The 71,402-nt window shown below is 29.5% G+C and overlaps 6 protein-coding genes and 1 pseudogene across 8 annotated transcripts; 2 read left to right on the top strand and 5 right to left on the bottom strand.

Moving 5' to 3' along the window:
• Window positions 1-12,053: 12,053 nt before the first annotated feature.
• Window positions 12,054-15,068, bottom strand: LOC110607660 (beta-glucosidase 13). The gene is made up of 13 exons (XM_021746809.2): window positions 14,848-15,068; window positions 14,651-14,720; window positions 14,516-14,574; window positions 14,351-14,426; window positions 14,154-14,231; window positions 13,913-14,000; window positions 13,551-13,806; window positions 13,342-13,457; window positions 13,032-13,249; window positions 12,904-12,938; window positions 12,703-12,805; window positions 12,495-12,603; window positions 12,054-12,412 (listed from the first exon to the last, which is right to left on the bottom strand). The coding sequence occupies exons 1-13, from the start codon at window positions 15,025-15,027 to the stop codon at window positions 12,235-12,237; spliced, it is 1,566 nt and encodes a 521-aa protein (XP_021602501.1). The 5' UTR covers window positions 15,028-15,068; the 3' UTR covers window positions 12,054-12,234.
• A 9,986-nt stretch (window positions 15,069-25,054) lies between these two features.
• Window positions 25,055-27,914, bottom strand: LOC110607661 (beta-glucosidase 24). Its single transcript, XM_021746810.2, has 13 exons — window positions 27,718-27,914; window positions 27,493-27,562; window positions 27,357-27,415; window positions 27,193-27,268; window positions 27,013-27,090; window positions 26,809-26,896; window positions 26,449-26,704; window positions 26,242-26,357; window positions 25,938-26,155; window positions 25,805-25,839; window positions 25,613-25,715; window positions 25,408-25,516; window positions 25,055-25,326 (listed from the first exon to the last, which is right to left on the bottom strand). Exons 1-13 carry the CDS (start codon window positions 27,889-27,891, stop codon window positions 25,149-25,151), a joined length of 1,560 nt encoding a protein of 519 aa, XP_021602502.1. The 5' UTR covers window positions 27,892-27,914; the 3' UTR covers window positions 25,055-25,148.
• A 4,170-nt stretch (window positions 27,915-32,084) lies between these two features.
• On the bottom strand, window positions 32,085-34,947 carry LOC110607662 (beta-glucosidase 12). Its single transcript, XM_021746811.2, has 13 exons — window positions 34,758-34,947; window positions 34,531-34,600; window positions 34,395-34,453; window positions 34,232-34,307; window positions 34,050-34,127; window positions 33,840-33,927; window positions 33,480-33,735; window positions 33,273-33,388; window positions 32,960-33,177; window positions 32,821-32,855; window positions 32,624-32,726; window positions 32,422-32,530; window positions 32,085-32,342 (listed from the first exon to the last, which is right to left on the bottom strand). The coding sequence occupies exons 1-13, from the start codon at window positions 34,929-34,931 to the stop codon at window positions 32,165-32,167; spliced, it is 1,560 nt and encodes a 519-aa protein (XP_021602503.1). The 5' UTR covers window positions 34,932-34,947; the 3' UTR covers window positions 32,085-32,164.
• Window positions 34,948-41,483: 6,536 nt separating this feature from the next.
• LOC122724053 (beta-glucosidase 12-like) lies at window positions 41,484-44,233 on the bottom strand. The gene is made up of 13 exons (XM_043958393.1): window positions 44,077-44,233; window positions 43,852-43,921; window positions 43,716-43,774; window positions 43,548-43,623; window positions 43,366-43,443; window positions 43,158-43,245; window positions 42,804-43,059; window positions 42,597-42,712; window positions 42,287-42,504; window positions 42,160-42,194; window positions 41,962-42,064; window positions 41,759-41,867; window positions 41,484-41,677 (listed from the first exon to the last, which is right to left on the bottom strand). The coding sequence occupies exons 1-13, from the start codon at window positions 44,215-44,217 to the stop codon at window positions 41,500-41,502; spliced, it is 1,527 nt and encodes a 508-aa protein (XP_043814328.1). The 5' UTR covers window positions 44,218-44,233; the 3' UTR covers window positions 41,484-41,499.
• Window positions 44,234-45,054: 821 nt separating this feature from the next.
• On the top strand, window positions 45,055-50,662 carry LOC110629304 (annotated as a pseudogene).
• A 1,315-nt stretch (window positions 50,663-51,977) lies between these two features.
• Window positions 51,978-54,488, top strand: LOC110629802 (phenylacetaldehyde reductase). The gene is given in 7 exon segments (XM_043958403.1): window positions 51,978-52,014; window positions 52,017-52,109; window positions 52,611-52,783; window positions 52,984-53,175; window positions 53,621-53,783; window positions 53,914-54,103; window positions 54,240-54,488. Coding segments are annotated over 7 exon segments (978 nt in total). The 5' UTR covers window positions 51,978-51,992; the 3' UTR covers window positions 54,385-54,488.
• Window positions 54,489-60,129: 5,641 nt separating this feature from the next.
• LOC110629798 (putative disease resistance protein RGA4) lies at window positions 60,130-64,524 on the bottom strand. Of its 3 annotated transcripts, XM_021776933.2 has the most exons (5): window positions 61,338-64,524; window positions 61,167-61,237; window positions 60,957-61,069; window positions 60,564-60,846; window positions 60,130-60,468 (listed from the first exon to the last, which is right to left on the bottom strand). In XM_021776933.2, the coding sequence occupies exons 1-2, from the start codon at window positions 64,315-64,317 to the stop codon at window positions 61,218-61,220; spliced, it is 3,000 nt and encodes a 999-aa protein (XP_021632625.1). In that variant the 5' UTR covers window positions 64,318-64,524; the 3' UTR covers window positions 60,130-60,468; window positions 60,564-60,846; window positions 60,957-61,069; window positions 61,167-61,217. The 3 variants fall into 3 exon arrangements, with proteins under 3 accessions (XP_021632625.1, XP_043814310.1, XP_043814311.1); XM_043958375.1 differs by having other exon boundaries at window positions 60,557-61,069; XM_043958376.1 differs by having other exon boundaries at window positions 60,715-61,069.
• Between the last annotated feature and the right edge of the window lie 6,878 nt (window positions 64,525-71,402).

The following is a 71,402-nucleotide window of genomic DNA, read 5'->3' as shown; positions in this document are numbered from 1 at the left end:
TATTTTAACCTGCCATTTTTGTCAAGTTTATACAAGGAATTGAATAATATTTCCAGATTGGTCCATTGAATTGAGCTCATAGATTTGTGGGGTCTAAGAGTGATTCACCATTGATTGAGGTCGGGGAGAGCGAGAGAAAGAGAGTCGCTTTTCGTGGTTACTCGGTGATATTATCAACTGCGTCTTGATCATCACCAGAAGCTCCTCCCATGTTGCTCTGCTCTGCTTCTCCCACTACCTCTTGGCTCAAAATTTTACTTCATTCTGCCAAAATCTGTCTTAAGCCCAATGCTCCAAGCCTTCTGAAGACCTAAATAAACAAACCCCGAATCTCAGGCATCGATATTTGAGCAACTGCTTATATTCATATCTCCCTACTTTTTCTATTCTGAGTTCTGAATTCTGATGCATTTCTTGCGGGATTATCACTACTTTTTGTAAATTAAGTTATGGAATTTAGGATTAACTTCTTCCCTTTTCGGTTGAAATTAATCCAAATTGAGATTTTATTCAAATTGTAAGATTATGTGCTTAAATTCACTTCATTTTATTTCTATTTTCTATTAATTTCTGATTTCGAAAAACACCATAACCTAATTAAATATTTAATTATTTAATTAGATTAATAATGATCAGTGATTAGCATATTCCTCTATATTAAGGAATTAGTATATTTAATTTAAATAATTCGCGTGTTATTATTGATTAAATTTGGATTCTTCTCTCTTAAAGCAGTTAACTAATTAAATCTACATGTCTGTTGAACTTATTAGTTAACTAGGAATTAATTTAAATACGAAGCGGATTAAATTAATCATAAGAAAGAACTGGTGAGAATCGATTCGCGTGTTTGACCACTATAATCAAATAATAAATAATAAAATTAATTATTTTTCTAATTAATGATCAACTGCAAAATCTCTTAATTTGATTACTTTCAGCAAAATTTAATTTAATTATTTGTTTTACCATCTCAATTGTATTATTTGTTTTTCTTTTAAGTTTTTTTGGCTTGCTCAAGGCAAAATCGATTTTTTCAAATAAAAATTTCCTTCTTCCCTCTTTTTGTTTTAAACTATTCTTTTTATTTGAACTAGACATCTAAATTAAACAGAGTTAAGGTAGTCTCTGTGGGATCGATACTCACTTATCCTATCTATAAATTCATATTGAATCAAGGAAAGAGAGATAAGTTTTAATCGACGGATTTGACACCCATCAAATTTTGGTGCATTGTCAGTAACCTTTAACAGTTTGTTTTTATTTTTATGACCATGTCTGAAATCGAGAAGATTGCAAAAGGATTGAAAAAAGCAACTAAATTGCAAAAGCAGGTCAATTCGAGAGCCTCTCAACCACCTGCCTTATAACGACCCGAAAACCGAACCGCTACCGGCGCTAGGATTCATGATGTAGGACTATTTAGACTCCGTCAGGAGTTTTAACCAATATCGTTTGGTTAAGACGAAATAAGAGAAAAGATATGATAAAAGACTAAAAGTCTTACTGAAATTTCTCAAAGATTGAAAAGTGAGTTCCTAATAGCTAAGGGAGGCTATTTATAATAGAAATAAAATCCTAATATACAAAATAATCCTAATTCTAATAGGAGTCTAAAATCCTAATAGCCAAGGGAGGCTATTTACAATAGAAATAAAATCCTAATATGCAAAAATAATCCTAATCCTAATAGGAGTCTAAAATCCTAATAGCCAAGGGAGGCTATTTACAATAGAAATAAAACCCTAATATATAAAATTATAAAAATACCCAAAATATCCAAAAATAATAATTAAAATATAAAAGTTAGCCCTGGTCCAAGTCTGCCGTAAAATCCAAGGCTAGTTGCCCCGTGTCATTCCCTTCCACTTGTAAAGAACTCGTCCTCGAGTTGTCATCAACAGGGTAGTACTGAAATAGATCTGCCACATTAAACGTCTTGGAAATTTTCATTTCATGTGGGAGGTCAAGAGCATAGGTATTGTCATTGATCTTCTGAATGATCCGGAATGGACCAATCTTCTTGGCGTCAAGCTTTTTCTGTCCACCACCACGCTCCTTGCGTAAGTACACCATAACTTGGTCACCGACATTGAAGGACTTGAAACGCCTATATTTATCAGCTGTAGCTTTATATTTGTCATCGGCTTCTGTAAGGTATTGTTGTACCTATTTGAAAACATCCACGTGCTGCTTTGCCAAGTTGCTTGCTGCAATACTGTTGTAAGCAAATTCCACATGGTCTTGGAGGTTTTCACTCTCCTTTGGACTCATCTTGTAATGAGGCAGATTCGATAATTTTGATCCAGGAATGAGATCAATCTGATGTTGGATATCCCGCGAAGGTGGAAGCTTTGATGATTCCTCCACTATCTTAGGAAACTCCTTCAACAGCTCTTTGACGGGTGTTGGTAAAGATGGTGCATCCTCCATTGTACTTTTTTCTCTCACCAATAAAGTCAGTGTGCCCCCAGATTTCTCAACTGCGCCTGATAGCTTCTGCACTCCCGTAGAAATAGCAACAACATTCTTCTCTTCCACTTTAGAATGTTTCGCAGAACCGAAAGGCAAGATAGTAATCTTCTTTTGATTCCACGTGAACGTGTATGAATTCTCCTTCCCTTTATGCAAAGCATCAACATCGAACTGCCAAGGGCGACCTAGCAAAATTCCACAGCAATCCATATCCACAACATCACAATTAACAAGTTCAGTATAAGATTTACCGATCGAGATAGGCACGCTGCAAATTCTGTTGACCTCAATTGTCGGACCTTCCTTAATCCATCCGACTTTGTATGGTGAGGGGTGAGGCTGTGTAGGCAACTGTAATTTTTCCACCAACTGCTTAGCTATCAGATTCTCACAACTGCAGCTATCTATAATTAGCCTGCAAATTGCCTCTCCTACTCGACACTTTGCCTGAAAACCTTCCTCCTTTGTGTCTCGTCCTCCTGTTTTGTTGAGCATAAGATCTTCTTCACCACATAGGTGACCTCTCCATCTTCAGAACCAGCAACAGATCCGTCATTGTCATCCACTTTCTCGTCAGTTTCAGCCACCTGCTCAACTATATTAACCTGCCGGCGGTTAGTATTAACTCCTCTACGTTTTGGACAATTATTCGATCGATGACCAGATTGACTGCACCGGTAACATATGTCTCCCGTTGGCTTCTGATAAGGATTGGTCCTGCCTTCTTTGTCTGTTGTAGTAGTAATTGCCTTGCCCTTACTGTCTCTCCTTTCTTCCATGGTATTCGGAGGGTTGCCAGAATTTACAACCTTACAGGGCTGCCCGCTGTAGTTGCCTCTATATTGCTGCGTCCCTGTTGAATTAGAGTTTCTGTAATTGAAATTTTGGTTGTACTGCTGTTGTCGTGGCTGCCAATCAACACGCTCTTCTGCCCTTTTTGCCATCTCAATAGCGTCTGCCAAGGTGAAAATCGCAGCTACTCCCATCATACAACGAATTTCGTGATTCAGCCCCTCTGATAATGAGCAACCTGTTGGGCCTCATTCTCACAGTTTTCACATCTCGCCTGTAGCCTTAGAAACTCCTCGGTATATTCATCCACCCTTCGGTTCCCTTGTACACAGTCATGATACCGGTTATATAAAACCTGAGTGTGATCGCTAGGCAAGAACCGTTGTTCAAACATCTACTTCATCAGCACCCAGTTTCGTATGGGCTCCAGCCTCTTCCGATAGCGTTCGTTTTGAATCGAATTCCACCAGGCTGCTGCACCCCCTTTCAACTTATAGGCCACAATTGGAACCTTGCGTTCCTCTTTCACGTTCATAATTTCAAAGAAGCGTTCAACATCTGCCAGCCAATCAAGAACAGATTCAACATCTAATGAACCAGAAAAGTTTTGAAGGTCTACCTTGATCCTGTAACCTTCCTGATAGTTCTGTTGGGGATTTGCAGGCATAGGATTGACGACCACAGGATTGGCGGCCACAGGAATGGCGGCCACAAGATTGGCGACTGGTTGGGGGTGTGCGGTGGCGGCGGGTTGGTGGATTCCTTGCTGCAAGGTCAATTGTCCGATCATCTCCCTCAATTCTGCCAAAGATGCCTCAATCGCAGCAAGTCGCGCCTCTTGGTTATCTGCCATGGTCGAACTTCGCTCTGATACCAATCTGATGTAGGACTATTTAGACTCCGTCAGGAGTTTTAACCAATATCATTTGGCTAAGACGAAATAAGGGAAAAGATATGATAAAAGACTAAAAGTCTAACTGAAATTTCTCAAAGATTGAAAAGTGAGTTCCTAATAGCCAAGGGATGCTATTTATAATAGAAATAAAATCCTAATATGCAAAATAATCCTAATCCTAATAGGAGTCTAAAATCCTAATAGTCAAGGGAGGCTATTTACAATAGAAATAAAATCCTAATATGCAAAAATAATCCTAATCCTAATAGGAGTCTAAAATCCTAATAGCCAAGGGAGGCTATTTACAATAGAAATAAAACCCTAATATGCAAAATTATAAAAATACCCAAAATATCCAAAAATAATAATTAAAATATAAAAGTTAGCCCTGGTCCAAGTCTGCCGTAAAATCCAAGGCTAGTTGCCCCGTGTCAATTCAGGTCGACTTAAGGTCGCCGGAACCCGTAGCAAGCCTACTATGCATCCTGTGTACCTGATAAAATCTCATACATGAACATAAATTTTCATAAAAATTTTAAATTTTTCATATACCAAGCTCGACTTGTACATACATCATAAACTGTAAACATAAAACCCACACTAGAGCCCTCATCAAATGCTTTAATATGGTCAACATCACATACATCAAGCTTGGTTCAACATAACTCATTATAAAAACTTTTACATAAAAACGTGTTTATTGGGATCTACATACATAAACTAGGGCAAAGCACAATTCTAATTCATTACATATTACATGTCCACTACTATCTATTACATAAACTATACCAGCCTCTAGCCGACTTCCTGAGCTAATCTTGACCCTGCAAACCTAGGGTTAGGAGAAAGGGATAAGTTACAAGAGCTAGTGAGCAGAACATAAGGAAAATAGTTTAATAAATATGTGCTCTCATGAAATACATCACAACACAAACAGTACACATCAAGGATGGACTTGCCACCAGTAACCCTCTACATATCCAATGTGCCCGGCTCTCGACGGAGTTCCTCAGGACTTTCGCTTAAACATAACATAACTTGTCCAACTGTGCTAGGGGCGTAGAATGGGCAAGCTCTGGTCTTTCCCTTACATTGTGCTAGGGGTGTAGAATGGACAAGCCCTAGTCTTTCCGTATCATATCATATCATAACATATCGAGGGCTAGTGGGTCATCCAATATCCATCCACATCAACAGCAATTTATGCAATGCATCATATTCGTGAATTCTAATGCAAACAACCGATTAAATAACATGGCATTCATGATGCATGAACATGCTTAAAAATTTGATAACTTTAAAAATAATGGATTAGTTTAGTTCTACTCACCTCTGGCTGACGTTTTACTAACACTGGAGCAGTTACCTCACTGTTGGCCTCTACGGTCTCCCAGGTCCGATCCTGCACAGATGGACTCAAATGAGGGACCAAACATACTCTAACAAGATTCTAAACATCTCTCCAAAAACCACCTAAAACATTATAAAACATGCATATACAACTAGCAAAGGAAGGCTGGGCAGAGGACTTTCGGCGGCCGAAGGTCCTCCACAGATCCGAAAGTCGAGGACTTTCGGGGGTGGGTTTGGCAGCCGAAACTCCCTTCCAGATCCGAAAGTGTATGCTTTCGGGGGCATGTTAGGCGGCCAAAAGGCGGCCTCCCATGCAGGTTCGACGGCTGAACCCTGCTTCGGCAGCCGAACCTGGGTTCGCCAGAATGGCAGAACCTGATTCTGCCTCATGCATTTCAACCCCAAAACTCTCAAATCCTCACACCCAACTTCCTAAAACATGCATACTCACTCCAACATGCATAAGGGGCATAAAAACTAACTTAAGCCCCAACAACAACAACAAAACATCACATAAGCATACATTAATCATAAAAACTAATATAAACCCTTAAAACTTTAGATCTACCCATTTCTTGCATTATAAGCCCTTAAACCTCTTTAAAACTTACTTAAAACATAATAAAAGTAAGGATCTACACTTACCTCTTGAAGATCGAAGGTAGATGTGACCCAACTTAGAGTTGAGGAGAATCGGTCTCCAAACTCTAAAATCTTGGATTTAAGCTTTAAAACTTCAAAAACAAGATAAAAACTCATAAAAATCTTGAGAGATTTGAAGGAAAAACACAAGATCATCAAGGAGTGGCAGAGACTCACCTTGTCTGAAAATGGAGAGAGAAAACTCTCTCATTTTCGGGCTGAGGGCATCTTATAGGTGGCTGGGCAGACCACCTTCGGGGGCCGAAAAGTGAGCTTCCACGGCAGTACCACTTTTGGCGGCCGAACCTGGTGTTTTCCCTCAAATTCTTTTTCTTTCATTTTTAAAACTTTAACTCAAAACCAAACAGTAAAACCATGAAAAACATTTTGCAAAAACATACTTTATCCTTACAGAGTTTTCGGTATTCGAGATTCTGGATTCCAACAGAGATTCCGTCGGAAGGTTGAAATTCTGACACCGGAGTCTAGCCGGGTATTACATGCCTAATCTCCTCTGCCAACCGAATTATCACGTCTTCAATACCAACCAAGTCTCCCATTGATACCAACCGAAGAGACACTATAACTATAGCTACTGCTGAGAACAACCCTTTATATCATATATCCAGTATTAAACGCACCCTGTAATTGCGAACAGATATGATTCATATGGTTAAACGTTATTAAATATTTCTTGTATTATGTTGTTTGAGGTATTATAGAAAATTAGCAAAATAAAATATTTTCTATCATTAAAAGAAAATTAAATCTCTTTAATAAAAATCACTTGTATATTTTAAAAACAATTATTTTATAAATATTAAAAATTTATAAAATCAACACTTTGTATGCATCAACTTTATTAATACTTTATTTGTGAAAAGCATTTTACATAAAATTTTCCTAGAATCTCCTAGGAAACTCATAAAATTTTCCTAGGTTTCCCAATGTATATTTCTACTATAAGTCTCAAACTCATGTTCATACTGTCCAACTAAAATGATTAAGCTGGATAAACAACTAATGAATGAGTAGATTAATTTTGAGTATTTTTTTATGGTATTCAAATTGAAGGGGCCCAAATATATTAGGTAAAAAACTTATGTATATTATTAAACAAAATGTTACTTATTTCTATATAATCTTATAAAGATAATAAAGGATAATAGCAATAGCAACGTTGCAGGTGGTTTCTATAATTAATACCAAAGATATTAGTCATTTACTTTAAAAATTCTTTTTAATTCTCGCATATTAAATTTAATAGAAAATTAATTAAAATTGATGTAGCAGGAAGATATACAAAACGTTAAAAATATAAGTTTTAATGCTTTTAAATTCTCTATTTTATGGTCTATTGTCTATTAAAAGCTACCTGAACTCAAAAATTCAAATTTTAGCATGAATTCTAAATTATATCTAATTTTTCAATTCTTGTATAGAATATTCAAATTTTTTATATTAGTTATAATCGTAATCATATTTCTAAATCAATTTTGACCAAAAATAAATGTGATGGGAACGAAATGGGCCGTAATATTTAGAATGAAGGGACTGACTTATCATTGAACGGTAAAAAATATTTTGACCGTAACTTTTGTTACGAGTGTCAGAATTACTATTAAGACCTCAATTTGAAAATCTCTAAAGTTATGAGTGTCAAAATTACTATTAAGACCCCAATTTGAAAAACTTATTTTGAGATCTATGCCTTTTATTTGCCTTTGACTACTTATGGACTCATCACGAGATCTAAAAACGCTATTTAAAATCTCAAAATGACTGTTTTTTTATCAATATTTTTTGATTTTTTTAAATTTTTGTGTATTCCTAATCAAACGTCATTATTCTATTAAGCAACTTATTTTCTATTGATAATTATATTTTTTTTAAACCTATTTAGAATTTAATTTAATCAAGTACATACCACCAATTTAATTATTTATTGTAATTTACATCCTATTTATTTGATAAAATATTTTTTAAAATCCTTTTATAATTATATTATAATAAAAAGAAAATATTTTTCTCATAAAAAATTAATCATTTTTTAAAAAATAACTTATTTATTTCAAACAAAAAGTCATTTTATAGATTTTGACAATCTATATAAAACTAACATTTTTCTACACATGAGTCTTTTTCAAATTAACTTTTTTATATATTTTAATTAAATAATTAAAAACGTTATTTTCTTGAAAAACAATTTATGATACATTGAATTAGGCTAGGAGACTTAGTAGATACTCTGGATTATGAGAGACTTAGTAGATACACTGGATTATGTTAGGAGACTTGTTATACAATCTTATTATGATCAAACCATATCAAATATTTCTTGTCTGAAGCTGTTGATTCGTCCACCATGGAAAAAGATTGACCCATAATTTCTCCCAAGTTTTAAGTCAGCAGCGCATGGCTATTTAAGCAAATTTATAAATTTACATATAAATATTTTAATTTAAGACTTGTCAACTTCACTCGTAGTCTTACCCAATCCTTTTCTTTTCTCGATTTGATAGATCTATTTCAACGGTCAATTATATAGAAGGAAAATCTTTGGCAAAAGAATATAAAAGGAAAATAGTTAATAAATATAATATATAGCATATATATAAATATATAAATATAAAAAAAATATAAAACATAATATTACAAATAATTTACTAAATTTCAATTGAAGAAAAGGATATATATAGATAAATATTAATTATTTTATTAAATTTCAAAAATTATAATAAAAAAGTAAGCGGAGATATAAGAGTTTCATGAACATTGATAAAGTATTTTCTAAATTTAAAACTTTTATTTTTTTTATTAAATTTATATACTGCATGCATTTTTTTAGAAACTATAATATAAATTAACATGAAAAAAAATAATTACGATATATAGTTGCTTTCGTCCACCATAGATGAAGATAAAAACCGACAATGACAGTTGACCTGTAATGTTAATTTATTGACAAAAGAATTCTCCAGCAGACATGGAGGAATACTGGACGCCAAGTAAGAACAGAAATGGCAAAACTAATGGTAGAGGGTCAAAACAACTCAATAGCTTTTATAACAAATAAATTATAATTTTTATTAAATTATTTTAATAAAAGAAATTCATTGTTAATACGAAAAATCTTGTAGTGTTATGAATTTAAGCATTAATTTTATTTAAAATTTTTGAAATCTTTTAAATTTGTTTGTCATATAACTTGAAATAATAGCATTGTGCAAATAGTTTTCTTTTAAGATTACTAATAAAATAAATGTAAAAAATATAGAATAAAATTTGAAAATAATATTACAAAATGAAAAAAAATATATAACTTACATTTAGATGAAAACTTTTATTTATCATTACCGTGACCACTTTGTTAAATGCTAGAGGTGATCATGTTCAAAATTAAATTAAATTTAATAAATTGAAAATTGAAATTTCAGTATTCAAAATTGAACTAAATCGATTTTGGATAAAAATATAATCGAATTGAATCAGTTTAATTCAATTCAATTTAATCGATTGGACTTTATAGTAAATTTTTTATTTTTTACATTTTATTTTCAATATTTTAAAATTTAATTAAATTATTTCAATTTTAATTATATTTTAATCTCTCTGTATTATCAACAACAATATATTATTATCATTAATTGATTTAATTCGATTTTTTTAATTTTTTTATCAAAATTAAAAACATAATCGGATGAAAATAAATAAAAAACAGAATTAAATTTTTAAATTAATTCAATTTATCAATTTTTTAAATTTGAACCAAATACGACTCGATTTTTAAATGTTAAGTCCTATAGTTTTTGAAAAAGAATACAAAATTTTTTATTCTTTTTGAGGGGTTTCCTAGTAACTTCTTTTAATTATTGAAAATAAAAACAAAATAATAACTATAAACTATTAATCGATAAAAAATTCATAAATTTTTTTGACGCTCTGCCATTAGTTTTGTCCTTTCAGTTCTCATTTGGCGTTCATTCCACTTCATGGAGAAGTCTTGGGTCAATGCATAAACATATCTTAAATCTTCTTGATTATTGTTTTCACAATGGAATACAACTAATCAAGAGAATAATGTCTAATATTTATTCAAAGAATTACGACAAGGCATATGCCGAGAATTCAAAGGCATCACCAAAATTTTCATACAAGACACACTGCGTAATAAATTTAATTTGAACTCATAAAAAGAATAATATATCTCTAATCTCGATTTGGAGAATCTAATTTGATGGATTTAGAACTTTATAAACTAAATAGTCATTGTTTAGCAATTCTTGTTAAATTATTTTTATAATCAACATAATATAGACCAAATATTGAAGTATAATCAACATTCCATTCAAAATTGTTCAAATATGACGTGACAAAATATCTTTGATGTTAACATTATATTCCCTGCAAAAAGCAGCCATCATTAGAAACACTAATTAAGAATTATCATAACTTTTTAAATGAAGATTTTGAAATTCAGACTTATTTGAGAGATTCCAAAGTATTCTACATATGCTTTCGATTATAGTCTATTCCGAACTCATCTTTAAGTGCTTCTTCAATAGGCTGGTTTTCATCATTAAGGTTGAATGGAAAATCTATATGTATGTTGGTTAAAGAAATGAATAATAACATTCATTATATATATTGAAAGATACCTTGTAATTTTTCCTATATAAATATACCGTTGCAAAATGAGAAATGAGCATATTGTGAGCAACTATATAAAGTTCAGTAGTTGAGTTTCTAGCACGACATTTATTATTTACCCAAGATAAGCATCGACCACGAGCAAAAAATTCATCATCATAAGCGAATCTATTAAGAGTTCATGGTTCATTAAAAGCAATCCAATATTTTACTCGGTCACTAACTCTTTTTTAAAAAAAATCGACATATTCACGATAATCTCTCATGTACATTATTTTTATAATTATTTTTATAATTATTTAACGATATATTTTTATTTAAATGAGAAAACAATTATTGAGTTATAAATTTAAAAATAATTTTAACTTTTATTCTAAATCTTTTAATTTTGTTTAATATATATGTAAATAGTGCTTGTTGCATAAATATTTTATTCTAAAACTATTAATATAATAAATAATAAATATAGCATAAAAATTTAGAAAAATATTATTTTATATTATTTATAAATACTTTTCTCTATCAAAACTTAGTAGAATAATTTTATAATATTGATTTTTTTTAACTGCAAGAACAACAAACTATAAAAGTTGATTGAAGATAAGGATATAATTATCTTTTTATTATAAATACAAAGAGAACCTTAAGAAATTGTGAGTAAAACACCTGACGAGAGAGTAAAACTTAGCCAATGGTACTATTATATTTATTAAATATTTTTTTTAATATAATAGACTGTTGGAGAAGTGTGATCCATCAAATCGTGGAAAGATAAGGATTGGGACGGCTGTTGAATAGGATGAGGTGGAAATAAAATATGAAAATGATAAGATTATGAGCTTATGTAGAATGATTTAACAAATATTAAATTAAAATATTTACAATTAGATTTGTAAATTAATCTATTATAAAAAAAATAATTAAATAGACGTGTTGCTGACCATTTTGCAAATTTAAAAAGGTATCTCTTGGCTTGTTTTGGCGTTCCTTGATGTAGTTTTCCTCTGCTGGAGAGTTATTTGGTCAATGTTCATTTTGGATTTTTCTTTCCATCCATGGTGGACAGATAAGCGACTGTACATCGCAATTATATATATATATTTTTTAATATTCTGTAAGAAATTAAAATTATTTGAAATTAAAATTATTGGATTTCCCTCTTCCTTAAAAAAAAAAAAAAAATTCACATCCTTCAAAAGGATGCCAAGTTTGACATTAACACAAATTTCAATTGGATCACAGCTCAGAAGGATAATGTATAATATTTATTGAAAGATAGAACCAAAGAATTACAAGAAGGCATGCCTGGAATTCAAGGCATCACCAAAATTTTGTTACAAGACATGCTATGTAATTAATTGAATTCCAAATTATAAAAAGAATAATGCAAACAAAAAAATGTATAATATCTCTAATCTCCCATGACTCTAGTTTGATGGATTGAGGAATTTCGTGAACCAAATAGCTGAGTTTTTAGCGATTCTTGTAAGATTATTTTTGTAATCGACATAGTATAGACCAAATCTTGAAGTATAACCAATATTCCATTCGAAATTGTCTAAGTATGACCAAGCAAAGTATCCTTTAACATTAACATTGTAATCCCTGCAAAAAGCAACCATCGTTAGAATTATAAATTAAGAATTATTGAAAACTTTTAGATTAAGATTTTGAAGTTCAGACTTACCTGAGAGATCCCAATGTATTCCATATATGCTTTCGATAATAGTCTATTCTGAATTCATCTTTAAGTGCTTCCTCAATAGATTGAGTTTCATCATTAAGATTATCGACTCCTAAATTAATGTGAAAAAAATACAAAAATCAATGAAAAATATAATCATAATTAAGAAATTAATATTCTTACACAAGAAAGGCATATATTAATCACTTACCATTTTCAGTAATATAAATTACTGGATTGTTATATCTATCTTTGGTGTAGTTCAATAAATGGCGTATACCATTTGGATAAATATAAAACCAAGGTGAGTAAGCCTGCAAATTTCAATTTCTATGTTAATGATATATCCAAAAATAGATAATTCATATCTTAATTAATTTATTTTATATATGCTTTTCTTTAATATACTAACCTGTGGACCAATGAGATTGCCATCATAATCATAAGCTGCATAGTAAAAAAAACATATATGTTCATTAGCTAAACATTCTATAACAAAAAGAAATTAATAACTTATTGAAAAAATTATAGGTAACATACGAGTTTCAGTGATGTTACTATCGGTTTTATATCTTATACGATCCGAATCAATTGAAGCATTTGGTTTCGCATAATATGAAGTGTAGTATTGTAATCCGATAAAATCGTATGACCCTCTAAGCAACTGAGTTTCTTCATCAGAAAAGCTAATTAGTTTATCTCCAATTAAATCTTGCACAGATCTTGGATATCGACCATAAGTTAAAGGATCCATCCACCTGAAAAATAAAAAATAAATACTCATGTTAAATGAAGGCTTATGCATATGATAAAGCCTTAATTGATAGGTTAATTTGAAATAAAGACTCACAATCCAAACATAAAGTCCATGGCTGTTCTTGAAGCTTCTATATCAGAAATTCTATTGGAGAGAGGTTCAAACCAGAAGGTGAAGAGCGTTATTCCAATCTTGCCATTTTGAATTTTCTACAAAAGTCAACAAAATAATAAGCTCAAATCTATATATATGTTTGTTAAAGAAAAAAAATAATAACATGCATTATATATCTAGAAGTATACCTGGTAATTTTTTCTATATATATTTACAACGGCGGAATGTGAAAGTAGCAAATTATGAGCAACTATATAAGGTTCAGTAGCTGAGTTTCCAGCACGACATTGATTATTCACCCAAGATGAGCATCGACCAGGAGCGAAAACTCCATCATCATAAGCAAATCCACTAAGAGCCCATGGTTCATTAAAAGTCATCCAATGCTTCACTCGATCACCGAATCTTTCAAAGAGAAGATCAGCATATTCACGATAATCTCTCCTGTATACAATTTATAATTATTCAACGACATGTATTTTTGCTTTAGAGAAAAAATAATTATTGAGTTAAAAGTTAAAAAATGTAATGTAAAAAACTGTACACTTACACAATATTACGACTTAAAAAACCTCCATATTTATCCTCTAGAGCTTGAGGAGTATCCCAATGAAAAATAGTAACAAAAGGTTGTAGACCTGAAATTTTTTTACAAAGAGAAAAAATTAGATATTGTTTGATATAATTTCATAACTTCTTCAAAAGAATTAGCAGATGAAGTTCCTTCATTTCCTTGATAAAAGAAAATTAAGGAACTATATTAAATCCTTTGAAAAAGAGATAATTATCACCTTGTTTTATAGTTTCATTAATAACTCTATTGTAGAATTCAATCCCTTCCTCGTTTATCCCCTCCCGTCTCCTTCCACCTAAATATTAAAATTAAAAATAAAATAAATGATTAAAAAGTAAAAAAAATCATAAATATTTACCATAACTAATATCTAACACAAATTCGTAAATGTTTAAATTTTGATAGATAACTTACTAGGGATAACTCTGGACCACGATATGGAAAATCTAAAAGCATTAAAACCCATATTCTTCACGTTTTGTATATCTTCCTGCAATATTAATTTTAATTTATTTTTTTATTTTATTTTACAGTTGACAATAAATAAGAATTTTCAAAGGAAAAGAATGATTATTATACTTGATAGCGATGATAGAAATCAACTGCCATGTCTCCATTGCTTTTATCCCTTATTCTCTCTGCAAGATTATATAAAAATAATTAATATTTTATTTATTAACATAATCTCAAAACACACAAATATAAAAAAAATACCAGGATACTCATGCGTAAACGTGTCCCAGACACTAGGTCCTTTGCCTGATATATTTGCTGCCCCTTCGATCTAAATAACATAAAGCAAAGCTCAGAAGTCTAGCTTAATAATTTTAGTTGGATAAGCATGAACATGAGATTGAGACTTATATTAGAAAAATATGTTGAGAAATCATGGAACATGTTTAAAATTATACCTGATAGGCAGAAGTGGCTGTTCCAAAAATGAAGTCATCTGGAAAATAACTACGATTAAAATTCTTTGGGATGTCATCAACATCATCTGCCTTTGCTGGTTTTGTAAGAGCCAACAAGCTTATGAGGAAGAAGATGAGCATCCTTATCAGCTGAGGAGAGAGCTTAGAAGCTATAGCCATAACAATGATCGATATATTAATATGATTTCAAGTGCTTGTGTGATTTTCAATTCTTGGCAATGCCTCCTTTATATAGAGTAGATGAGAGATGGCTGACGTGGTTATATGCATGCATAGTTATCTTGGTCTATTCTCATCGTCTCATCACTTTCCTAGGAGATTCTAGGAAATTTTCCTTAAACGGGAATTCCCACGAGATTAATTAATTGCCCACCTTTTCTATTAAAAAAAGAAAAATAAAATCTTTTGAAAGAAGCATTCTTATAGTTGAATTTTTTTTTTTGGGTAACTTTTCTATTAAAAAAAATTAATTAGAAGGTTTAATAATATTATATTTTTTTTAGAAAATAAAAGAAATTCTACTGAAGGTTTAATGATGTTATTATTTTTTAGAAAATAATATTATATAATATTTTAGAAAATAAATTCCTTTAAACAGAAAAGGAATATAAATTTGAAGTTAAAATAATCGCCGATTTTATTTTATAGTACGTCTAATATTATTTTGACTTTTCAGATAATTCCCGTGCGACCAGGGCTTTGACTTTTGCACAAGCTGTAATTGTGGAATATGCTCCTGCATGTATTTGATTTCAACTCCAGCCAACTTTTATTAATTTGAAAGTGGGTAGTTGATTATTTTTTCCTATTTATCAGTGATTTTCTTTCACGTCCATAAATTACATCCTATTTTTTTTGTAAAAATATTTTCTAAAAAAAAATTTATAAGCATTATGAAGAATGATAAAATACAAATATTTTTTTAAATTAATCGATTTCAAAAAAATATTTATTAATTAAAAAAATTATTTTTATACCGTTTGAGCATTTATAAAATAAATATTTTTTTTATATATGATGATCATCGGATCTAAGTGATAGAGATAGGTAACACTGTAATAGAGAGACCGTTAAATATCAGTAATAAATTAAAAAAAATAAAAATAAAATTTTTTTTTCTCTATTTAAATTTAAATAACCACCGTAAATTTTATTTTTTAAATTTCAGAATATCAATATATATGTTTTTGTTCAAACTTTAACTTTTTATATTGTAATTAAATAATAAAAAAGAATTATTTTCTTAAAAAATAATTTACTACTATGATACATCCGATTAGGGTAAGAGACTTAGCAGATACATTGGATTATGTTAGGAGACTTATTATATACACAATCCTAATATGATCAAACCTTATCAAAATTTTCTTCTATTTGTGTTGTTTGAGCTGCTTTAGAAAATTAATAAAATAAAAAAAATTTCTGATTAAAAAAATTTGATCAAACCTTATCAAGTTTATTAATTAATTATAATAAGAATTTTATCAAATTTCATCGATTGCACACCACTAGATTAAGAGAAAGGAAATAAGGAGTCAAACCGGAATTATTTAGAACGTGGTCATTCAATTAAGGACTGAAAATTATTTTAGAAAAAATTAGATAAAATTTTTAATTATATTAACTATATTTCGTTGACACTTTCAACGGTATTAACGCCATTGTTTTTTTTTTCTTTTTTTCTTTTTTTTGTGGATAAGCATAAGCCCCAGTTTTGAAAATAGGAGTTGGTCACCCTGGAAAATTAAAGATTAGAGAAATGCTTAATAATGAAATAACACGGGTAGGTGTTTGAGAATCAACACGGCTTCTTACGCTATCATTGCCATTTATCTATAATTTTTTTATAAATTAATTACACGCGTCGTTTATTTTAAAAAAAATATTTTTCATATGTTTTAATATTATATCAAGAAAAACGATTTGAATGTGCTTTATAAATGAATTTTAAATAATTTATATAAATTTTTTCAATTTACCTTTAAAAAAAAAATGGATGAGATCATGAAGGAGTAAGCATACATGACATTAATTTTTCCTTAAAGAGTTGGTTGCTAAATGAGCACATGATTTCAAATAGGCAAAAGTCACTCATGGACTTTTCATCGAAGTCTAGAAAAAAATTAAAATATTTTTTTTTACTCACTGGCCAATCCGATGATGTGACGCGATGAAAGACAATAAGTCCAATCACTTCGCTACCGTGTCTGGACGTTCGCCGGGAAAATTAAATAGCCGTCTGACGTAGAAAGGTGTTTTGACACTTCTGTACGTACGGATCTGCGTAACAAAAATAGGTGGTACTATTCATGTGGAATTAAATGACCGTCTGGTGTGAAGAGAGATTCTAATTATTCCGTACATACGGACTTATATAATAGAGACAGATGACACTGTAGTAGAGAAGCCATTAGACATCACTAGCAGACAAAAAGAAAGTAATAAAAGGGAGAAACATCTTCCCCTTCTATCTAAGTTTACACATACTATAAAATTTTATTCTCTAATTCTCAGAAGATCAACTTTATCTTTTAATTTCAAATAAATTTTTATTTAATAATATTTTTTTAATATTATAATTTTTTTACTATTTTTCAGTTAGATAAAAAAATTAAAATAGTAAAATAAAATTTTATAATTATAAGAATACTGTGGGAGTCTTTGCATATAGATTATGTAGACGTCAAGGATTAGTTGGCCATAATCTAACGTTAGATTTCTCAATTCAAGCTTTCCAGACTTATCTCTTATCTTTTAGAGTTTGAATTATTTGACCCATATTAAAAAAAGAAAAAAGATTTCATTTGAATTTAAATTTAAAATATTATAATTATAAAAATTGCAAAACAATTTTTCCAAATTTACTTTATAAAAATATTTTATTAGTTGAACGACCATCTCAGTCAAGACGTATTAGATAAAAATCAAACTATCCATTAGCTGTTTTTGATGGAAAATGTCGGGATCCAATTCATTTGGATGGAGGAGACATTTCCTGAGGCACGTGCTCTTCCGTTGGACCCAGACTTTTATTATAAAATAAAATAATTAAATTACTAGGTTGTTATATTTGTTTAAATTAATTATTTAATCTTTATTTATTAATCACAACGTATTTTTTTAAAATTAAATAGATTAATTTTCTACCAACTAAAATATTTCTAAATTTGTTTTAATATTAATTAAATGAATTAATAATATAAATATTCAAATCGCACATAAATTGACTAACATTTTAGTAAATAATTATTAATTATTTTATTTAAAATATTTTTATATAAGAATAGCAATTCAATTCAATGGGAACGATCCCGAAATGGTACCTAATGTCCTTTTTTTTTTTTTTTTTTCTTTTTTTTTTTTCTCCCTCAAATCATGTTACGATATTGGTTGTACGTAGAGGACAAAAATGGTAGGAAAAATATTTTTAAATTAATCAACTAGCTAATTTTAAATTAAAAAAAGTTTGTTTAAGTTCAAATCAAACATACGAAGTACTATGTTCTACAAATACAGCTCCACTCTACAAGTCAAAGCTTTATAGTCATTCAAAAGAATTTTATTTTTTTTCCATTTTCTTCTTTTTAATAGAAAAAGGTGGCAGCCTCTTGGGAATTCCTTTTATAAAAAATTTTCCTAGAATCTCCTAGAAAACTCATAAAATTTTCCTAGGATTCCCAATGTATACTTCTAATATAAGTCTCTGTTCATACTGTCCAACTAAAATGATTAAGGTAGATAAACAACTAATGAATGAGTAGATTAATTCTGAGTATTTCTTTCTGGTATTCATATTGAAGGGCCCCAAATATATCAGGTAAAATATTTAGTGTCCTGGTATCTTGGTATCTTTATATGTTTGGGTGCTTTGAACTTATATATATCACTAAACAAAATGTTATTGATAAAAAATTATTTAGACTGCACCAAAAATTTTAATTAATATCGTTTGGTTAAAATAAAATAAGTGAAAAGATAGGTTAAAAGGCTAATTGAAATTTCTCAAAAATTAAAAAATGAATTTCTAATAGTTAAGGGAAACTATTTATAATAGAAACAAAATATTAATATGCAAAATTATGAAAATATCTAAAATATCTAAATAAATAAATAAAATACAAAATTGACATCTAAACAATGAAATTTCCATATCGACTTTTGTCTGTGGCCCTCGTCACATTTTTAAAAGTTGTGCGTCTCGAAATTTTCTTTCTGAAAAATTATTGTGGATCTCCATCGAACGTCAATAGCAAAAGTTAAATCCAATTCAAATCTGCCGTAAAATTTAAAACTAATTGCTTCATATCAATTACTTATTTCTATATAATCTTACAGACATGATAAAAAAATAATCGTTGCAGTTGGTTTCTATCATTGATATTAAAGATATTAATTATATTTTTACTTTGAAAATTTTTATTTATTCTCATCTATGAAGTTTAATGGAAAATTAATTAAAATTAATGTGGCAGAAAGATATACAAAACGTTAAAAATATGAGTTTTAATGCTTTTAAATTCTCTGTTTTATGGTCCATTGTCTATTAAAGGTTAATTGGATTCAAAAATTTAAATTTTAGCGTGAATTCTCAATCATTCACAATTATATCTAATTTTTCAATTTTTATATAGAATATTCAAACCTCTGAGATTATTTATAATTGCAACCATGTTTCTAAATCAATTTTGATTAAAAATAAATTTGGTGCGGATTAGATGGATCGTAATATTTAGAATGGAAAGACAGATCGACTGACTATTTAAAACCCCAATTCAGAAAATTCATTTAAAGATTTGATCATAATTTTTATTACGAGTGTCAGAATTACTATTAAAATCCCAATTCGAAAAACTCATTTAGAGATCATGAGATCTAAAAACGCTACTTAGAATCTTAAAATCACTTTTTTTTTTAATATTTTTTTATTTTTTTAAATTTTTGTTTATGTCTAATCAAACGTCATATTTTTTTAAGCAGCTTATTTTCTATTGATAATTACATATTTTTCTCTAAACCTATTTAGAATTTAATTTAATCAAGTATATACTACCAATTTAATTATTTATTGTTATTTACATCCTATTTATTTGATAAAATATTTTTTAAAATCCTTTTATAATTATATTATAATAAAAAGAAAATATTTTTCTAATAAAAATTAATCAATTTTTTAAAAAGTAACTTATTTATTTCAAACAAAAAGTCATTCTATAGATTTTGACAATCTATATAAAACTAACATTTTTCTATACATGAGTGTTTTTCAAATTAACTTTTTTTTATACTGCAATTAAATAATTAAAAAAAATTATTTTCTTGAAAAATAATTTATGATACATTGAATTAGGCTAGGAGACTTAGTAGATACACTGGATTATGTTAGGAGACTTGTTATACAATCTTATTATGATCAAACCATATCAAATATTTCTTGTCTGAAGCTGTTGATTCGTCCACCATGGAAAAAGATTGACCCATAATTTCTCCCAAGTTTTAAGTCAGCAGCGCATGGCTATTTAAGCAAATTTATAAATTTACATATAAATATTTTAATTTAAGACTTGTCAACTTCACTCGTAGTCTTACCCAATCCTTTTCTTTCTCGATTTGATAGATCTATTTCAACGGTCAATTATATAGAAGGAAAATCTTTGGCAAAAGAATATAAAAGGAAAATAGTTAATAAATATAATGTATAGCAACATAATTACAAATATATAAATATAAATAAAATATAAAAGATAATATTACAAATAATTTACTAAATTTCAATTGAAGAAAAGCATATATATAGATAAATTTTAATTATTTTATTAAATTTCAAAAATTATAATAAAAAAGTAAGCGGAGATATAAGAGTTTCATGAGTATTGATAAAGTATTTTCTAAATTTCCAAAACTTTTATATTTTAATTTTTTTTATTAAATTTATATACTGCATGCATTTTTTTAGAAACTATAATATAAATTAACGTGAAAAAAAATATAATTATGATATATAGTTGCTTATTCATCTACTATAGATGAAGATAAAAACCGAAAATGACAGTTGACCTGTAATGTTAATTTATTGACAAAAGAATTCTCCAGCAGACATGGAGGAACACTGGACGCCAAGTAAGAACAGAAATGGCAAAACTAATGGTAGAGGGTCAAAACAACTCAATAGCTTTTTTAACAAATAAATTATAAATTGAGTTTTTATCGAATAATAATAAACCTTTATAATTTTTTATTTTAAATTATTAGAAAATTTTTAATTAAAAAGTTCATATTATACCTAAATTAGCAACTAACTCTATTTCATTTTTTAGTTGTAATTATAAAAATAAAAATATTAATAAATTTATATACAAGAGTGTAAATATATATATATTTTTTTAATTTTCCATTTTCTTGCTTTTAATAGAAAAGGTGGCAGCCTCGTGGGAATTCCTTTTATAGAAAATTTTCCTAGAATCTCCTAGGAAACTCATAAAATTTTCCTAGGATTCCCGATGTATATTTCTAATATAAGTCTCAAACTCATGTTCATACTGTCCAACTAAAATGATTAAGCTAGATAAACAACTACTGAATGAGTAGATTAATTCTGAGTATTTCTTTCTTGTATTCATATTGAAGGGCCCCAAATATATCAGGTAAAAAATTTAGTGTCCTGGTATCTTTATATGTTTGTATGCTTTGAACTTATATATATAACTAAATAAAATGTTACTGATAAAGGACTATTTAAATTTCATCAGGAGTTTTAATCAATATCGTTTGGCTAAAATGAAATAAAAGAAAAAATAAGTTAGAAGACGAAAAATTTTATTGAAATTTATCAAAAGATTAAAAAGTGAGTTTTTAATAGTTATGAGAGAATATTTATAATAGAAACAAAACTCTAATATGCAAAATTATGAAAATATTTAAAAAAATAAATAAAATATAAAATTGACCCCTAAATAATGAATTTACATATCAAACTTTGTGACAGACCTGTAACCCTTGTCACACTTTTGAAAGTCGTGCATATCGAAATTCCCTTTTCAAAAAAATTAGTGGGTCTCCATCGGACGCCAATAGCAAAAGTTAAGTCAGATCTAAATTTACCATAAAGTGCAACACTAGTTGTTCCATATCAGTTACTTATTTCTATATAATCTTACAGAAATGATAAAAGATAATCGTTGCAGGTGGTTTCTAGCATTGATATTAAAGATATTAGTTATTTTTTACTTTGAAAATTTTTATTTATTTTCACCTATTAAGTTTAACGGAAAATTAGTTAAAATTAATGTGACACGAAGATATACAAAACGTTAAAAATATAAGTTTTAATGATTTTAAATTCTCTATTCTATAGTCCATTGTCTATTAAAAGTTAATTGGATTCAAAAATTTAAATTTTAGCGTGAATTCTCAATAATTCACAATTATATCTAATTTTTCAATTTTTGTATATATAGAATACTCAAATCTTTGAGATTAATTATAATTGCAACCATATTTCTAAATCAATTTTGATAAAAAAATCGACCGACCACTTAAGATCCCAATTCAAAAAACTCATTTAGAGATCTATGCCTTTTATTTGCTTTTGGCTACATATCGACCTATCACAAAGTCTAATAACGTTGTTTAGAATCTCAAAATGACTAAATTTTATTGTCAATATTTTTTAATTTTTTTAAATTTTTGGTACGCATTTTTGGTACACCTATTTAAGCAAACGTCATATTAATACAAAAATAGTATGAACTACAAATATATTAACATATATCTATAATACTCAAATTATTATATAATTTCACCATTAAAAGTTATATGAAAATGTAACTTCAATTTTTTTAATTATGTTCGTATATAGTTCAAACAATAGAGTAACCATATAAACTTGTTTTGATCAATCATTTTTCTTATATATACATTTGTGAAATTTTTACTTTTAGAATATTCTCAATATATGATATTTTAATTTTATTATTTTTTTGTTCGTTTAAAAAATATATTTTTTTTCTGAAATATGCGTACCTTGAATCCAAGAATGCATTTTTGAGAATCTGATTCCATGAATTGTGATCCAAGTGAAAATTGTGTTCAAAGTCAAAATTTGAGACAATTGTGAATCTGATTCCATATATATATAAATTGTGATATGCAGTTTTTTTTTTTTTTTTTTTTTTTTCTGAAGTTGCTTATTATTCGTTCACTATGGAAGAAGAGAAAACTCCAAAATCACCATTGATCCATAATGTTCATATATTGACCACTGACTCGTAATTTCCCCTTGTTTTAAGTCAGCAGGGAATGGCTATTTTCTTTTTTTATTTTTATTTTTTCGAAAGGCATGGCTATTTCATTTGTGTATAAAACAAATTTATAAATTTAAATATAAAATATTTAAATTTAATACTTGTCAACTTCACTCATAGTCTTACCCCTTCAACAACCATCTCAATTTGATAGATCATACTTCTCCAACGGCCTAAGTATATGAAAGAATTGTTTTGTACATTAAGAGAAATTCTTATGCGCACCTCATCCAATATAAAATCGACACATTATCTAAATTAAATATAATGTTATCTCAAATATGATAGGATTTATTAACTATGATGTTATTTTAATTTTTAATTAACTGAATATATAAATTAACTTATATATCTGAATGTATACAAAAAGTTTCCTCCGAGTTAAGAAAGCAAAAGAGAGAGGGAATTGAAAAAGGAAGGGGGAATTAGAAAAGGGTTTTTGAGAAGGAAATGAGCGATTGTGCATGTTTGTAAGGAGATAATCAGCACAGACAAAGAAAGTGGTACTTGGTTTCAGGAAAGTCAGTCATATGTTCTTGCTGGGATTCTCTATCCTTCGGGGCAGGAAATTCAATGTTTGTGGTAGAATGGATATTCGTTTTAGTCTTTTCCATATCTATGTGCATCTTGAGTTGAAGTTTCTTTTTGAATCTGTTGTGTTTTTATTTTCTGTTTTCTAGGGTTGTGTTATTACTTGCTTACTGGAAGGTTTATCCACGTCTCAGGATTGCACCGTTGCGACCAATGATCTATGCCCCCAATAATAAGAGAGGCCATGAGTTCTGTATCATCTCCTTCCTGCGAGTACTGCATGTTTGGTTGTTCTATAGCCTTTTCCTTTTGTGTTTTGTGCTGCTTTCATGGTTGTTTTACTCTGATGGTCACTAACTTGTTTCTAATTGTACTGTTGTGATGAGATTTGCTTTTGTGACATTTTGAACCTGCAACTTTAAGGTTATACTGGTGGACAATTAGTCAATCCCATTTATAAGTTGTAATAGAAGTGTTGCTATGATTGTGTAATAATTATTTTATCCTTAAAATAAAATTAGTAGTATATTCATTAAATCTCGGTGTTTAATTATTATTTATGTGTTAGTGTTGCTATGATTATCTACCAATGATATTTTGTTTAATATTTATGACTTATCCCCATTTTTACGGGAATAAGACATGAAATCCTTATCCAAATGTTTTGTTGAGCAAGTGTACGCATAAATTTACCGACTAACTTGGCTCAAAAGAAAATTAAATCAAGTGTTATAAGGTGTCAAACGAGTGTCAAAATTGGGGGCTGGTCTACCTGTGATGAAGAAAAGAACTAAGGAATAATCTAATGGATTGAATGTACCCATCTATCCATATATATATATATCCTATTTGAAAGAAAATACATAAATTTTTTTAAAGAATATGTAAATAAGTATTTTTTAATATTTTTTAGGGAAAACTTTTTTTATAGGAAAACCGAAAGGGGAAACTTAATATTAATATAAACTTCAGTCATATACTAATTATTAACAGAAAATTATAAAGGATAAAGTGATTGTTATCTTTAATATATCTGGTTCTAATTGTGATTTAAAATTAAAATTTTATAGTTTAAAAAAATATTTTAATATTATTAAATTGAAATTGGTTCGTAAATAAAGTAATTGCTAATATAGTTAATATATTGGATTCAACAATTAATTAGTTTTTTTTTTCAGCAACAGAGAGAATTTTAATAATTAAGAGTAGAATTGGGAAACACTTAAGATAAAGCAGATCTTAATTTTCTTTGCTTATTGTTTTCACATATAACATATAACAGAACTAATAAAAAGAATAATGTAAAATATTTATTCAAAGAATTACAACAAAGCATGCCTGGAATTCAAGGCATCATCAAAATTTTATTACAAGACATTTTAAATAATTAATTTAATTCTAACTTATAAAAAGAATAATAATAATGTATCTCTAATCTTGATCCATGATCTAGTTTGATGGATTCAGGAATTTCGTAAACCAAATTGCTGATTCCTTAGCAATTCTTGTTAGATTATTTTTGTAATCCACGTAGTACAGACCAAATCTTGAAGTATAACCAATATTCCATTCAAAATTGTCCAAATATGACCATGCAAAATATCCTTTAACATTGACATCGTACTCCCTGCAAAATCCAACCATCATTAGAAATATTAATTAAGAATTATTATAACTTTTAAATTAAGATTTTGAAGTTTAAACTTACTTGAGAGATTCCAAAGTATTCCACATATGCTTTCGGTAATAATCTATTCTGAATTCATCTTTAAGTGCTTCTTCAATAGGTTGATTTTCATCATTAACATTATCAACCCCTGAAGTAATGTGAAAAAAGCACAAAAATCAAAAAAAGAAATATAACTATATTTAAGAAATGAATATTCCTGTATAAAAAGGTATTAACGACTTACCATTTTCAGTAATATAAATTACTGGATTGTTATATCTATCTTTCGTGTAATTCAATAAATGTCGTATGCCTTTCGGATAAATGTAAAACCAAGGTGAGTAAGCCTGCAAATTGATTACTATGTTAATGATATATCCATAAATACGTAATCTATCTATTTATTATTATTTTTTTAATTTTTTAGTATACTAACCTGTGGACCAATAAGATTGCCGTCATAATCATAAGCTGCAAAGTAAAAGTTCAAACAAAAGTTCATTAGTTAAACATTCTACAAGAAAAAAATAATAACTTATCAAAAAGATTAGTTATAGACATGAACTTACGAGTTTCAGTGATGTTACTGTCAGTTTTGTATCTTACACGATCTGAATCAACTGAAGCGTTTGGTTTTGCATAATATGAAGTGTAGTATTGTAGTCCAATAAAATCATATGATCCTCTAAGTAATTGAGTTTCTTTATTAGTAAAGTTAAGCAATTTATCTCCAATTAAATTTTGCACGGATTTTGGATATTGACCATAAGTTAAAGGATCCATCCACCTGAAAAATACAAAATACATGTCCTTAAATACTTATGCACATGATAAAGGCTTAATTTGCTAGGTTAATTTGAAAGAAAGACTCACAATCCAAACATGAAATCGAGGGCTGTTCTAGATGCTTCTATATCAATTCTTCTATTGGAGAGAGGCTCAAACCAGAAGGTGAAAAGCGTTATTCCAATCTTGCCTTTTTGAGTTGTCTACAAATTTAATAAAGTAATAAGCTCAAATTTCTGAACATATTTGTCAAAGAAATAAAATATAACATACATTGTATATCTATAAATATACCTGGTATTTTTTTCTATATACTTGTACAGCTTTGGAATGAGAAAGTAGCAAATGGTGAGCAACTATGTAAGGTTCAGTGGCTGAGTTTCCAGCACGACATTGATTATTCACCCAAGACGAGCATCGACCAGGGGCAAAAAGTCCATCATCATAGGCGAATCCACTAAGAGCCCATGGTTCATTAAAAGTCATCCAATGCTTTACTCGATCACCAAATCTTTGAAAGAGGAGATCAGCATATTCACGGAAATCTTCCCTGTAAATAATTTATATAATTATTCAATAGCATATTTGCTACTCAAATAAGAAAATAATTATTGACTTAAAATTTAATGTTGTGATTTGAAAATATATACTTACACAATATTACGACTTAAAAAGCCACCATATTTATCCTCTAGAGCTTGAGGGGTATCCCAATGAAAAATAGTAACAAAAGGTTGTAGACCTGAAATTTTTTAAAATGAAAGAAGATGTTTAATATGATTTAATTGCAGTTGGTCAAATTTGCCATTGTACTATATGGTTTTTAAGTCTTTAATAAAAAACAGAGATAATTATCACCTTGTTTTATTGTTTCGTTAATAACTCTATTGTAGAATTCAATCCCTTCCTCATTTACCCCTTCTCGTCTCCTCCCACCTAAATATTCAAATTAAAAATAAAATAGTTAAGAATTATATAAAAAAAAATTTATAATGTCGACACATGTTAATAAAAATTTAATTTTACTAAATAACTTACTGGGTATAACTCTAGACCACGAAATGGAAAATCTGAAAGCGTTAAAACCCATATTCTTGACATTTTGTATATCCTCCTGCAACATCAATTTTAATTTATTTCTTATTTAATTTTATAATTAATAATAAATAAAGATTTCTAAAGTAAGAGAATGAATATTATACTCGATAGCGATGATAGAAATCAACTGCGACGTCTCCATTACTATTATCTCTTATCCTCTCTGCAAAATTATATAGAAATCATTACTATTTTATATATTAATATAATATCAAAACACACAAACACACAAAAATATACCAGGATATTCGTGGGTAAATGTGTCCCAGACACTAGGTCCTTTGCCCGATATATTTGCAGCTCCCTCAATCTGAATAACATGAAGAAGTACCCGAAATTAATCTACTTGTGCATTAGTTGTTTATCTAGCTTAATTATTTTAGTTAGAGAAGTATGAGCATGAGATTGAGACTTATATTACAAAGAAATGTAGGGAAACCAATGAGAAAAGGCTTAAAACTATACCTGATAAGCAGAAGTGGCTGTTCCAAAAATGAAGTCATCTGGAAAGTAACTACGATCAAAATCTACAGGTATGTCATCAACATCATTTGCCATTGTTGGTTTTGTAAGAGCCAACAAGCTTATGAGGAAGAAGATGAGCATCCCTATGAGCTGAAGCTTAGAAGCCATAGCCATAACAATGAAATGTTAATATGATTTAGAAGTGATTGTGTGATTTTCAGTTGTGGGCAATGCTCCCTTTATATAGAGTTGAGGAGAGATGAGTAACGTGTTGAAATGCATGCATGATTTGGTCTACTCTCTTCGTCTTATGAATTTCTAGGAAATTTTGCTAACCAAGAATCCCACGAGGTTGCCAACGTTTTCTATTATACAAGAGAAAAATACAAAATTCTTTTGAAAAAATATAGTACTTTGACTTTTATACAAGCTGCAATTGTGGAAGGTACTATTCCCTGTCTTTGATTTCCACATCAACAGACTTCCAATAGTTTAAAACTGCCTAGTTGTTTAATTTAAAAGAGAATAATTATTTTTATATCCCTATTTTTTTATTTAATTTTTTTATTAATTATGTTTAAAATACCAAAATACCCTTAAAAATAACAAACATATGCTTTAATTTGATATAAAAGTAATTTATTCATTTAAAAAATATTTCCACCAACCATTTTTTATCACGTACGGATAAACCGATTTTTTTTTTTATCAAACTGCTAAACGGAATTGATTTGACGGAAAGAAAAAGAAAAATTACTTTTTTGTAAAGAGAAATTCTTTTCTAAATTTTACATTTCCCATTAGACTTTTACATATGCAAGTCTCCTGTCTCCTCCGATCTCCACAAAAGCTTTTCAAAAGAGTTACTTTGCTAGTCTCACACAGGTTTAGTATTCAGTTAATTTAATTTAAAATTAAATTAAATTAAATAAATTAAAGAATAAAATTTTAATATTTATAAAAATCAAATTGAATTAATTTTAATTAAAAATTAAATCGAATTTAATTGATTTAATTCAGTTTAATTTGATTTATTTAAATTTTTAATAAATTTTTTATTTTTTATATTTTATTTTTAATATTTTAAAATTTAATTAAAATATTTTAACGAATATACAATTATCAATTATATCAGTTCGATTCAGTTTTTTTATTTTTTTCTAATTAAAATTGAACCGAATCAAAATAATTGAAATTTTTAAAATTAAAAACTGAATCGAATCAAACTGAAATAAATAAAAAATTGAACTGAATTTTTAAATTAATTCGATTCGGTCAATTTTTTTAATTTCAATCGAAAGCCCTACTCACATGCTAGATTTATTTTTATTTTTTATCCATTTTAAATTACACACTTTAAACTAAAAATAGTTAAATTATTTTTATATTTAAAAATGAATATTTTACAATTATTTGAACAGTCTTGGGAGTCTTTGCATATAGGTAATATAAATATAACGGATTCGTTGGCCATAATCTAACGTTAGATTTCTTAATTACAACTTTCAGATTTATTTATATCTTTGAGAGTTTGAATTATTTGACCCATATTAAAGAAAATTTAAGATTTCATTTGAATTTAAATTATAAATATTTTAAATTATGACAATTTCAAAATGGCAAAAAAAATCATTTCAAATTACTTATATTTTCTAATAGTTATTTTCTTTTTAAATAGAAATTGAAGGAATACAATTTAAAATTTTTTAAATTTATTTAGATATATTTATTATTAAATTAATTGAGCAGTATAATTTAAAATTTTTTAAATTTATTTAAATATATTTATCATTAAATTAATTTTAAATATATTTATCATAAAAATAAATTTATGAGTGTATATTTTAATAGTTATTTAAATTGTTTTCCTGAGAATCTGAACCACTACGTATTACACAAGAATAAAACTATTCATTAGCCGTCTTTGAAGGAAAACGATCGGATCCATTTCCAGGGGATGAATGTGACTTTTCTTCCTTTGGACCAGACTTTTCTTTTTTTAACAAAAAAACAAAAAACATAGCCTCTGTTTTACTTTATTTTTTAAAAAAAAATTTATGAAAATTTTTTTCGATAAAATAACTTATTTTTTATTATTAAATTTTATTTATTTGTTAAAAATAATTTTTATTTATTTTTCATACAAAATATTTTTTAATAATATAAATTATTTTTTATTATGTAATTTTAATTTAAAAAATAAAATTTATTAATAAATTTATATAGAGAGATTTTAATAAGAATATGAAAATGTGAAAAATATTTTTTTATTTTTTTAAAAGAATTATTTTTCTTAAAATAGATTATTTTTCTTTTTATCAGAATAATATTTTTATTAATTAAATTGTTTAAAGATAAAAATATTTTTATTAACTAAATTGTTTGAATGTTTCAAATATTAAAAAATGTTTTTATATATAGGTAACTAATTTATTATTATTTTATAATATTTTTAATTTATATATTATAATTTTAAATTATTTGTTGATATAAAAAATTATATTTAAAAAAAATTATAATTTATAAATTGTAAAAAAAGTAATATAATATAAATAAAAAATAAAATAAAAAACACTAACAGGTGATTAGAAAAATGCTATTAACATGTTAAAAATAATTAAAAATTTCAGAGAAATTTCTTATCTATCATCTCATTCTTTATATTATGAGCAATTTGTTATTAAATGTACAAAATGAAAAATATTAATTATTATTCGATAAAAAAAAATTCATTTCATAAAGTTTTTTTATTTTTTATGCTCTTCAGCTGTTTTGACATTCTGCCAGTAGTTGCGCTTTTTGTTTTCATTCGGCGTTCTTTGGTCAATGGTCACTTTGGATTTTTCTGTCCATGCATGCCCAACGAATAAGTTAAATGTTTTTTTAGAAAAATTTACTATCTAGTCCTTCAATATTATTATTATTATTATTAATGATTAGTCTGTATATTTTTAAAAATTTATTAAAATATTTTTATTTTTTCTTTTCGTTTATGAAATAGGCATTTCGTCATTTTTTTATTATAAATAAATAAAAAATGAGAAAAAAAAATTTTAGAACTCAATTTTACTCTCAATAAATTTTCTTATTTAATCTCTGAATATTACTATTATTGATAAATTAGTTACTATATTTTTAAAAATCTATTAAAATATTTGTATATTTTCTATTCATCAACAAAATAGTTCCTCCTCCCTTGTTAAAAACAAAAAAAAATATAAAAAATAATAATAATTTGATCTTTTATTATATTTTTAAAGGCATAAATATATAAAATTAGATGGAAGGATAATTTTATTGACGAAAAGAGAAGCTAATAACGTTTTAATAGATTTTTTAAAATTGAGAAACTAACTTATTAATAATCGCAATATTCAATAAATAAATATTAATTTTTTTTCATTGTTGTATAATTTTTTTTTTATGTATTCTATATAAAATAAAAAAATTATATATTTTTTGAAGTGCATGTAAATAAGCTTTTTTATTTTTAAACCAAATATTTTGAGGGGAAATTTTTTTTTTTTAAGGAAAACCAAAAGGGGAAACTTAACATTAATATAAGCTTCAGTCATATGTATTATCTACATTCCAAACTTTTTAGTTTGGTCTGCAACTAATTATTAATATTATAATTATAAAATAATAAAGAGATTATTGCTTTAATATATGGTTCTACTTGTGATTCAAATCTAAAATTTATTAAGTTAAAATTAGTTCATAAATAAAGTAATTGTTAATATAGTTAATAATATATTGGATTCAACTATTAATTAGTCTTTTCTTTTTCAGCAAGGGAGAGAATTTTTATTAATTAAGGTTCCATTTATTTCAAAAAAAAAAAATTTCAATAAAATATTTTTTATATTTTTTGACGTTTAAAAAACTCAAAAAAACTGAAAATTTTTTGATGTTTGGAAAACTCAAAAAATTTAAGTTAACGAAAAATATTTTCCTGATTAAAAAAAAAAAGTAAATTATTTTAAGGAAAATCCTGCTCTCTTTTAAAAAGAGAATATTATTTTCTATACTTGAAATATTTATTAAGGGTTTTATATATGAATTTATTAATAAAATTTATTTTTTAAATTAAAATAAAGCAATGGAAAATAAGCTACTTTATTAAAAAATATAAAATATTTTTTATAGAAAAAAATTTTGATAAAAAATATTTTTCAAATATAAATTATTTTTTACAAACGAATGAAAACTAAAAGTAGAACGGAGAAAAACTTAGGATAAGCATATTTTAAAATTTTAATTATTGTTTTCACAATAGAACAGAACTAATAAAAAAGAATAATTTATAATATTTATTCAAAAAATTACAACAAAGTCATGCCTGGAATTCAAGGCATCATCAACATTTTGTTACAAGACATTCTCGGTAATTAATTTAATTCTAACTTATATAAAAAATAATGTATCTCTAATCTTGAATGATGGTCTAGTTCGATGGATTCAGAAATTTTGTAAACCAAATAGCTGATTCCTTGGCGATTCTTGTTAGATTATTTTTATAATCTACATAATATAAACCAAATCTTGAAGTATAACCAATGTTCCATTCAAAATTGTCCAAATATGACCATGCAAAGTATCCTTTGACATTGACATTGTATTCCCTGCAAAAACAAAACCTCATTAGAAATATTAACTAAGAATTATCATTACTTTGATTAAGATTTTGAAGTCCCGACTTACCTAAGAGATTCCAAAGTATTCCACATATGTTTTCGATAATAATCTATCCTGAATTCATCTTTAAGTGCTTCCTCAATGGGTTGGTTTTCATCGTTAAGATTGTCGACGCCTAAGATAATATGAAAAGGAAAAACAAAAATCAATAAAAAAGTTATATTTAAAAAACTATTATTCCTAAAAGAGAAAGGTATGAACCACTTACCATTTTCAGTAATATAAATTACGGGATTATTATATTTGTCTTTAGTATAATTCAATAAATGTCGTATGCCTTTCGGATAAATGTAGAACCAAGGTGAATAAGCCTGCAGTAAATTCAATTAATATGTTAATATTATATCATGAGTATATAATCTATCTATTTATCATAATTTCTTTTAATTTTTTTACTATACTAACCTGTGGACCAATAAGATTACCATCATAGTCATAAGCTGCAAAGTAAAAGGAAAAAATATATATATTCATTAGTTAATACATTCTGCAAGAAAAAAATATAAATAACTTATAAAAAAATTGGATGTAGATATGAACTTACGAGTTTCAGTAATATTACTGTCAGTTTTGTATCTTATAAGTTCTGAATCAACCGAAACATTTGGTTTTGCATAATATGAAGTGTAGTATTGTAATCCAATAAAATCATATGATCCTCTAAGCAATTGAGTTTCTTCTTTGGTAAAATTAAGCAATTTGTCTCCAACTAAATTTTGCACGGTCCTTGGATATTTACCATAAGTTAAAGGATCCATCCACCTGAAGAATATAAAATAAAGATCGTTATTAAATAAATACTTATGCATATGATATAAATACTTAATTGGCTAGGTTAATTTGAAGTAAACACTCACAATCCAAACATGAAATCCAGAGCTGTTCGGGATGCTTCTATGTCAGCTTTTCTATTGGAGAGAGGTTCAAACCAGAAGGTGAAGAGCGTTATTCCAATCTTGCCTTTTTGAATTGTCTACAAAGTTAATAAAATAATAAGCTCAAATATTTACACATGTATGCTAGAGAAAGAAGATACAACATGCATTATATATCTTTAAATATACCTGATAATTTTTTCTATATACTCGTACAGCTTCAGAATGAGAAAGTAGCAAATGGTGAGCGACGATGTAAGGTTCAGTAGCTGAGTTTCCAGCACGACATTGATTATTGACCCAAGATGAGCATCGACCAGGGGCAAAAAGTCCATCATCATAAGCAAATCCGCTAAGAGCCCATGGTTCATTAAAAGTCATCCAATACTTTACTCGATCACCAAATCTTTCAAAGAGGAGATCGGCATATTCACGAAAATCTTCTCTGTAAATGATTTGTATAATTATTCAATATCATATTTTATTAATTAGATGAGAAACAATTATCAACTTAAATTTTAAAATTATAATTTGAAACTATATACTTACACAATATTACGACTTAAAAAGCCGCCGTATTTATCTTCTAGAGCTTGAGGGGTATCCCAATGAAAAATAGTAACAAAAGGTTGTAGACCTAAAATTTTTTAAAATGAAAAAAATTAGATGTTTGATATAATTTTGTAACTTCCTTGAAGGTCTGGAAGACGATATAAACTAGTTAATTACTAGGAAAAAAGAAAGATATGTAATTATCACCTTGTTTTATAGTTTCATTAATAACTCTATTGTAGAATTCAATCCCTTCTTCGTTTACTCCTTCTCGTCTCCTTCCACCTAAATATTCAAATTAAAAGTAAAATAAAGAAGAGTTATATTAAAAAATATTTTATGATGTGAATACATGCTAATAAAAGATTAAATTTAATAAACTAACTTACTAGGTATAACTCTCGACCACGAAATGGAAAATCTGAAAGCATTAAAACCCATTTTTTTGACGTTTTGTATATCTTCCTGCAACATCAATTTTAATTATTTCTTGCTTAATTTAATAGTTAATAATAAATATAGATTTTTAAAATAAAAGAATGGATATTATACTTGATAGCGATGATAGAAATCAACTGCGACATCTCCATTACTATGATCTCTTATTCTTTCTGCAAGATTATATAGAAATCATTAATATTTTATATATTAATACAATATCAAAACACACAAACACACAAAAATATACCAGGATATTCGTGGGTAAATGTGTCCCAGACACTAGGTCCTTTGCCTGATATATTTGCAGCCCCTTCGATCTGAATAACATGAAGAAGTACTCGAAATTAATCTACTTGTGCATTTGTTGTTTATCTAGCTTAATCATTTTAGTTATAGAGTAATATGAACATGAGATTGAGACTTATATTATAAAGAAATGTAAGAAAACCAATGAGAAAAGGCTTAAAACTATACCTGATAAGCAGAAGTAGCTGTTCCAAAAATGAAGTCATCTGGAAAGTAACTACGATCAAAATCTACAGGGATGTCATCAGCATCATTTGCCATTGTTGGTTTTGCAAGAGCCAACAAGCTTATGAAGAAGAAGATGAGCATCCCTATGAGATGAAGCTTAGAAGCCATAGCCATAACAATGGAATATTAATGTGATTTAGAAGTGATTGTGTGATTTTCAGTTGTGGGCAATGCTCCCTTTATATAGAGTTGAGGAGAGATGAGTAACGTGTTGAAATGCATGCATGATTTGGTCTACTCTCATCGTCTTATGAGTTTCTAGGAAATTTTGCCAACCGAGAATCCCACGAGGTTGCCAACGTTTTCTATTACACAAGAGAAAATATAAAACTCTTTTGAAAGACTTTAAAGCTTTGACTTTTATACAAGCTGTTATTGTGGAACGCACTGTTCCCTGTGTTTGATTTCAACATCAACAGACTTCCATTAACCTAAAAGTGGTTAGTTGATTCTGTTTTTTTTTTTTTTTCCAAAAATGTTGGTTGATTAACTTTAAAAAAAATTACTTTTACACTCCCAAATTATATCAAAATTAATACATTTCTATTTTTAAAACTTAACAATATTTAGTCTAAAATAAAATATTTTCTTAATATAAAATCAATAAAATATATTTTTATTGATTTGAATAATAGGTGGGTAACAAAATTAAACCATTTAATTAATAAAATTACATATTGAAGAAAATAGTTACATTTTTCAGTCTAAAAAAGGCCTATTGTATATGTTATCTTTTTTAGATGATAATTATATTAAATTTTTGGGATATTAAAAATAAAGTTTATTAATTAATTATAAAAATAATTTAACAAACGAGCCATATGAATGGAAGATATATTAAAAATTAGCATAAATTTTATTTTTAATTATATTAATGATTATTTCTTAATCACTATGCGAAATAATTGAAAAAGCGTTGATGCTTTCAGCAGTATGAACATCATTGGTCTCCCTGGCAAAATGAAGATTAGAGAAACACTTAAATTATCAAATTATCAAATTATTGACAACTTGGAATTAATAAATTAAAAAGCATAATGAATAAACTTAAACAATTATTAAAGGAGATAATCGCAAAAAATAAAAAAAAAATAAAAATCATTGTAATTACACTATATTATATTAATTTTTTTATATTAATTATAATCATTTAAAATTATTATAAATATAATTTAACATTATTTGTGTCATTAAAAATTATTAAAAATTAATGAAATAGCAGCATGACTCGCATTATTATTATCATTAATTAATTTTAAAATATATTTATTAATAAAAATGGTGACTTGATAATTTTATTAGTTTCTAATTATATAAGAGTGTTCTCGTATAGTACATTTTATCAAACATTAAAAAGATAGAATTTATTATGAAAAAAATAAAAATTTAGGGTGAAATTACCATAAAAATAAAAGATATTTTTTTTTTACGATTAAGTTTAAACTTTATTAATGTGGTCTAATAATCTTTATTAATGTGGTCTAATATATATTGATGTGTCGAGTGACGTGATAATTTTTTTAGTTTTTAATGGTATAAATAATAATAATAAATAATTTAAAATAATTTTAAAAAATGAAAATTTAATTTAAAAAATAATATAGAATATAATTGTAATAAATTTAAAAATATAGATTTTTGGCTATTAAAATAATAGTAAATTCATACAGATATACAAAATTCATGAAAATATTGCAACTATAATTTCTTATGATATATTTAAAGAAAAAAAAAAAGGAAGGAAGGATGAAGATGATGAGACTAGGCATATAGATTATATAGATATCAAGAATTAGTTGGCCACAATCTAAAGTTAGATTTCTCCATAGATTTCCAGGGGAATGTGACGTTTTCAGGCACATTCTCTTCCGTTAGACTTAAACTTTTTTTTTTTTTTTCAGAAAAAAATTCTTTAGAATATTTTATTAATAAAAATTAAAAAAAAATTAATCGAATTAAATTCAGCGGTAAACTCTAGAGGTGAGCATTCGATCGATTCAGTTCAAAATCGAATCGAACTGAATAAACTAAAAATTAAAATTTTGATATTTATAAAAATTGAACCGAACTGATTTTGGTCAGAAATCAAATCAAACTGAACCGATCTGATTCCATTCGATTTGATCTGAATGATTTGAATTTTTAATAATTTTTTTATTTTTTACACTTTATTTTTAATATTTTAAAATTTAATTGAAATATTTTAATTTTAATATGATATAATCTTTGTATTATTGAAAATAATATATTATTATTAATCAATTCGATTTGATTTTTTAATTTTTTAATTAAAATCAAACCGAATTAAAATAATCAAAATTTTTAAAATTAAAGATTGAACTAAACTGAAATAAATTAAAAATTAAATTAAAATTTTAAATTAATTCGATTTGATTAATTTTTTCAGTTCAAACCGAATACTGCTCGCCCCTATTAAGCTCAACTAACGAGCCTTCCCATGAAAATGCTGCAAAACCTAGACTTTTAACGTATAAGTAAGTTATTATTAAATTTTTATATTTATCAAAATTAATTATTTAATCTTTTATTTCTTAATTATTTAATTAAAACATTTATATATTTTATAAATTAAACTCTTTTATATCTTTTATCAAATAAAATATTAATGAACTCATTTTTAGTATTAATATGAGAAATTAAATAATATAAATAGTTAAAATATTAGTCAAATACATTATTAAAAGAATTTTAGGATTAAGAAAAATATTAGTCAAATACATTATTATTTGATTATACCAAACATTTAGGATTAAGAAAAAAATAATAATAAATGTAGTTACAAATTTTGAATAAAATAAGTGGACAGCTAATTATGAATTTAAATCTTAAAAAATTCATCTAGTTTAAGCATTTTTTTAGAAACTTTTAAAATATCAAATTAAAAAAAATAGAAAATTATTTATTTTTTCTTTAATCATTGAACCTTTTAATTTTATTTAAGAACTTGTCCTAATATGAAGGGACAGTGAAATTACACATATTTGAAGCCTGAGTAATGATAGCCAGCAAGAAATGCATCAGAAACAAAGAAATTATTATTAATTATTTTCTTCTAAATATTTTTTTATATAAGAATCTATAAAAAAAAATATTTTTCATTGAGCGTACAGGACAAAAATGGTAGGAAAAAAATATTTTTAAATTAATCAACTAGCTTTTTTTAAATTAAAGATGTTTGTTGAAGTTGAAATCATACGTACCAAGTACTATGTTCTACAAATACAGCTCGACTCTAGAAGTCAAAGCTTTATAGTCACTCAAAAGAATTTTATTTTTTCCATTTTCTTTTAATAGAAAAGGTGGCAGCCTCGTGAGAATTCCTTGTATACAAAATTTTCCTAGAATCTCCTAGGAAACTCATAAGACAACGAGAAGAGACCAAGATGATTATCATGCATGAATTTCACCGTGTTAGCTATCTCTCATCTCTCATCAAGCCTTCATTTATTAAATGGAGATTTACATTTTAGTCTTTAAGTATTGACATTATTAACAAGTCAACCTATATATTTTCAGAAACCTATTAAAACATCTTTAACTTTTCTTTTCATCAACGAAATAGTTCTTCCATTGTATTTTCCGTTAAAAATAGATAAAGGATGAGAAAAAAAATTTTTAAAATCCAACTTTACCCTCAAATAAAATCTCTTATTTAGTTCTTGGATGTTGCTATTATTAACAAGTTAGTCTCTACATTTTCAAAAATTTATTAAAATGTTCTTATCTTTTCTCATATCTATTAAAACATTCTTATCATTTCTTTCCAGCAATGAAATAGTCCCTCCTCCTCCTCCTTAAAAAAAGAAAAAAAAAAAAAAAAAAGAAGAAGAAGAAGATGATGATGATGATGATGAAGGAGAAGAAGAAGAAGATGATGATGAAGGAGAAGAAGAAGAAGATGATGAAGGAGAAGAAGAAGATGATGACGACGACGATGAAGATGATGATTATGATGATGACGATGAAGGAGAAGAAGAAGAAAGAGAAGAAAAAAAAAAAAGAAGAAAAGAAAAAAAGAGAGAAGAAGATGATGATGATGACGACGAAAAAGAAAAATTCCCTCCTTAAAAAAGAAGAATAAAAAGAAAAATCGAAAAAGAATTAAAAAAAAAGAAAAAGAAGAACTGAAAAAGAAGAGGATGAAGAATCAAGGAAGAAGGAGGAAGAGGAGGAGGGAAAAGAAGAGGATAATTTGGTCTTTTACTGTATTTTTAACGGCAGAAATAGACGAAAAGACTATTTTGTTGACTGAGAGAAAAGATAAGAACATTTTAATATGTTTCTAAAAATATAGAGACTGACTTGTTAATAATAGTAATACTCAGACATTAAATTATAAATTTCCCTTTATTAAATATACCTATTTGAATATCTTTCAATCGTATGAAATCTTTAATTTACAATGATTATTCAAAAATTATGCAAAATTTAATTGGTCAAAATAGAGATATATTATTTTTTTATAAGTCAGAATAAATTAATTATCTGTAACAAAATTTTGGTGATGCTTTGAATCCCATATATGCTTTTTGTTGTAATTCTTTGGATCTAGAATAAAAAATATACAATATTTTTTTAATTATCATTATTCATATTCCGTTTGAAATGCATATAATTATTTTATAAGAATTTTTTAAAAAATTTTAAAAAAATTTAACGTAAAAACTTATAAGGATTTTAAAGAGAGTATCCTTATAAGAATTTTAGACACTTTTTTCTTAAACTAATTTTTTTAGTGGATTAAATTTGGTCCAAAATTAATAATTTTTACTGTTATATAACATATAAAAAAAAAAGGCATATTGCTTTTTCAAGATACGAAAATAATTTATAAGTGAATATGTATTTTAACTTTCAACAATGTATTGCTGCAAAGTCATAGAAAATCTAACTTCAATGGTATTGTGGTTATTATATAAACTTTTTTTCATCAATCATTTTTCTTATATATTATTTTGTGATATTTTATTTTTAGAATATTCTCAATATATAATATTTAATTTTTATTATTTTCCGTTCACTATTTTTTTTTTCCTGAAATATACCTTGAATTCAAGAGTGCAATTTTCAGAATCTGACTCCATGAGTTGTGATTCCCCATTATATACAGAAATGTAAAAATATAATTATAATAATAATTTACTTTAATTATTAATTTTTTAATAATTTAATTGATAAATTTTATTATTATTTTATTATTCTCTTATTATTCCACTGGCTGGATATAAAAAGTGAAAATGACCATTGAATTGTAATGTTAATCTGTGGACAAAAGAATTTCTCAATCAAAGATTGAGGAATACTCCATGAAAAGACGCCAAATAAGAACAGAAATGGCAGACTAATGGCAGGGGGTCAAAACAACTAAAGTGCTTTTTTTTTCAAAAAAACAAATAAATTAAGTTTTTATTGAATAACATAATTTTTTATTTTAAATAATTAAAAAAAATCATATTCTGCCTAAATTAGCAGCTCACTCTATTTAGATGATCTCTATTTATGTGCCGAAAATAATTTGCCAATGTTTTTTATTTTCAAAAGAAAATGTTTTTTAAGAAAATAATATATTTTTTATTTTTTAATTGTAATATAAAAAATAAAATATGTTAAAAAATTTATATATAATAATGGAAATAAAATCTTTAAATTTTAAAAAATAACATCCTCTTTTCAAAAATAATTATTTTTTTAAAAATAATTTAATTTTTCTTTTTATTATGAAAATATAATATTAATTAATTTTTCTAAATATTTCAAACAATCATAAAATATAGAGATTTTAATCATTTAAAATTAACCAAATTAAAATATACAGTAACCAATTCATAGTAGGATCTGTTTGTGTAACGAAATCATGATTCAAAACTATAATCGAATTAAAATTAAATCAAATATATTAAAATTATTATTAAATTGAATTAGAATCATGCATCTTATATAAGAAAGTGAAAGTGACAAAATTAATTTAAAATTATAGGCAAATCCAAAAAGTATTATGAATTTATTCAGCCATATGAGTATTTGAGATCTGTTGGTAATATATATACATAGAATTAAATTAGAAAAGCAAGTAGACTTTTTTCCTTTTATAATGGGTGAGTGATGTTGTCCTAATCTCTTTCATGGGTACAATCATCAAATATGAATTTGCAAAAAAAGTGATGGGTGGTGGTTATGGACAACCTTTTTGATACTTAAATTAGTAATGATCTCTTAAAAACTCACTTTTATGATCTAAGTAATTGTTAATGTAAAATATTAGACTATTAATCAGTATTTTTCTTTTCAACAAGAGAGAAAATTTTATTAATTAAGAGTAGAATTAGGAAAAACTTACGATAAAAATATCTTAAATTGTTATTTATTATAGTTTTCACATAGAACGGATTAATCAAAAGCATAATGTATAAATATTGATTCAAAGATAGATCCAAGGAGTTACAGCAAAAGTATGCCTGAAATACAAGGCATCATAAAAAAATTATTACAAGCGACATTCTAGGTAATTAATTTAGTTTCAACTTATGAAACGAATAATGCATTTCTAATCTCCATCAATAGTCAAGTTTGATGGATATAGGAATTTTGTAAACCAAATAGCTGACTCCTTAGTGATCATTGTTAGGTTATTTTTGTAATCGATGTAATATAGATCAATAGACTAGTTTGGTGGATTTAGGAATTTTGTAAACCAAATAGCTGATTCCTTAGCGATCCTTGTTAGGTTATTTTTGTAATTGACGTAATATAGACCAAATCTTGAAGTATAACCAATATTCCATTCAAAGTTGTCCAAATATGACCATGCAAAGTATCCTTTGATGTTAACAATGTATTCCCTGCAAAAACCAACCATCATTAGAGAATTTAATTAAGAATTTCCATAACTTTTATATTAAGAATTTGAAGTTCAGACTTACTTGAGAGATCCCAAAGTATTCCACATATGCTTTTGATAATAGTCTATCCTGAATTCATCTTTAAGTGCTTCCTCGATGGGTTGGTTTTCATCATTAAGATTGTCAACCCCTAAGATAATATAAAAAACACAAAAATTAATAAAAAAATAAAACTATATTTAAGAAACTAACATTCCTAAATGAGAAATATATTAACCACTTACCATTCTCAGTAATGTAAATTTCTGGATTGTTATATCTATCTTTCGTGTAATTCAATAAATGTCGTATGCCTTTTGGATAAATATAAAACCAAGGTGAGTAAGCCTGCAAATTTGAGTACTATGTTAATCATATATCTATGAATATATAATCCATCTGTTTATTATAATTTTTTTTTAAAAAAAATTTAGTATACTAACCTGTGGGCCAATAAGATTGCCATCATAATCATAAGCTGCACGGGAAAAGAAAAATAATATGTTCATTAGTTAAACATTCTACAAGAAAAAAAAATTATAAGAAAATTAGGAGTAGACATCAACTTACGAGTTTCAGTCATGTTACTGTCAGTTTTGTATCTTACACGATCTGAATCAATTGAAGCATTTGGTTTTGCATAATATGAAGTGTAGTATTGTAATCCAATAAAATCATATGATCCTCTAAGTAATTCAGTTTCTTCGTTGGTAAAATTAACCAATTTGTCTCCAACTAAATTTTGCACAGTCCTTGGATATTGACCATAAGTTAAAGGATCCATCCATCTATAAAATACAAAATAAATGTCCTTATTAAATAAAACTTATGCATATAATAAAGACTTAATTTGCTAGGTTAATTTGAAAGAAAGACTCACAATCCAAACATGAAATCGAGAGCTGTTCTGGATGCTTCTATATCAGTTCTTCTATTGGAGAGAGGCTCAAACCAGAAGGTGAAAAGCATTATTCCAATCTTGCCTTTTTGAGTTGTCTACAAATTTAATAAAATAATAAGCTCAAATTTCTAAACATGTTTGTCTGATAAAGAAAATATAACATGCATTGTATATCTATAAACATACCTGGTAATTTTTTCTATATACTTGTACAGCTTCAGAATGAGAAAGTAGCAAATGATGAGCAACTATGTAAGGTTCAGTGGCTGAATTTCCAGCACGACATTGATTATTGATCCAAGATGAGCATCGACCAGGGGCAAAAAGTCCATCATCATAGGCAAATCCGCTAAGAGCCCATGGTTCATTAAAAGTCATCCAATACTTTATTCGATCACCAAATCTTTTAAAGAGAATATCAGCATATTCACGAAAATCTTCTCTGTAAATAATTTATATAATTATTCAATAGCATATTTGCTACTCAAATAAGAAAATAATTATTGACTTAAAATTTATGATTTGAAAATATATACTTACACAATATTACGACTTAAAAAGCCACTGTATTTATCCTCCAGAGCTTGAGGGGTATCCCAATGAAAAATAGTAACAAAAGGTTGTAGACCTGAAATTTAAATGAAAAAAATGAGATGTTTGATATGATTTAGGTGCAGTTAGTCAAGTCTACCATTATATATATAGTGTTTAAGTCTTTTAAAAGAAAAAAAAAAAAGATAATTATCACCTTGTTTTATAGTTTCATTAATAACTCTATCGTAGAATTCAATCCCTTCTTCATTTACTCCTTCTCGTCTTCTTCCACCTAAATATTCAAATTAAAAGTAAAATAAAGAAGAGTTATATTAAAAAAATTTTATGATCTCAACACATGTTAATAAAAAAATTAAATTTAATAAATTAACTTACTAGGTATAACTCTGGACCACGAAATGGAAAATCTGAAAGCGTTAAAACCCATATTTTTGACGTTTTGTATATCCTCCTGCAACATCAATTTTAATTCATTTCTTGTTTAATTTAATAGTTAATAACAAATATGGATTTCCACAGTAAAAGAATGGAGATATGTTATACTTGATAGCGATGATAGAAATCAACTGCGACATCCCCGTTACTATTATCCTTTATTCTTTCTACAAGATTATATAGAAATCATTAACATTTTACATATTAATATAATCTCAAAACACACAAACACACAAAAATATACCAGGATATTCGTGAGTAAATCTGTCCCAGACACTAGGTCCTTTACCCAATATATTTGCAGCTCCTTCAATCTGAATAACATGAAAAAGTACTCAACATTAATCTACTTGTGCATTAGTTATTTATCTAGCTTAATCATTTTAGTTAGAGAAGTATGAACATGAGATTGAAACTTATATTACAAAGAAATGTAAGAAAATCAATGAGAAAAAACTTAAAACTATACCTGGTAAGCAGAAGTAGCTGTTCCAAAAATAAAATCATCTGGAAAGTAACTACGATCAAAATCTACAGGGATGTCATCAGCATCATTTGCCATTGTTGGTTTTGTAATGGCCAACAAGCTGATGAAGAAGAAAATGAGCATCACTGTGAGGTGAAGAGAGAGCTTAGAAGCCATAGCCATAACAATGAAATATTAATATGATTTAGAAGTGATTGTGTGATTTTCAGTTTTGGGCAATGCTTCCTTTATATAGAGTTGAGGAGAGATGAGTAACGTGCTGAATGTTTATCACGTACAGTTATTTATTCATTGTGTTTGACTTCAAGATCAGCAAACTTCCATTAATTTAAAAGCGGTTAATTGATTAATAAAAAATGATTAATTATTTTTAAAATAATTAAAATACTCTTAAGTATATAATACTATTTAATTATTAAATTATATTAAATTAGTGTTTATGTACCAAAATTTTTAAAAATAAATAGTTTAGTTTATTAATTTTATAAAAATAAAATATTATTTTAATGAAATAACTTTTAATTTGACAGAAATATAGTTAAAAACTAAACTGTAAAATTTTAAAAATAAAAAAAATGTATTTTTTAATTGGATATAAAAGTAATTTATCCATTTAAAAAATATTTTCACCTACCGTTGTGTTTCACGTACGGATAAGGAAGTAATGATGCAATGTGAAGATTAAAAAGTGGTTAGTTAATTAATTTTTTAATTAAGGGTTGAGTTGTTTGGTTAATTTCATTTAATTTCTATACTTTAATTTTATTTAATTCAAACCTTGATAAAAAAAATATTTTTATTTAATTATGTGTGATTTAGATTTTATTATTAAAAAAAACAGCTATAAAATTTATCCGTTGGGCTGTTCTCTGCTGCCGCCGAAGGCTACCATACCCAGAACAGTTTTAGTCCCTGTACCCAAGAAACAGTAAAGCCCACTAATTTTCGGCCCCGTCGATGTCAGGCTAGCTCTGCAGAGCTTGCCTCTTTTGTAAAGGACAATTGGCCAAATAGAGAACGCACATTCACGGAGACATAAACATTCAGGCCAGAGAGAGACAGAGAGAATGAGTGGGGAAGGGAAAGTGGTGAGCGTGACTGGAGCATCTGGGTACATAGCTTCATGGCTGGTGAAGTTCTTGCTTCAACGAGGCTACACAGTCAAAGCTGCAGTTCGAGACCCAAGTCAGTAATAACTCGTAACACTAAGTAAAGCTTTAATCTTTGATTCCATTTCTGTTTCTTATCTTGCTTTTAGGTGACATTTTAATCTTAAAATTTTCAACATATATTCTGATCAAATTATATTCTAGGCTGTCTGTGAAGTAGATAACTTGATCTTTTGCTCTTGCGTACTGAATTTTCTTTTTAATTTTCCGATCATTTGTGATCATTAAAGTTGTTGGGTTTCTGCGATTTCTTTAATTTGAACTTGATGTATCAGTAAATAGCCTAATTTGAGATCATGACCCAAACAGGTGGTTGACTAAGATAAACCTTAAAATTATTTAATCTGGGTAGCTTAGCCATGATTATTGAAATAAAAGATTATGTTGATATATGGCTCAGATGATGCAAAGAAAACTGAACACTTGCTTGTACTTGATGGAGCTAAAGAAAGACTGCAATTATTCAAAGCAGATTTAATGGATGAAGGGTCTTTTGATCCTGTGGTTGAGGGATGACGTGAATGTGTTTTCCATACAGCATCTCCATTTTATTTATCTGCAACTGATCCCCAGGTAAATCTCCTCTTAGTTGTGAATTAGTTTTAGAGTCTTTTAATATGTGATGTTGTCAAAAGTTTCAATTTTCAACTAGTAACCAAAATGGAAATCCCTTAAATACTCGCAGATCTTTTCAAGAGATAATTTAAACAAGTTTATCAACCAATGAGTTTATTCGAATATGAGATAATTTTCAAGTAGTAACCACTCTTCTTGTTTTTTTATTATTATTATTTTTTTTTATTAATACTCCCATTGATATTTTTCCTTTTTTCCTCTTCAGGCAGAACTTATTGATCCTCCATTGAAGGGAACACTTAACGTTCTTAGATCATGTACTAAAGTTCCTTCTATCAAAAGAGTGGTCATAACATCATCCATGGCAGCAGTTGCATTCAATGGGAAACCTCTTGCTCCTGATGTAATAATTGATGAGACATGGTTTTCGGATCCTGATTTTTGTGAGAAATCAAAGGTATATAGAAGCACTGACTTCTTATTACAACAGCATATTTCTAAAGGCTTTTTCAGTTAATGCTGCCCGAAACAATGTTTATGCAATATCAGTTAGCAAATCTTGTTACACGAACTGTGGAACCTCTGTCCTATAATTTTTTGTTCTGAAAATATGTAAAATTTCTCTCATTTTGCCTTTCACTTTTCTTTGGCTTGGTTGTGTTGCATGTTTTATGCATTGTAGCATGCAGACCAGAAACCATTGTCAGTATATGTTCAACAAATTGTCTTGTTTCTTGTCAGTTATGGTACATGCTTTCAAAAACCTTAGCAGAAGAAGCTGCTTGGAAGTTTACAAAAGAGAATGGAATAGACATGGTTACAATAAATCCAGGATTGGTGATTGGTCCTCTCTTACAGCCAACACTTAATACTAGCTCAGAGTCTGTTCTGAAACTTATAAATGGTAATTTTTCATCTATTTTCTTCTCCTTGCTTGAAATGTTTTATAAATTTATACTGCCAGGTTTTTCAAAGGTTTCATCCCTGTATAATCTTTATGTTTGGCTAATATTTAATAAAATGCAAATTCCTGTGAGAATTTCCAGGCCTACTATGCTTTTGGCACAAAATCCACAATGGCTCAATCCTAATGACTTGATAGAAGTTTGAGTTAAACACAAGAAGAAGGAAAAACATATTAGACACTCAGCTCAACAACGTACTGAGTCTCAATCACAAAATAGTTGAGGTCAAACATAAGAGACATAAGAAAGATATTAGCAAATTTAAAAGAAAAATTTACTAATTAATCTCTATGTTATGAGAAAACTTATTAATTGGATCTTCAGTTTTGAAAAATACATTAAAACGTTCCTAGCATTTTTAAATCTACTAATTAGTGCTTCTGTTAATTTTAGCTTTTAAGTGTTTTACTATTTAGTTCTCATAATTTGGAAAAATTCATTTGTTGGTTCTTCGGTTTTATAAAAAACCTACTAATTAGTTCTTCCGTATTAAAGGCATTTTAGACTTTTTTGCAATATTTAGTAGCCAAAATTAACAAAGGAACTAATTAGTAGAAATTTTAAAATATAAGAAATATTTTAATATATTTTTCAAAACTGAGAGATTAACTAATGAGTTTTTTTATATTAAAGACCAAATAGTAATTTTTCAATTGAAAATTGCTTGAAAACTAAGAATTCAACATGTTTTACTGTTCTTAAAAAAGAAAACTATAACCAATCCCTGAGATTCCTTAATTCTGTCAGAATGTAAGTGCCTAATTATTACTTTATATATATTTTGCATGCAATTATTTGTGATGCAAGCAGTTGAGATGTTTTGATGCAGGAGCAGAAAAATATCCAAATACAACATTCAGATGGGTTGATGTCAGAGATGTTGCCAATGCACACATTTATGCCTTTGAGAATTCTTCAGCTTCTGGAAGATATTGTTTAGTTGGGTCAGTTGTACACTCTTCTGAGACTCTGGAGATTTTGCACAAACTTTTCCCTGAACTCAAGCTTCCTAAAGAGTAAGTTTCTTAGATAACATACATCATTCCATTTTACCCATTGTCTACATAACGGACAGAGATGAGCTTGTATCCATTTTTATCGATTGCAGATGCGCAGATGACAAGCCACCCTCGACGAAATATCAAGTATCCAAAAAGAGAGCAGAGAGTCTAGGCGTCAAGTTTACTCCTCTCGACGTAAGTTTGAAGGACACTGTTGAAAGCTTGAAGGAGAAGAACTTAGTTAGTTTTTGACTTGGATTATTTTACATGCTAGTCAGAAACCTGCAACTTATTTTATTTAGTCATTGTTGCTGGCCACAGTTGAGGCCTTCATGTCTAGGAAGTAAGCACCAGAGGTGATGTACCTGCAGCTGGAAAAAATATTAATTTATACTATGCAAAAGGCTTCTTTAAACCTTTGACAAATTCCCAATTGTAGATTAAACTCATAACAATTTTTTTGATAGTATTAGAGACATCAGCAGAGGCGATCCACTCGCCATTGGGAGGGTAACGAGCAATGGTTCAACAAATGATAATTATAAGCCTTCTAAATTTTGATAGTACTAGAGACATCAGCAGAGGCGATCCACTCTCCCAGCCACTGGGAGAGTAACGAGCAATGGTGGCTTGAGAACCATAATCTCATAGATGGAGATATCAAGTGGTATCGGAGTTGAGGATGAGAACTAACCGGTTGGGAGAGGATTGACATTTAAAGAGAAAATTGAGATTTTTAAAGGAAATGAAGATTTGATTGAGAATGAAAATGGCATTTTTAGAGGAATCAATTGCTAACCATGGTTTTAGAGAAGATTTACATTTGTAGAGAAAATGGAGATTTGATCAATGGAGTTGTGTTGTGTAAGAGGAGAAAGGTGAATAGGTGATGAGTAAAGATGAGTGACAGGGGCCGCAAGCTTGATCAATGGAGTTGTGTTAATTGATGGACAAAAAAATTGTTAAAGGCATTTTGCTTTTATATTAATTTATCCATTTAGTCAAGAGATAAATATGATGACGAGGGATAAAAACATTAATAGTAATAAAAACTCAAATTGAAACTATTTATTATGATAAACTCAAAGATTTGAGCTTAACAGGGGCAGCAAGCTTTTTGGGATGATCCAATCTCACAGCTTGTAGAGCATCTTCTCTTATCAAATTCTTCAAGTTCATATTCTGTGCTTTTGTCTATATTTCCAGGGAACCAAACAGAAAAATGAATAATTAAAAAAATTGCATTGTCTATTATATAATCTAGATGACTATATGACAAAAAGGATCAACATCATCTGACATGTTTGTTTGTGGACCAATCTAACAACTTCATCATAATTCTACAACAATGATAATTGACCAAATTATTACCGTCGGTTCATATAAGATTTTCATTTTAGTAAATCTTTGAGCTGTACAAGAAAATGGAGTTGCACATTAGTTAATGAGAGAAGAAGAGAATGAATAGAGAAGGAAAAGTAGTATGTGTAACGGGAGGGTCAGGTTACATAGCATCGTGGCTGGTCAAGTTCTTGCTCCATCATGGATATACAGTGAAAGCCACTGTTCTTGATCTAAGTTAGTATCCATCTCCTTATTTATTCTGTTTTGTTTCTTTTGATCTCAGTGTGATAAAGTCAGGATGATATTTCTGGTTTCTGATTAAAATCTTCAAAATTTGAGTTATGGATTTTGTTTTTTTAATCTTATCACCCCAAATCAGTGAGTTAAAATCAAGTTTTCACCACTGGTAGGTTTCCAACTTGCCCATTAAGGAGTCTGATTATACATCTGTTGTATAGATGATTTAAAGCAAACTGAACACCTATTTGCACTTGATGGAGCTAAGGAGAGACTCTTCTTGTTCAAAGCAAATTTACTGGAAGATGGATCTTTTGATTCCGCCATTGATGGATGTGAAGGTGTATTTCACACAGCTTGTCCACTCTTTTGTACAAATGATCCACAGGTGTAGACCTTACAGTCGAATTTCTCTCTTTTATTGCGGTTATAAGTGCGTGTCTTTTTAGTACAATGGGTTTGTCACAACCCATTGATTCAGTGTTAGCCAATATTTTCAGGCAGAACTGATTGATCCTGCAGTGAAGGGAACTCTAAACGTTCATGTACAAAAGTCCCTTCTCTCAAGAGAGTGATCATAACATCTTCAATGGCATCAGTTATGTTCGACGGAAAGCCTATGATACCTGATGTGGTAATTGATGAGACTTGGTTTTCAGATCCTACCTATTGCGAGTCAATAAAGGTGAGAATATGTTGCCTGAAATTCAAACTACCACAGCTTCTGCAAGCTCTAGATTCACATTGGTCACTATCAGAACCTTGTTTCAATAGCTAGCATTACACTTTTTATGGGTTTGTATTAATTTTTCTGGGTTTTCTAGCATTGGTATCTGTATGCAAAAACCATAGCTGAGAAAGCTGCCTCAAAATTTGCAGAAGAAAGTGGAATTGACATTGTCACAATACATCCAGGATTTGTAATTGGTCCTTTCTTACAGCCAACTCTAAATGTCACTGTGGAGGTTATTCTAAACTACATAAATGGTAAACTCTTTCTCAGTGTTCTGTCTTTAAATGTAATGATCTCTAACATGTCCATTCTTTGTGAATTGTGGGTTCCTTGCATGCAGGAGAAACATTTCCTAATGAAATTTACAGATTTGTCGATGTTAGAGATGTTGCATCTGCACATATTCAAGCTTTTGAACAAGCTTCTGCTAATGGCAGATATTGTTTAGTCGGAAAAGTTGTACATTTCTCCGAGTTCTTGAAGATTGTTCATGAACAATACCCCGCTCTGCATCTTCCTGAAAAGTAATCTTTTTTCTTTCTTTTTTTTACCTTTTGAGTGATACAGGATTTGACAGTTGTAGAAATTGTGGTGCATGATGTTCTTGGTTAGCAGATGTGAAGATGAGAAGGCTTTTGCATTAAAATATGAAGTAATGCTAATAATGAAATCTGTTATGTTCTTTTTCATTTCCACAAGGATTTTCTATGTGCAGGAAGTCCAGTTTATTAAAATGTAACCGATTGGAAAATGTACGGATTGTGTTGAATTTAATATACATCGGAAAATTTTCTACTTTTATCCTTTCATTTGTCCAGGTTCATTTTGTTGGAAAAGAACCCAAATAAATTCTTATACGTTTTTTTAAAATTAAAAAAAATGAAAATTTTATTAATTAAAAAAATTAAAATTTTTATTTCAAACTATAAAAACAATAGAATTAAAGTGAATTAAATTAAATTTTTATAAAATTTTTAATATATATATCAATAAGTTTTATTACAATAAAATTAGAGTCGTCCCAAAAACCATAAAATTTTAAGTTAAATATTAAATATTTATTTATAGTTATACTATCTTTTCTTTTGTATACATCACACGTTAGTCTGAACTATTCAGAGATAATTAATAATTTAATAATAATAATTTTTTAAACAGAATTAGAAATTGAAAGAGTAAACGTTACTCAAATACATTATAGAATTATTATAAAATTATTAACATAGTATTTTGTTTAATTATAGAATTCATTTAAAATGAATTTTACCCTTTTTGTTTGATATAATTAAATGGTATAATTCGATTGGATTTCATATAATTTCCATCTAATATAATTTCAGAATTGAAATTCACTGGCAAATCTGATTCGCCTACTACATCTCCCTCGAATCCTTTCTCTTGCTCAATCTCATTCTTCCGACAAAGACAAAGCAGCGGCTTCAAATGCCGATCTTATTAATTCAGCTCTTCGGCCTGTGTTTGCAGTCATTATCTGGGTTTATACCGCCTCCAAATCCAGCTCAATGCTTTCTGGGATTGCCGGTATTTTGCTTGAATCGGTTTTTTTTTTTTTTTTTTTTTTTCTGCTTTCTGAGGTACTGTTGGTGGCAGCTCCGTCATAGTAGCTGGTGGTTCCACTTTCTATTTTTATTTTATTATTGATTTCTTTTTGTAAACCATATTGTGATGTTAGGTGAGATTATTAAATAAATAATTTACCAGTAGCTATCCAGATTTTAAGCAGGGGACTGTGACTTGGCTGTAAATTACCTAGTCTTTAGCACTTTTTTGGAAAAAAAAAAAAAAAAAAAATCTTTGGCATCTATTTTGCTTGCAAAGATTAGACCTTTTTTAGAACTAATTCAAAGAAAAAATGAGTGGAGAAGGAAAGGTGGCTGTGTGACAGGAGGGTCTGGTTACATAGCCTCCTGGCTAATCAAATTCTTGCTTCAAAGAGCTTACACTGTCAAGGCCACTGTTCGTAATCCAAGTAAATCCCTCCCCATCTGTCTCTTTTTTTTCCTACAAGCTCAGTTGGGTCATTGGTGAATCTTAATTTCTTTGAATGAGGGTTTGATTTTATAGTGACTTTGGTTGTGGCTGTGCGGCTGTGGATCTAATCTTTTATGTTTTACTTCTGGTTTTGACTTCATTTTATACAATTTCATGGGTATTTAATTGCTTATAGCACTTTTTTATGTGGTTTTGTTGATTATTGATAATTTTATATCCTGCTGTTTGCTTGTTAAGAATGAATTGAATCAGCCCTCACTTCGATTGAGTAGCTAAATGACTTAAACTTTTCATGTATCATTATTTTAAACACCAAGCAAGGACGATGGAAAGAAAGCAAGATACTAGCATATGAGTAAACTTCTACTAAACTGATGTGAAATCTTAAATTAGTTTGCTTGTTTTAGTGTTTCTTTAACTTTCAATGTTCTCATTGGACTCATACTTCAGTTCATTGAATCTGTATTCTGTACCCCAGATGATCTGAAGAAAACTGCACACTTGCTTGCACTCGAGGGAGCCAAGGAAAGGCTTCACTTGCTCAAAGCTGATTTATTGCAAGAAGGATCTTTTGATGCTGCAGTTGATGGTTGTGAAGCTGTTTTCCACACAGCTTCCCCTGTATCTCTTCAAGCCAATGCGGATCCTCAGGTCCATCATCTTTGACAACCTTTTCACTGCCTTTATATGTGATAGAGTTCCTCCCTTTGGACCTAAACTGCAATTTCTGACTGTTCTGTTGTCATTTGGCATTACATTTTCTCATATTTCTCTATAATAACTTGTGCACTATCTGTGTTATTTTATTATGTTGATGTAACTGTTCGCCACCGGCTATTTCGATGTGTCAGGCAGAACTAGTTGATCCTGCAGTGAAGGGAACTCTAAATGTTCTTCGATCTTGTGCAAAAGTTCCTTCTATCAAGAGAGTGATTATAACATCTTCATTCGCTTCTCTTCCATACAATGGAAAAATTCTGGCCCCTGATGTAGTTGTTGATGAGACTTGGTTTTCAGATCCAGCTGTTTGTGCAAAACGGAAGGTTTGTCTTCTATTAAAATGCTACTCATTATCTTTTGGCCCTGAAATTAATTGCTTAACCCTCTGTTTGGAATCAAGAATTTCACCAGAATTCAATTCAATTGATTTTTTTTTTCTATCAATTTTTTTGTACGGAATGAGTGAAATCAAACTTTTTTAATTTAAAAAATTGTCATTTTAAAAGAGGTCAAATTCTTGCATAATTTTGTAAGAATTCATTTGAACTCTTTTCTTGCAAGATGAATCACCCTAAACAAGGGGTAAAGGGTAAAAGAAGATGAAAAAGGGATATCTGACCATCATGGTTTGTCCTTGAGCATATCAATCTTGATTACTTCTAATTTACCCATCCCAATTGGATGGTTGTGATGATACAATGAAATCAACTTGATTTTATATCTTTAACTGTTTTGTTTATGAGATAATTTGGTCTTTTCTTTCTCCAGCTCTGGTATCAACTTGGGAAAACGTTAGCTGAGCAGGCTGCTTGGGAATTTGCAAAAAACAACAAGATGGATTTTGTTACAATACATCCAGTGTTTGTCCTTGGTCCTCTTTTGCAGCCAACTATTAATAGCTCAATCGAGATACTTTTCAATCTCATAAATGGTGTGCTCCAGCAACATAAGAAGACATGTCCATTTGATTACCAAATATCTTGACATTTTAGCATTAATTTAATCACACAATATTACATGATTTATTATGTAACAATCAGTTGATTTTGTTTTTTGGGTAGGAGGAGCTCAAGAGTATCCTGATGCATATTATAGATCCATCGATGTGAGAGATGTTGCATATGCACATATTCAAGCTTTGGAGATTCCTTCAGCTAGTGGCAGATATTGTTTAATTGAAAGCGACGTTCACTTCTCTGAGGTTCTGAAGATTGTGCAGCAACATTATCTTACATTGCACCTTCCAAAAAAGTATGGTTTTTTTATATTTTTGCATGCTCATGTTGGACCAGCTATATGAATGGCTAAGTTTTATAATTATTTGGATTACTGAGAAATAGTTGTTTTGAATGATTAATTTAATCATGGAATATCATCTGAGTTGCAGATGTGGCTCCGGATTGAATTACTTAACAAAGTCTGGGGTATCCAAGGAAAAAGCGAAAACTTTGGGTATTGACTTCATTCCTTTGGAGGTTAGTTTGAAGGACACTATTGAAAGCTTGAAGGAGAAGGGCTTCCTCAGCATTTGATTTTTGCTGTTGGATGAAAAGCAATGGAAATTGTTGACTGATGAGACTTTTTTACTTAAGTTTTATTTAATGTTTTGTTTATGTTGAGAATTTGAATCATAATATTAGGAAAGAAAAAGAAGAAAAATAGAGAACCGAAGAAAGAATTCTGCTAAGAACTCTCTTGTTAAAATTGAAATTAATATTTCTTTATATAGGCTACAATTAAAATTCAAAACTTAAAAAAATTTTAAAATATCTTAACAAATCTTATAGTTTGTTTGAATAATAAAAAATCTAGAATAATAAAAAACAATAACTGAATATCAAAATAAATATTTGAAAATTTGAATTAAAATCTCAAATACTTTCCTTTAATTCAAAATTTTCTCAAAATTTAAATTTTATGGATGGAGTATTTCTCTCTAACTATTAATTTGTGAAGCATTTCTCCTCACTGCAACAATTGCTGATGCACTTTTTACCAACCTCACACGGAGCACTTCTTTCCAAATCAAATCACGAAACTAACCTCTCCAAATCAAATCACTGTACTAACCTTTCAACATTGTTTTTTTTTTTTTTTTTTTGAATTTAGCACTTCTTTCTAAAATAAAATTTCTTAGTACACCTCTCGCCAATTAATTTAAAATAAAGGTTTTATTTTGTTATTTTAATTAAATTTACTTTTCCTTTTGTTTTCAAATTTGTAATTTTTTGTAAATGACTAAGTTTTTAACAATGTGGTTTTCCTTTATAGATGACTTGACTGAAATGACTTGAATGTATTTTCTGAGTAGTAAGAGTCAAGTTTTCAATGTATTTAAAAAATTTAAACCTTTAATTGAAAAGCAGAGTGGTTGTGCCTTTAAGATTTTGAGGTCTGATAATGGTAAAGAGTATATCTCGAATGAATTTAACAAATTCTATGAAGATACTAGTATTTAACATCAACTTTTAGTTTCTTATTCACCTCAATAGAATAGAGTTTCTGAGAGAAAGAACATAACAATTATTGAAATAGCCAAATGTATGTTGAAAGAGAAAGTGCTACCAAAGATGTTTTGGGCTGAAGCTATTTATACAACTGTGTATTTATTGATAGACTTCCTACTAGAGCAGTGGAAGGGAAAACTCAGCTGTAGCATAGTTTGGGTCAAAGCCTTTTGCAAGCCACTTGAAGGTCTTTGGATAAGTTTGCTACATACTTGTTCCTAATGTCAAGGGAGTGAAGCTAGATGATAAATTTGATTTGAGTATTTTTCTAAGTTATATAATTTCATCAAAATGCTAAAAAATCTATAATGTGCAAACCAAGAAAGTGATTGTTAGTAGAGATGTGAAGTTTAATGAAGGAGCCTATTGGAACTTTCAGAAAGAGCATATTGTTGGAGCAGTAAACTCTATGTTAGCCAAAAGTTATTTTTGAAAGCTCTAGCAATGGAGATATAAAATTTGAAAAAGAATCTAATTCTGATTCATAATCTGAAAACGAGTCTAATTTTGTTTTAGAATCTGAAAAGGAGTCTAATTTCGATAATGAAGCACATGCCTTTAAATTAAGTCTCTTTCCGAGATTTATGAAAGATGTAATGTGGCTGTGGCAGAACCAAGCTGCTATGAAGAAGCTTCTCAAACTAAAAAATGACAGAATGCTATAAAAGAAGAAATTGCAGTAATTAAAAAGAATGAAACCTGGGAATTGGCTTCCAAACCAAAGGGTAAAAATGTAATTGGTGTGAAGTGGATTTACAAAATTAAATTAAATTCTGATGGCTTTATCTTCAAGTACAAAGCCAGACTTATTATGAAAGGTTATGCTCAGCAACCAGGGGTTGCTTATGGAGATACTTTTACTCCAGTTGCTAGCATGACACTATTAGATTGTTGTTGTCTTTAGCAATCTAAAATGGTTGGCAAGTGTTTCACTTTGATGTCAAATTTGCAATCTTGAATGATTTGCTAAATGAGGAGATTTATATCCAGCAGTCTGAAGGATTTGAAGTAAGGGCTAAGAAGACAAAGTGTATAAGGTTAAGAAGGCACTTTATTGCCTGAAACAAGCTTTAAGAGCTTGGTATGCAATGATTGACTCACATCTGATCCAAAATGGATCTAGAAGGAGTGAAAATAAGCTAACCTTGTATGTAAATAATGTTGGAGATGAATCTCAGCTGATTGTGTCACTTTATATTGATGATATGTTAGTGACTAGTAGAAATTCTCAGTTATTGGATAATTTTAAGCTGAGAATGCAATCTGAATTTGAAAAATCAGATTTGGAAATTATGACTTATTTTCTTGGGCTTGAAATTGAGCAAGGTGCTGATGGTATCTTTATGTCTCAAAGGAAATATGCTCTTGAAATGCTGAAAAAGTTTAATTTGGATAAATACAAGTTTGTGGTTGTTCCTCTTATTGTGAATGAGAAACTTAGCAAGGATCATAGAGCTGAACTAGCAGATGCTTCACTGTACAAAAATTTGATTGGTAGTTTGCTATATTTGATTGCTTTTAGACCTGATTTAATGTATTCAACAAGCTTATTATCTAAATTTATGTATTTTCCTAGTCAATTGTATTTTATTGCGGGTAAGAGACTATTGAGATACTTGAAGGGTATTGCTGAATTTGGCTTATGGTTTCAAAGAGGAAAAGTTGTCAAGCTTGAAGGTTATGTGGATAGTGATTGGCTGATGTATTGATGATTCATAGAGCACTAAGCTATGTTTTTTTCTTAGTTCAAGTCATTTCTCTTGGAATTAAAGGAAGCAAGATGTGGTAGCTTAATTTACTGTTGAGGCTGAATATATATTTCAGCTATTGGTGCTTTAAATCAATCAATTTGGCTTAGGAAACTACTAAAGAATTTGGGAATTGAGCAAGTGTACTGTTATATGGTATGATAAAAAATCAGCTATTACCATTGCAAATAATTCTGTTTAACATGGAATAACTAAGCACATTAAAGTGAAATTTCATTTTCTAAGAGAAGTAGAGAAAAAATTCAGAGATCAAGTTGCTGCATTGCAAGTAAGTTTGAAAAATTAAGAAAGAAGCTTGGAGTATCAAGAAAAAATCTCAAGAAGTGTTGATTGATGAGATTTTTTCTAGATACTTAGGTTGCTTAAATCTTAGTTAATGTTTCATTTAAAGTATACTTTTTATTGTAGATGCAATGATATAATGGTTAGTTAAATGATTGTAGTACAATTCACCGTACCTTAACCATGCTTTTTTATTTTATTTGTAAGAGTTATTAATATCTGTTGTAATTTGTGTAATCAGTCTCATTTTGACTACTTATTCCATGAATCATAATCTTTTAGCAAGAGAGGGAGAGACTTAAAAAAGAGTTTTGAATTTTTTTTTTCTCAATTCACTACTAATTTTAAATATTAATTTTTAATTTTAAATATATAATTTCAGTATTTAATTATTTATTCTTTATTCCAGCTCCTTAAATACCCGTTTACGGTTTTCAATATCTAATTTTAGTATTTATTCTTACTCCAACTCCCAACACAAATATTACATTCTCCTTTCAAGTTCATTTGTCTTTTAGCTTCTTTTGGTGCAAGATATCATTGCCCTTCAGGATTGTCTTTACTTGAAAAAAATGAACCAATACAATTTGTAAAATATGTATCAATTTGTATACAACTGAATATAAACATATTATATGCGTCACTTGTTTCACTGGTAGATGAAGTTCATTACAGGTCTGATTTCTGAGGAAGTTTTCTTTTTTTTTTTTTTTCTTTTATCTGATTTCATATCTCATTCCAAATAATAAGACGCAAGAAAAATAATAACCAATTCAGATTTAATTCGGTCTTTTCAAAATATATTCAGAATTCATAGCCAATCCATTTAATGCTCTATCTGATTTCTGGTTCTTGTGATATACTCTTACAAAATTCATCTAAAATTCAGGGCTCTTACATATTCTGGCAACACAATTTATATAAAAACTGATTTCTCAGGAAAAAAAGGGAAAATTATGTTATTTGCATTGAATGAACAAATGATTAGCATAATAGCAAAGCTACTTAAAATCAGAGAAATTAGAAAAAAAAAAAAAATCAGCACAGTTGAGTCTGGGCATTGCATGTTGGATGATCAAAACAGAGGTCTCGAGTGAGAATTTAGATCCTGAAATACGCAGGCCTGCAGCAAGTCATTCGAAGAAGTGTGCAAAACTCCCATCATTCAGCTTCATTTCTGCTTCCCGCTCAGCAAGATTACTCTGTATCTTGTTTTCTGAACTGCGACAGACAGGAAACTTATCCCGGTGAGTTTTTATTCCGGGATGTCAAGGGCACAACCTGCGTAGCTTAATGAATCTCCATCATCTTCGCCGCAGGTGTAAGTTATGAAGATAACTGCTAGATGGAGGATTTTCACACTATTGATTTAGCATTTGTTTCAAGCCAGATTCATCATTAAATCACAGATTTGCTTTACAAGCAATAACTAGGGGGATTTCATATTACTGAATCGCTTATTTTTGGAGACAGAAGAAGAGTGCTCACATTTTGTTTTTACTGCACAAACACTTGATAAAGAATCTGAGTGAGAAGTTCCTCTCGCCAAGAACATTTGCACCCAGAAATTTCCTTAAATAAATAAGGTTTTAACAAGGTGAATGCTTTGCTTTTTCTTTTTTTGTGAAGAACTTCAGAGTAAACAAAGGTAAGACTATTGGGTTTTGATGTTTACCTTGTGTGGGAGAAATATGATGTTTATCCAGAACTTCAGAGTAAACAAAATGTATTCTTAATGTATTCTTTTTTAGGATCCGGCCCACCCAAATGTAAAAAGTCTTGCAATTATTATAAATAACAGCAACACTCGAGAATTAAATAATAAACTGATTTTATAAATCATATTGTAACGTTATAGGAGAATATCAAATAAATAAATTATTAAATTTCTAGAAATTTTAAAGAAAAAATTATAATTTAATCATTAATTGATGTTTTTATTTTTAAAAAGATATATTAAAACATTATTAAAATTTTAAAATATTAAAAATTAATTTATTTTTAAAAAAATTTAAAATATTTTTGATATTGAATGATTATGTAATAAATTTTTTATAAAATTAATAAATCAATTAATAAATTTTATGAACATATAAAAATTAAATAGTAAAATATTTAAAAAAATAATAATTTTTAAATTTTTAAAATAGTAGAGATATTTTAGTATTTTTTTTTTTAAACTTAAGTGATTAATTTTAAATAGAGAAGGGTGACTTGATTGTAAATTACCTAGTCTTTAGCACTTTTTTGAAAAAATAAAATCTTTAGCATCTATATTTGCAAATTCCTTGCTTTTTTATTTTTTGGCTTGCAAAAATTAGACCATTGTTAGAACTTAGAACTAATTCAAAGGAAAAATAAGTGGAGAAGAAAAAGTAGTCTGGTTATCCTATCTGTCTCTTTTTGGCCTACAATCTCAATTGGGTCATTGATGAACCTTAAATTTTTTTAATGAGGTTCCGCTGTTTAATTTCTTGGTTGGGTTTGATTTTATACTGACTTTGCTTGTGGCTTTGGAGCTGTGGATCTAATCTTTATGTATTACTTCTGGTTCTGACTTCATTTTATGCAATTTCTGGTCTGATTTCTGAGGAAGTTCCTTTATATTCAGATTTCATAGCCAATCCATTTAATGCTCTATCTGATTTCTGGTTTTTGTGATATACTCTCACGAAATTCATCTAAAATTCAGTGCTCTTACACATTCTGGCAACACAAATTTATAACCAAAACTGATTTCTTAATTAGGAAAAAAGGGAAAATGATGTTATTTGCATTGAATGAACACATTATTAGGAAAACTACTTAAAATCAGAGATATTAGAAACAAATTGCAGCATGGGTAACTTTGAGTATTGCATGTTGGATGAAAGAAACAGATAGAGCATGTCATTCAAAGAAGTACGCAAAACTCCATCATTCAGCTTCGCAACTATTGAGTTGTTTTCTAAACTGTGACAGATAAGAAACTTGTCCCTGCGAGCTTTAATTCCAGTATGTCAAGGACACGACCTGCATAGCTTAGTGAATCTCCACCATCTTCGGCTTGGTTTGAAATCTGTTTCAAGCCAGAGTCACCATTAAGTCACTGATTTTCTTTACAAGCAATAACTAGGAGGATTTTATATTACAAGTGGAGTCCTTACAACTTACTGTATAGCTTGTTTTTTGAAGATGGAAGAAAGGGAGTACTTTCATTGTGTTTTTAGTGCCTGATTCTTTGTACTTTCATTGTGTTTTTAGTACAAAGAATCTGAGTGAGAAGTTTCTCTCACAATTCTAAACTCGTGTTTTTGAGAAGCACCTTTGTATGAATCTTTTGGCGACACTCTCAAAGTAGTCGTGCAATGTGTGGAAATTCTTCTGTGCAAAGCCAGTCAAGTAATTGTTGCCATGGCATGTAGTTGTGGTTTCTTAATGTCTGTTCTAATAACTTCTGCACATGGAATCAAATTAATCTTTAAATTTTGTGAAATTCAAAGGAAGGCAAAATTATAAAACAATAATAATCATAAAAATAAAATGGAGAGAACTTAGAAGCATGACCTGCCAAGCATCCATGTGATTCCTCATACTTGATGAGCCATTGATGGCAAGAACATATGCACCCAGAATTCTCCTTTAATTAAATAAGGTTTCAACATGGTGCACTCAAACTTCTGCACATAGAGTCAAAATTAATCCATTATATCCACGAAAAGAATAAAGGCAGAATTACATTAAAATATAAATAAAAATGATGGTTAGAAGAATGACCTGCCAATGCATTTAAAATCTCTTTGAATTTGTTTCTCACTTCCCAATTTATTAGAATTTCTGGTTCCAGTCTGTATGTGTGGGAAAAAAAGGGTTAAAATTTTATTATAAAGCAAATAAATTTTATTATTGACCTTGATTGTAAAGAAATAATGACAAAAGGATACTTACGAAATACAACATTTGGGATGTGAGAAATGAAAGCCCAATCCGCACCCTTTTTATTTCCACATCTTTCCTTCAATTGGGGACAGTCCACGATACTCAATGTTCGTAAAGAGGTGAGGGAATGCAACTCCTGAGGCAGACACTTCAATGCCGGACAAGTACCAATGGTTAGTGTTTGAAGACAAGTGAGATTCCGCAGTCCATCTCGAGGTAGAGATTCGAGCTCTTCAATGTCCCTAATCGAAAGGTGCTTCAATTTAGAGAGAGGAGGAATGATCGAGGAAGAAGAAGAGATTGATGGTGTGAATATTTGGTGCACAAGTTGTGGGCTTGCTTTCTCCAAATATAGTGATTCTTCGAGAGATGGAAACTGAGGGATGGAGGTCAAATTCGGGCAGTTATCACAAAAGAAATATGAAAGACAAGGAAATTGGAGTAGCTCAAGTGCTGTCGAATCATCCCTCTTCTTCTGCCATCCTTTAAGCTTAGGACAACCACATAGCCTGAGAAACTTTAGGGATGGAAAGAATGATGTTGGTTGTCCCTCAATCTCCATGTATTCTAAATTACCTAATGCCCCAATCTCTAGACGTTGAAGAGAATGGATTTGATCCATTGGTGGGAGATGCTGACATCTCTTCCAACGCCATATATCGACCTTGACAAGATTCGTGAGGGAAGAGAACCAACTTGGGAACCTCCTGCCTCCATAGCCATGGACATTTAACGCTTTAAGATTGGGATGTGGTTGGAGATTTTGGAATGCCATTTCATCTCTATCAACATTTGAAACTTCCCAACCCTGATCCCAATGTAATTCCAACGATTGAAGGAGTGGCTTCTCTTTCAAATTAACATTTACAATCTCATTATCCACAAATCCTAGATTTGTAATTTCAAGACTTCCCCTCAAATTGTTAAGTTTATTCAATTCATTTATTTTTCCAACATCCTTGGAGGAAATATGCCCTTTTGCCATCACGAACTTTGACAACGTCTGAAGTGAAGTCAACTGCCCAAGCCCACGTGGCATATGAGTCAAAGGACAACCTTCACAATATAAATGCCTAAGAGTCACAAGCTTTTTAATATCTTTGGGCAATTCTTTGAGCTTGTGACAATAAGAGACATTTAATACTTGTAAATTCAGCAAATCCGTAATTGAATTTGGAAGTGCCATAAGTTTCCCATTCTGAGAAACATCAAGGTATCTTAGATGTTTTAGCATTTTTATACAACTATCCACCTTTTCAATGCCACTATCACTCAACCTAATGCCACAATATCTCATATGATACGCACGCAAGCACCTTAAGTTTTTATGAATAAACAGCTCTTTGCAATCATGTTTCTCAAGCAAAAGAAATGATCGTACTCTTTTTGCATTATTAAAAATTTTTTGTAATGCAACATTCAAATTCAATGCTACATGATGGGTCTTCTCATCAATAATTGGTGCATCAGAATTTACTAGCTGGATTCTCGTCCCACCGACTGTGGTTGCGAGATCGTGCATTAAATCATGCATTTTACAAATTATGACATTTCCAAAGTTATCTCTTTCCACCTCTTGGAAAAATGACCTCCGCCACAGTATCATAAAATATTCACGCCCAATATCCTCGAGATGATCACTCGTAAATGGTGCCTCAATAAACCCTTGTGCAACCCAAAGATGGATTAATGTTTTCACATTAATCACATAATCTTTTGGATATAATGCGCAGTATGCAAAACAATGCTTCAAATGTGATGGGAGATGATCATAACTTAGCTTCAGTGTTGGTATGATATCATTATCATCTTGACTTATTTGTGAGAGTTCATTTCTTAAAAAGAGCGGCCACTCAGTTTCTAGATTTTTATCATACAAGAGACTTGCGATAGTTTTTATAGCAAGAGGAACTCCACAACATTTCTTCAAAATGTCCTCTCCAATCTTTCTTACATTTGCATTGTTTGGCACCTGTCCCTTAAGTGCTACACGCAAAAACAAAGACCAAGACTCATCCGGAGACAACCCTTTCAAAACATGTTGTGCCATTGTGCTAGATATACCTGCCGCCTTTTCAGAGCGAGTGGTTATTAATATCTTACTTCCACTAGAGCCACCCACTAATAATCTCTTTAAATTCTGCCATTTTTCTCCATTCTCATTCCACACATCATCTAGAACAAGCAGATATTTCTTTCCATCAATAATTTCTCCAAGTTGAGATTTCAATGCTTCTAACTCAAGATCTTCTGGTTTCTTCTTTGTTGCAGACTCTAGAATCTTTCTAACAATCATTTTCACATCAAAAGGATCTGAAACACACACCCATATTCTTCGCTCAAATGAATTCTTAATCAGTTCATCATTGAATATGATTTGAGCAAGAGTCGTCTTCCCTAACCCTCCCATTCCAACAATTGAGAGGACTGAAACGCACTCTTCACCATTGGAAGACAATACAAGTTCTGTAATTGCCTTTTTGTCACCCTCTCTCCCAATAACCACTTCAGGTAAAGAGGACTCAGTTTGATCCCTCCATGCAATCCTCTCCTGATCAGTTCGAACCTCTAACTTAAATTTTCTATCACCTTCAATATCAGCTAGCCTCTCCCTAATCGCCTTAATTTTATGACCCATTTTAAAACCATAAACAAGTTGATTTGAAGACGAAAAGAAGAGACATACCTCCTTTGTCATTCTACTTCCAGTCATCACTCGGCGCCTTAGAGCTTCAGTGGCGAAGTCATCTAGCAAGTCATCAGCATCATAAACAACTTCTTCTAGCCTCTCAAGCCAGCCTTTCACTTGACGGTTAAGTTTCTGCTTCTCCTCAGCATCCAGAAGAACATCGCGAATACTAGAAACCGTGGCCTCAAGTTTCTTAAGCTCACCTTTGACGCCCCACCACAATCCGATCTCATCAAGGGCTCGAGAACCCAGCTTGGTAATGATATCTCCGACAACGTTAGAGAGAACTCCGTCGGCCATTTGGGTGTTTTGGTTTGATTGTAAAAGGATGAAATGTTGCTGTGAAGAAGAAGATGGTGACAACAAATGACTAATATTTATAAGACAACAACAGACTGTAATTGCATTTGAAGTCTAAGTGTCTAAGTCCACGGCGTGTATCAGATTGATAAAGATGTAATGGGTGACAGCTAAGCTAAAGTCGTACTACTGTCAATTTTCTTTATCCATGGAAGTCTGAATCAACTTTCCATTAAAATCCTAATAAACTCAAATTATTTTTTTGAACAAATAAAATCTTTAGTTTTATCACAGAAAACAATTTACTACGAGTGTGATTATCACATAAATAATTTTTTTATATTAAAGCAAGTAAATAATAATTTTTTTGAATTAAATAAAAACTGAAACTGAAAGAAATAATTTTCAGAAATCTTAGTCCAGAAATGAGAGCCAAGGAAAAGAAATTAAGACGATGGAGAGACGTCAAGAAGAGCATTAAAGTCTGCTGCAACGTAAATGTGGTGGGTCATACCATGTCTCCATTCTGAGTAATATTACATGGGTGTTGCAGGAAGAGTAAAAACAAAACAAATAGAGATGTGAGGTCGCACATCAATAACATTTAACTAAAGATTTTCCAAATCTTTTAAAAAGTACTGTCTATTTGTATTAGCTTGTGGTCCACATCTTGAAGCTTCACATCTTGTCTGAAGTGATGAGTGGTTCATACTAAAGAGTTAAAAAAAAAAAAAATCAACATTTGAAAATTTTTTAAATTAATCCATAGTTTCAATTTAAATTTAATTTACCTCAAAATTAAATTTTTATTTAAATTTCTTAATTTATTGATTTAAAATAAAAGATCAATAAACTTAAAATAATAAAGGGAAAATTACTTCTTAGTCCCTGAGGTTTAACGTAATTAACACTTCTGTCCCTCTATTTTGGCGACTCAACACTTAAGTCCCTCACTTTCTCTTCCGTCCAAATTTGTAGTCCTTCCGTCCATTTAAACCGTTTGGTCAAAGAGTCAAAAGTGAGAAGTGATAATTTTTTCCAGAAATACCCCTCTTTTAATGTGAAATTCCTATTTTTTTTTTCTTTTTCATGTTTTCTCCATTTGCAGAAGAAGAAGAAGCAGCACCAGTATATAGCCAAAGCTAAAGATTCCCATGATGCCTTGCTCTTGTGATGATACCCTCCCCCTCCATTCTCTCCTCATTTTCTTGTCAGATTATCCTCAGAGACCAAGAAAACAAAAGCCTAACTTGTTGCAGCCATGGTGATTTTGAATTCGTGTGTGTTCTTCAACACCCGAATCATAAGATAAACCCTTGGCTATTTCATCTGCAACTTCCATTTGGCAGCATCTTTTTTAAAAAAGAAAGAAATCCACTATTTGAAAAAGAAAAGCATAAAGGTGGTGGTGGAAATCACTATCAAAGACAAAATAATCACCTAGAATTAAATTCAAAATCAGAACAAGATTAGAGATAATGATGATAATAATAATAAAAGAAGAATAAAGAAAACCAAAAAGAAAACCCAAAAAAGAAATCTTTCACTCTTTCTGATCAGACCCAGAAGAAGAACGGAGGAGCTGGTGGTGTTGTGCAATGGTGGGTTTAGAGAGAGAAAGATAAATGAAAGTGGTAGCAGAGCAAGTAGAGTAAGAAGATGAAAGAGATGGGAATAGACTTGAGATTAGAATAGTGAAGAAGAAGAAGAAGAAGAAGAAGAAGAAGAAGAAGAAGAAGAAGAAGAAGAAGAAGGAGAAGTTGCAGAAAAGGGTAGGAAGAAGAAGGAAAAGAAGAAGAAGAAGAAGAAGGAGAAGTTGCAGAAAATGGTAGGAAGAAGAAGGAGAAGAAGAAGAAAGAGAAGAAGGAGAAGTAGTGAGGGTTAATTTTGTCAATTCACGTGTCTCAAACGGCTATTTTGGACGGAAGGACTACGAATTTGGACGGAAGAGAAAGTGAGGGACTTAAGTGTTGGGTCGCCAAAATAGAGGGACAGAAGTGTTAATTACGTTAAACCTCAGGGACTAAAAAGTAATTTTCCCAATAATAAATAAAAGGAAATGCTGTAGTTGATGGATGTGAAGCAGTTTTTCATACTGTAATATTTTCTGTTACTCATCCACAGGTTCTTTTCTCATCCCTTTTATCTCCTTAAATCTTATTCATAAATTAATACTCAAAAGTTATTAAAGTTCTATGTCAGTCCTCTAACTATTGGGAAAGTTCAATTTAGTCCTTTTAAAACTTTTTGTTTAAATTAGCTTAGGAGTTTTAAAAAATAAAGAATATCAAGAAATTGAGCTTCTTCATATAAAGGAGTGTAGTCCAAAAATCATGAAGTATTTTAGCACTTCTAGGCTAATTTGGAAAAAAGTGGAAGATGGACTAAATTGGACTTTCCAAACAAGTATAAGGGTAAGGTTAGTATTTAGCAAAAGTTGAAGTTTATAAAATTTATTATTTTATTATTATAATGTAAAAAAATTTATTAATTAGTCTCTCTAATTTATTTATTTATTTTTATTAATTATTTAATTCAATACTCATATATATATATATTTAATAATAAGATAATATTATAATTTTAAATATTTTTTATAATTTTTTTTATCAATTTTTATAATATTTTTATATATTAAAAATAATAAAATATATAAAATATAATAATTAGATATCAATAAATTTATAACTAGTATTATTTAATTATAATATTATTATAATAATATATTAAAATTAATAAAATTTATTATAATAAAAATATAATATAAATAAAATTATCAAATTAATATAATATAAAAATAATATATTAATTAATATAATTATAATATTTTAATAATTAAAAATAAATAAATCATGATCTGCCGCTATTACGAGTGGTGCAGGGCTATTTTTAAAAATTAATAAAATAATAATAATAATTTAACATTTTTATAAAAGACATTAAAAATTAATTTTGATATTTAACGGTTAAATTTTAAATTTATAAATAATTGATGAATGATTTAAATTGATAATTTTTTTTAATTTTCAACTTTAAATAGATAAAAAGCTAATTTTTATGAGATGAGTGTTGCAGGAAGAGTAAAAACAAAACAAATAAAAATGTCAGGTCGCACATGACAACATTTAACTAAAGATTTTCCAAATCTTTAAAAACTACTGTCTATTTATATTAGCTTGTGGTCCACATCTTAAAGCTTCGCATCTTGTCTGAAGTGATGAGTGGTTCATACTAAAGAGTTAAAAAAAACAAATAATCAAAATTTGAAAATTTGAAAATTTATTGAATTTTAAATTTTTTTAAATTAATCTATAGTTTCAATTTAAATTTAATTTAGCTCAAATTTAAAATTTTTATTTAAATTTCTTAATTTATTGATCTAAAATAAAAGATCAATAAACTTAATTTTATGATTTTGGACTAAAATTATTTCATTTATTTGATTTACTTTTAAAAATTAATAAGCTAACTTTTTTGAGTCAAATTGAACTAAAATCAAAATTGTTAGATTGAATACAAAATAAATAGAGGATTAATGCAACGCAAATTACATAGAAAACGACAATTGAAGGAAGGAGACTGACTATTAAGATCGCAAGCAATCTATTCCATATTCACAGAAAACATAGCAGTCATGCTACTAAAAATTTATAAAGTATCATTAAATCAACTTAAATTAAAAGGGATAGACTACTTGAATTTTAATAACTTCAAACTAGAAAGGAGATGCTTTTAAAATCATTAAAAAAATATCATTAAATCAACTGACTCACGTGATTGCTTAAATCTGATCAATTCTAACTCAAAAACTATAAATGCGAGATCAATAATGAAGAGAAAAAAAGCACAGCAAAAAGCTTAGTAAATCTGAAAAAGAAAATGAAGAGACTGGAAAGAAAAGAAATATATTTCTCTGACAAGAAGAGAGATAATTTATTTATTTTATTGCTAAGTGATGATCAACGGGCTTTCTTTGTCCTGAGTGAGACCAGGCTCAAGAAGAGAACAATAGCCTAAAACCCATCAAGCCCTCCTTAAGCAAGATCGATCCAGCCTCTCAAGCCCCGATCCGGAGACGCGGGGTAGATTGGGTCCACCATGAGTCCGGGTTCAATGAGAAGGGATGTCCGGCCCACATATCCAGCAGACTTGCTTACACGCGTACTGGGAGGAATTAAATGGCCGTTACGCATGGAGCATGTGCCTGACACATCCGTACGTACGGGGCTGGGTAACAGAGACAGCTAACGCTGTAGCAGAGAGAGAGGTATACAACAGAGGTAGAGAGAAAGGGGCTTTCACTTCTTCCCCCCTCCTTCCTAGACTCCATTTTTATTTTCTCTCTGCAACTCTTGCCTAAATATACTACTTTTATTCATGAAACCTGATTTGAACGTCAGAGGGTCTCCACCGGGGCATACTCGGAGGACCCCTGACCGTTTTTTCTTATTTTCCAGGTCCTTTCATCAAATAGAACATGGAGAGACCCATTCGACAGACCCATCAGGGAGCTCAAAAAGGATGGACCCAGAAGAAAGCCAGATCTATCATGGAGGAGGAGGAGAAAAAGATTTATCAAATGGCACCGTCTGTGGGAAACGAAGGAGATCTTTTCGTCACCGGAGTTCCTAAATCCACCCATTGAGATCCACATGAAGGTATGAAAGCTTATGCGAAAAGAAAGCTAGAGATTTATCAACAATAACCCAGCTGAATAACCCAGCTGAAAAGAAAGATCCAACTAGTTCAAGAATATATTGATAGTCTTTTAGATAGTTTATTTTAACATTTATTGAATTTTATTACTACTAATTCTTTCTTTGAGGTCTGACGAAGTGAAACTTCAGATGATGTATATATTTGTTGAAACTGTGAGATCAACAGTACATATGTTGTAAAAGTTAGATGAGCAGATCTGCTATGAATTAGAGAGGAGGAGTATGGAAGGCTTTGAGCAAGAAACTCAAACTCTGCCGAGCACAAATTTTGATGGAGGACTTCGACAGAGTTCATAGATCGGAGCATCGAAAGGTCGGTGGGTTGGGATAGCAAGGTTGGAAAACGCCCGAGCTGCCAAAGATGTGTCGACCTAGTGAAGAAATTGCTAATAAAGAAGGTTGCTAGCCCGGCCGAACTCCAACAAGCGAGGTCGGCACGACGCCACCTGTTAGTGGACATGATGGAGCCAACACCATACGTCGGCAAATGGAGAAACCGCAACTTTCAAGAATTAAAACAGATACTACCAGAGGATCAGCTTTTGAGTGGGAAGGTTCTAGCAAACCACACTCAACGGGTCGAAGGAAAAGCTCAGACAAGTCGGTAAAGCAAATATGAGAAAAAAAAAAACAACTTCAGCAAACCAACACGAGATTCCCAGTATACATCACGAACCCGACTGGGCATTGAACTACATGAATAAACCAGCCCATGCTTAATAGTCGACGGACTCAAGCTTGAGATTGAAATCGTGAAGTCAGATAGATGTAAGCTTGAGGCCAGAGCTATGTTTGAGGACGATCCCGCATTCCTGTTCGAATGGCCAGATTGCTCTCAAGATTTGAATCAGTAAGTTGGTTGGTCGGAATAGCAAGATAGAAAGGAACCTGGCAAATCCGACGACCACAGCGTTAGATTACTCGCTGAGGTCGGATCCGTGCCTGAGCTTAGATCTGTGATCGAGGTCGGAGCCGCGGTGGAGATCGGGCTCACATTTCACTCGCTGAGGTCGGATCCGTGCTCGAGCTTAGAGCTGTGATCGAGGTCGGAGCCACGGTGGAGATCGGGCTCACATTTCGGGTCGGATAAAAATGATTGTCGCGTCGTGTCGCCGCTCTCTGCTGTGGTTCGCGTAAAGCCATCGGTCTTAGCAAATCCATCGTTGCTAGTTTTCTGCGTTTAAACTAAAGAAGTACTAAGGCGGGCCTCAAATCCTCCACCACCGATCTCTGCAATGGTACCGTCATGCACTGCTGGGTCCCCAAAATTCACGAAATTCAATCTCTATGCCCCTGACCTCCTCTTCTTCGGCGATTCCCACACGACCTGACCCGAGCGGATCGAGGCGTTTCAGGCCCAATATGTCATGGCTCTTATGGATGCACTTAATGCTAGGAACATGGATCTCGGGGGGCTAAGTTATGGTGGTTTTGTCGCCTACAGTATGGCGACGCAGTTCAAGGCGCGCGTCGAGCGAAGTGGTGCTGGGATGCGCTTAAGTGTGCTTCTGTCTCGTTTTCTAAACGATTTTATCGAGGTCAGATTAATTCATTTTACCACCTGAATTGCTGGTTGTTTTAAAATTGATTTCTTGCGTGATTGGACAAATAACCTTTTTTATGATAGTTTTTATTAGGCAGAATAAAATATCTTGCATTCAATTGCAATTAATGCCTTGATGTTAATTATCGAAAAATAAATTTATGTTCATATGAAATATGAAATTAAGTGACATGTGCGACACATTATAAATTGACGAATATTATCGAATTAACATCGAGCATTCTCATTATATACGATCTGTGCAAGCTTTTATTTTGTAGGAAAATCCTGAATCTCGTCAAAAGAACTCCCTGAGGTATAGAGACCTCAGGGAGGCAGAAGACCAGGATCCCCAAGATCTCCTGGCATCAGAAGACCTCCTTGAGACATAGAGACCTCCTGGAGGTAGAAGACCGGGATCCCTAATGTAATACCCGGCTAGACTCCGGTATCGGAATTCCTACCGTCCGGTGGAATCTCGGATGTCGGAGACCTCTAGAAGGGTAAAACCATGTTTTCATGAGATGTTTTAATGTTTTTGATGATTTTGAATGAAAAGGAAATGAGCTTTTGAATAAAAACAACCTTGGAGGAAAGCTCAGGTTCGGCCGCCGAACATGCATGTGTTTCGGGTGAGCCTTAGGCCCCCGAAGGCATAAGTGAGGGAAGTCCATGTTCGGCCGCCGAACCTCAAGTTCGGCCGCCGAACATGGCATGCATGCGGAGGCACATTCGGCCCCCGAACGTGGCCTGGCCAGCCACTATAAAAGGGTCCCTTAGCCGAAAACGGGCGAGCTTTTCCCCATTTTCGGCCAAGGTGAGCT

This window comes from Manihot esculenta, chromosome 7, assembly GCF_001659605.2.
Source record: "Manihot esculenta cultivar AM560-2 chromosome 7, M.esculenta_v8, whole genome shotgun sequence".
In the NCBI taxonomy this organism is placed as follows: domain Eukaryota; kingdom Viridiplantae; phylum Streptophyta; class Magnoliopsida; order Malpighiales; family Euphorbiaceae; genus Manihot; species Manihot esculenta.
The sequence above is the reverse complement of the archived record's forward strand: the minus strand, read 5'-3'. Positions and strand labels throughout refer to the sequence as shown.

What these genes read in the sequence shown, in the direction of transcription:
- LOC110607660 (XM_021746809.2), bottom strand. Translation starts at nt 15,027, where the DNA reads ATGGCTATAGCTTCTAAGCTCTCTCCTCAGCTGATAAGGATGCTCATC. An exon ending in GTTTACGCATGAGTATCCTG is followed by an intron (nt 14,575 to 14,650) that starts GTATTTTTTTTA and finishes ATAATCTTGCAG; the next exon opens with AGAGAATAAGGGATAAAAGC. An exon ending in TATATAGAAAAAATTACCAG is followed by an intron (nt 13,458 to 13,550) that starts GTATACTTCTAG and finishes TGACTTTTGTAG; the next exon opens with AAAATTCAAAATGGCAAGAT.
- LOC110607661 (XM_021746810.2), bottom strand. Translation starts at nt 27,891, where the DNA reads ATGGCTATGGCTTCTAAGCTTCAGCTCATAGGGATGCTCATCTTCTTC. An exon ending in ATTTACCCACGAATATCCTG is followed by an intron (nt 27,416 to 27,492) that starts GTATATTTTTGT and finishes ATAATTTTGCAG; the next exon opens with AGAGGATAAGAGATAATAGT. An exon ending in CTCGATTTCATGTTTGGATT is followed by an intron (nt 26,156 to 26,241) that starts GTGAGTCTTTCT and finishes TGTATTTTTCAG; the next exon opens with GTGGATGGATCCTTTAACTT.
- LOC110607662 (XM_021746811.2), bottom strand. Translation starts at nt 34,931, where the DNA reads ATGGCTATGGCTTCTAAGCTTCATCTCATAGGGATGCTCATCTTCTTC. An exon ending in CAGCTACTTCTGCTTATCAG is followed by an intron (nt 34,601 to 34,757) that starts GTATAGTTTTAA and finishes CATGTTATTCAG; the next exon opens with ATCGAAGGGGCTGCAAATAT. An exon ending in AATTTATATTACTGAAAATG is followed by an intron (nt 32,531 to 32,623) that starts GTAAGTGGTTCA and finishes ATATTATCTTAG; the next exon opens with GCGTCGACAATCTTAACGAT.
- LOC122724053 (XM_043958393.1), bottom strand. Translation starts at nt 44,217, where the DNA reads ATGCTCATTTTCTTCTTCATCAGCTTGTTGGCCATTACAAAACCAACA. An exon ending in GTGGTCCAGAGTTATACCTA is followed by an intron (nt 43,444 to 43,547) that starts GTAAGTTAATTT and finishes TTGAATATTTAG; the next exon opens with GTGGAAGAAGACGAGAAGGA. An exon ending in AATACTTTGGGATCTCTCAA is followed by an intron (nt 41,678 to 41,758) that starts GTAAGTCTGAAC and finishes TGGTTTTTGCAG; the next exon opens with GGAATACATTGTTAACATCA.
- LOC110629798 (XM_043958375.1), bottom strand. Translation starts at nt 64,317, where the DNA reads ATGGCCGACGGAGTTCTCTCTAACGTTGTCGGAGATATCATTACCAAG. An exon ending in CATCCCAAATGTTGTATTTC is followed by an intron (nt 61,238 to 61,337) that starts GTAAGTATCCTT and finishes CCACACATACAG; the next exon opens with ACTGGAACCAGAAATTCTAA.